This window comes from Lycorma delicatula, chromosome 2 (genome assembly GCF_047948215.1).
Source record: "Lycorma delicatula isolate Av1 chromosome 2, ASM4794821v1, whole genome shotgun sequence".
Lineage (NCBI taxonomy): Eukaryota > Metazoa > Arthropoda > Insecta > Hemiptera > Fulgoridae > Lycorma > Lycorma delicatula.
Window position 1 is genome coordinate 94,842,683 of NC_134456.1, and position 68,325 is coordinate 94,911,007.

The window sequence follows — 68,325 nt, forward strand, 5'->3', positions numbered from 1 at the left end:
ATAGGAGGAACTTTCTCTTGACTGTGGCCTGTGGGTGTGAGGGAGTCCCTTTACAAACCTTCATGATTGCAGATGCCGTCTCCGACCACCCAGTAGTGACTGGCGCCGCAGAAGTACCGAGTGCGGCCACCAACGCCTCCTTTCGTGCCCCTTCACCGTTATCCTCTTCTGCATCGGTAGATTCCGGCGATGGTGAACGGCGGACGGCATGTCACCATAAATTTATAAGACTAAGCTAATTTCTAAGAGTAAATCTCTTTTTTCCCAAATTCCCAATTTAAATTTATGCTTAAATTTAAGTGTGATTGTATATAATATGAATTCGAAACCTAAATGTATTAGGAATTAGTCCTACAATTAAGATTAGTTTAATAATACAAAATATTTTATGATAAATACTATAAACGAGATAGTCCTAATTTCTTAATTACTGACATAGTAATTCAAAATGCAAATGAATAATACTAATATTACTCTAGAGTGTTCTTAATATTTAAGCACTAAAATATCACTAACTATTTAATATTATTAAAATATTAATTTACTGTCTAAACAATATATAATTATAATTTAATATTAAGATAATATTTTTATTACCCTAGTGGTAATATTAATAATATATCCAATAAACTTTATATTAGTTTTAAGTAAAAATGACATATATTGAAAATTACTATAATAATAATAATAATAGTTACATTCAAAACTGAATGAATTACAGAAATTTTAAAATGTCAGGTATTAATATATTGTCATTATTATTATTAGTATTAATAATAAAACTTATACTAATGTTATCTATCTACACAATGTTTTAACAATAAGATTTACAAACCAAAGTAAAACGACAAGACTGTTCGTTATCCTTTAGAAATATTAGAATACATTAAAATTTAATAAAATACCTTACAAACATTGTAACTTAAATATATTCTTTTGACTATAATATGATTAACTACTACTTACCTGACTTATCTTATTTATTGACATTTAGAAAAAAGGGCAACAGGTATTAAGATCCAGGTTGGCGAGGTAGAGGTAAAGGTTGGCTTATCAATTGAGCTGTTCGTTAGTAACAGTTCAATAACATCTGTTCGTTGAAGAATTGCTATTGTTTGCTCTTTTAACAGCTCAGAGTAAACGCTGGCGTGTTTACATCGTTGAAGTGTTTCATTCAGTAGATTTTGTTGTAAGGGTTGCTGCATTGGTACTGTATGTCGAATATATTTTATAACTTAAAGTTACAACAAATTGTTACTTTGTTGGGTATGTGTGCACGGTTTTAAAAAATGTCTGATGATGGCGATTCAGATGTCTTGGATGTCGACGATCAGTGTGAAGATGGTGAAATTAAAAAGAGTTCACCTCTAAACAAAAAGGAGAGATCCGATTCATCAGCCAGGTACAAACAAACGCTTATATTTATTAATAATTAGGATATTCATTATATAACTTTATTGAACTGGTGGTAGTGATGAATGAAATTTTATGTTAAATTTTAAATGTGGGCGGTACTTGTGGATGTTTACAAATAAACTTGTTATTGATAAAAATTTATTTTTTGCTTCATTTAGTATAAATAGTCTTGTATAAGTAAATATTTGTTGAAGGCTAACATTTCCTTAGAATGGATCTAATGGTTTGTTCATTATAACTTGCTGTTAAACTGTTTTGATTGGTTGCTTAAGAATTAGTATTCGTATTTAGGTTAGGTATGACTTAAAGGCGTAATTTAAAAACTAATTAGTAGCCAAATATATGGGTCAAATTCTTTTTTCTTACCAAATGTTTTTTTAGTCTGAATAGCCCTTTGTATGTTAATTTAGTCCGTATGTCGTCTTATTTGATGAAGCTGTGATTTCGTTTTTTTGTTTATTTATAGGTTGTACCTGATACATAATTGGCTTCTCAAGCAGAATTTGTTATTAATTGTTGGCCTTCAGCAAACCAGATTTGTGTAAATCACTAGAATCATCCTATAATCAGTAGTCCTTGATATAATTGATTTACACAAATGCAGTTTATTGAAGGACTTTAATTAACAACAACAAACTGGGTAGCAAAGAAGAGTTAATTAAATGTTTTATAAACATTTTCTGAGGGTTTTTATATTTTTTAGTTTATGTCAATACCATTTATAGCTTATATATAATTTTATAGTGTGTAAAGTTGATATGCATTATGGTTAAAAAAACTTAAATATATATACTGCATTTACTCAGAGAAACCTCAAAACTAGCATGTTGCAATTTGTGAAAGCATTATAGATTATTTTTGAGTATGATGTTTAAATACTTATTCTTAGTTAATTTAAGCTAGTAATTATTTCTTTTGTTCTTAACCAGTACATTTAAAAAGTTGAAGTAAGAAAGCCATAACACTTGGAATTTCAGTTCACAACCAGTAGCTGCCTGATTTAAAAAAAAATATAATTGACGTTATTATATTGAGAATAATGGTTAAAAATTATGAATTAATATTGTAATTTCTTTGTGCAGTATGTCTGAGGAGGACACTGCTGATTCATTGGAAATTAAACCACCACAAGCACATGTACATAAATCAAGTTCTTCTCATGGTAGCCGTCGGGATAAACATTCTTCCTCGCGTCGTTCTCACGTAAGTATTTTATGGATGTAATTATTCCTTAAATTCTACAAAATTCACATTATTTATTTTATTTTACTTTATAAATATATACTTCCTTGTAAATTTGTTTTACATGGATGATCAAATGACATGTACACAAAGAATGTATGAAGATTCAGAAGACTACTGAATATAGCAAAGAAAATTAAAGAATGACTGAGTAGTGAACCTTTGAGTACTAACCTTTTTTAAGCTTCTAACATTCCACGCTCCGACTCATAGAATGTTATTTTTTAATTTTCTGGTGACCCCTTCCTTAGTAGTCCCCACCCGGAGATCCGAACGGGGGACTATTTTACCTCCGGAATATTTTACCAAGGAAGGCGCCTCCATTATTGCTATGTGAAAATGCAGAGAGCCACATTTTCTTGGAAAAAAAGCAGCTGTAGTTTTCCATTGCTTTCAGCTGCGCAGTACTCAGAGGACTGAGTGATGTTGATACGGCCGTTTAAGTCATTGTGACTCACGCCCCTAACAACTACTGAAAGAGCTGCTGCCCTCTTTCAGGAATCATTCCTTAGTCTGGCTCTCAACAGATACCTCTCCGATATGGTTGCACCTTCGGTCCAGCTACTCTGTATCCCTGAGCACTCAAGCCCCCTCACCAACGGCAAGGTCTCATGATTCATAGAGGAGGAAGCGTAATTTAAGCTATTTTATTTTCCAGTTTATTTTTCATATAATTTAACTTTGTAATGTTAGCAGTGAAACATGCTCTAAGCTGTTATAAAAGCCTGAAACATAGGTAATTAAAATACTTTCTTGTGGACTCTATTAATGTATTTGTCTTCATTTTTTTTAGGTTTCCTCAAGTCATCGGAAAGGTCACCATCATTCCCGATCACATAGAGATGAAAGAAGAAGACATCATAGGTATTTCATTGAATATGTTACCATGTATGTTCTTTTGGTCTATTAATTTTCTCTAGTAGAGTTTATAATTTATATTAGTAATATTGTATTGAAAGTAGCAGTAGAAAAGAAATTAGTTTGCTGCAGCTTTTTTTTAACTATCTAAAGAAATATTTGACATTAACAAGCTTTTGCTGATATTGTTTGCTATTTTTCCCACTGTTCATTTTTTCTTATTATTATTGCATATTTTTAGGTGTTTGAATGTTCTGGCATTTTATTTTTGCTTTTTCTGTATAATTGCTTATTTATTAAAACATTTTTTTTTGGGAAACTTTACTGTCAGTATTGTAACTTTCCAATGACTGGAAGGCTGGACATTGGTGATGTTATTATAACAATTGGTGAGTTACAAATACCCAGCACTTTATTTATGTTCATATTTAGGTTAACCAAGTTATAATTTTTTTTTGTTTACCTTTGTAAGTATTATGGATGTGATTTTAATATTAAACTACTTTTTCATTTTATTAATTACTGGAAAACTATCTCTGAATGACAAAATGACTGAATTTGCAAACTTAATGAGATTTTTACCTAATGCTTTTTACTTGGCTGAGGTCATTGATGGATAGCAATGTCAATTTCTTAATGAAGTTTTTACCTGATGCTTTTACTGAGTTAAGTTTACTGATGTAGAAATTTCTGTACCAGGGTTCTGAATTTTTATTTCTTTGGTAGAAGTGTATTAAAAATATGCACTGTACTTGCAGTATATGTGATAGTGTACATTGCTACTATGTTGAAGACTCCATGAGTATGAGATTCATATAGTAAGTAGGTGCCTCTTAGACATTAACTAAATATAAACATCAGACTAATAGTCATAAATCTGTAGGTGAGTTGGGTTAAAAACCTAGGAGTAAGAAATTCATATTCTTGGCTAGTAGTAATGTTTTGTTTATTTTTTTGTCTGCGGGTCATCACAAGATGTTTTATTTCTGTGAAGACAATCTGTCAGTTGTTTTGATTTTGATTTTCAGAATACCTGGAAGCTTTTGTCTGTTACTAAAAGGTCCTGGATTTATGTGATTTAATTACCATTTGTTTAATAATATGGTTTAATAATTTTTAAAAAATATATATGGATTTATGTACAGTTACATTATTCTTGAATTGTATTGTGTGTTTATTCTTAATGGATTTATTATGGTATCATATAATTAGGTTGCCAATTAATGTTGAGCACTTAACAGATTTCAGAATCTATTAAAGCTGATCTCTTTCCTCAGCTAGTGAGATGAACTTTCGTAAGTGCTTCAGGTTTTTCTTCAGAAAGCAGAAGCAGTTTTGATGATTTCTGTCATCTCAACTTCTTTGCAAAAATTGTACTCTTCTTTCAGATTTATTATTTTCTCTGATGTTAGCTGAAAAGGTAGTATCAGTATCACATCAGAAGATCTTTCAAACTTCCCCAGTAAGGAGATTTTTAGTGTAAATCAAAGATATATTTTTTAATATGTTAACGGGAAGATGATTGTCTTAGCTTGTGTTAGACCACTGCTTGCATTCTGATCAATGTTAGAATTGTGATTCTCCTAGCATATGCTGATTATCCTTCTCAATTGCTTTCTTCAGGATCAGGTCCTAGAAGAGGAGCAGCTAACAAATTTCAGCAGGTTTTCTTAGCATCAAATTGATTAGTGCTTTTAAAGTTAAATGAAAAGGAATATTAAATGTATAAGTTTTAAAAGTTAACACTTCAAACTAGACATAAAATTCCAGATTTTAGAATTATTAAAGCTGTTTGACTAAAATATTTTACCCTAAATACTTCTGAGTATATCTGTGATTTACAATTCTATAGCAGGTATTTCTAAGCCCTCTTTATGTGTGCCTTGATGCCTTGCTAAGAGAACTTTTAAACATTGACTTTTTTAGAGGTGGTCAAGAAGTCCCTTTATACTAATAAATTTAACTTAATCCGGTTTTACTGCTGCTGTTTCTCACCACTGATATTGCTCACTGCTGCTTGAAAAGGTGGGGAGGATAAACTGCGGTGGGGTCATTCAGTGTGTTCATTGAGTGTGGAACAGTGGTGGATACGAGTGCATTCACTGTCAAAGAGCATTTAACTTATGTGTGGATCTTCGAATGTCCACACTGTAAATCATTGGAGAACATCATTAATGACTTCTTTATAAGCATTTTGGAAAATTTTCACCATCATGGCAAATGTTACTGACATGAAAGAAGAAGGCTTTTGCAACAGGAATTGTTCTTGATGCGCCATGCAGTGGGAGGCCAAGCACTTGAGCTGAGGTATGTGCTGCTGTGTAGACATCAATTCAGCAATCACTGCGCAAACATTCTGCAGAGTAAGGTATTCCAAGATCGACAATGTGAGAGCTAAATGTTTTCATTCAGCCACAGTTAATGAGTTGACATTAACCTTGGATCAGCGTGTTTATGCATGTCAGTTATTTCTTGAATGCTTTTCGAGAGCAAATGATAAAAAGATGGTGTTCTTGGACAAGAGTCCAATTTATCAAAGCTCTCGTAACCTAAATGTTTTTTTCTAGGCGAAAAACAAGTACCACTTTTTTCAAGAAATCAAACATGCATCTGCCTCATGTTATGATTTGGTCTGGGATGACAGCTGAGCATCTTGGTCCTTATTTTTTTGATGGCACAGTTAATCAACATAGTTGAGAATGATCAATGGAACGTTTGCTGCTTCCAGAATTTATGGCAGAAGGGATCGCTGACTTCATTACATTTCAGCAAGATGTTGCGCTAGTGCATTTTACTTTGAATATCCATAGATGTCTCAATGAAATGAAATGTTTCCGAATCACTGGATTGGATGTCGCTCCATTGTCTTGGCCAGCAAGAAGTCCTGATCTCACCACACCTGGTAGTGCACTCTGGGTTTTTTAAAAGAAGAGATCTAAAAATGCGGATACATAATGAGCAGCTCCATGACACTGTTTGGTCAGCATTTGAAATGATCACTCCTGATATGCTGTTGAAGATGAACAGCTGGATGTTGAGGTGCATACAGCTGTGCTTTGAAGATGGTGGAACCCACATAGACGTTCTAGATTCGTTAAAGAGAAGCTGCACCTATCCTGATAATCTCATAAATAGCGTAAAGGGACTTCCCACACACCCGTACTGCTAGATGCAATTATTTGTGATATAATAAATCTATTGGAACACGTCCAAAATTGAATTTGATTATCTGACTTTCCTTTCTTTTTTTTTAATGAGAATTCTCATTTGTCTATTCCAGCAATGAACATTAATCTTTTGTGCCAATTAGAAATATCAACAGTGTTTTTTTTTAATCTAACAAATTCATATAAGTCACATCAAAAAGAAGATGTAAGGTGTACATTTACGACATATTAATTTCTTCTCACACTCTCAGACTTCCAATTTAACAGTTTAAATGGCCATAACTAACAAACATAAATTGGTATTCATTGCCTTTTCAGCAGTAAATTGAAAACAGCACTGAAATGTATGGCGTTAACATTGTTGGTTATTATACTGATTTACCATTTTTGATTTTGGTGTTTTTGTAAAGATGTTAATTATGTGAAAAATGTATATGAAAGGTTTATAAAAAATTTTGAGTGCGCCAATTGCAAACAAATCCTTCCATGCCCTCATAATCTTCAAATCGGTGTCCTCCTAGAGCTTCTTTAAGCAGCCCAAACAAATGAAAATCACAGGGCAATAGATCCAGGCTGTAGGGAAGATGATCAAGTTGAGCCCAATGCATTTCTTGTAGTTTTAAGACCATTAGAGCCGTAGTATGAGGCTGGTAATGGTCTCATACCATGCCTCATGGTATGAGTTGGTTTTCACTGGGGCTGCCTCCCCTTTCCTCCGCCACTCCATAGTGGCTTGTTTTGACTGGGAAGTGAAGTGACTTATGTTTCATCGCAGGTGAAGATTTGACTCAAAAATGCATCACCTTCTTTCACAAACCTTGCTGTAAGCTTCTTGACAACCTCCAAACATCTCAACTTCTGATTTGCGGTCAAAAGGCAAGGCACCCATCTGGCACACACTTTACAGAACTGTAAGTCATTTATGATGATCACTCGACAGCTCCCATAACATATTAGGACCTGTTCAGCAATTTCAGACACTCTCACCTGTCGGTCGTCTTCAAGAATGTCTCAAACTGCATGAATGTTTTTGTCTGTAATACTGGTCTGAGGACGGCAATTGTGTTCCTGATTTTCCACTTGTTCTCATCCTTCCTTGAACTCTTTATGCCAGGCAAACGCATGAGTCCTTGGCAATGTTTGGTCCCCAAACTGTGCAGTCAATCTCCGAAAAATTTTAGTCGGTTTAACTCCTTTACAAGCAAGAAATTTTATAATCATGTGTTGCGCAGTGGAGGTCTGCACCTGTTGCTCCGACATTGTGAGCGTTACTGATGAACTGGTTGGGAGTGTGGAATGGCCGGCTCTCCCCACCTAAGCATACTAGAAGTGCAGGTCCAGTCCTACCAACCGTAGATGCTCAGGAACAAAAATTCCATTTATATTTGATTTACCCTCATTTTTTTTATCAAAGTACCTGTCAAAATGGATTTGATATCATAATGATAAGTAAATGTGCAGATTGCTCTATGTTAATTATTTTAATGAGATTTAAACATTCTTTTTATGACTCTAGACATGAAAGTTTGAATTTCAAAGTCTTATCACTTCTGAAAAGAGTGTTTAAAATGATGCAGATGTTGCATCTTATATGAGAAGAATTTATATAGTTTTACAAATTTCAGATTGGCTTAAAACATTCAGTTATAAGTTTCACTTTTGTGCAAGCTGAACTAATAAAACAAATGATATTAAGATCAATTTGCTGTAATAAACATACTTTATGCAAACACTATGCAAAATTGTGGAGTAGTTGTGAGCAGTTATGATTTGAATCTTTGTCTAATCAAACAGTTGTTTGTTTCTATTCTATAGAATTGTTTTTAGTGTTTTTGAATACTGTGGTATGTTCATTCATTTTTGTACTGTTGGATCAAAAATTAATGTAATATGTGTGAAGAAAGTAATTATACATAACAGCCAGTTTTTCTTTGTTTCATACCTTAGATAAATTGTTTAACGAGTTATTGAAAGTTAGACGTGATGAACAAAAATTCAGTCTGTGAAAAAGAAATTTTTAATAAAATTCGGATTTTCTTTCTTTGATAGTATAGATTTTAATCTGTTTTTGTTTGTGATAGTGCAAATTTTTCATCAGTAATGTTTATTTATTCTTTTTAATTTTAGGGACAGAGTTGTTAAAGAGGAATTATCAAGACGATCAAAGGAAGAAAGAGGTCATCGTTCAAAAGATTTTCATGATGGCCGTGATTCACATAAAGATTCATATGAATCACGAAAAGAAGAAAAGGTTAGAGAGGAAAAATTTAAAGAAGAAAGATTTAGAGAAGAAAAGTTGCGTGAAGAGCGATTAAAAGAAGAACGATTAAAGGAAGAAAAAGCAAAACAGGAAGAGGAACAAAGAAGGCTAGAAGCTGAGCTTCGAGAAAAATTGGAAAAGAAAAGAAATGGGCAGCAGAGACAAGAAAAGGTTTGTTTAAATTTACTAGTTTTAGTAAATTTTATTTTTTTAACTCATCAGGTTGGTCTGGTGGTTAAACTTGTCATCGCAAATCAACGGATTTCAAAGTTGAGAGTTGTAAGGTTCAAATCCTAGTAAAGGCAGTTACTTTTACACAGATTTGAATACTAGATTATAGATACCAGTGTTGTTTTGTGGTTGGGTTTCAATTAACCACACCTCTCAGGAACAGTTGACCTGAGACTGTACATGACTACACTTCATTTACATTTATACATGTCCTCCTCACTCATCCTCTGAAGCAATACCTTACAGTGGTTCTGGAGGCTAAATAGAAAAAGAAATTTGTGTTTGATAATCTGTATTTAATATCATTTACAATATTTCTTTTATTTAAAAAAAAATTACAATTAAATTTATTGGGATTTTTAAGAAATCATAATTTTAGAAGTTCTCAAAAGTTTCTGCCCTTCAGAAATAGGGCAGAAAAACAGCAAAACAAAAAAAAAAATGGTAAAAAAAAGGAAAGTAACTTATTGCAATAACAGAACATTTTAAACAAACGGAGAATTTACAAAAAAATTTCTTTATTAAAGAACTATTTATTTTATATACATATATAAATTATAGTGAGCAATTTGATAACTTAATTCAATGAAGCTCTAATAATAAGACACAATATTATTAACTCTTATAGGAAAGAGAACGGCAGGAGAGGGAAATGCGGCGAGAACGGTTATTAGAGGCAGAACGAGTAAAGGAAGCTTACCGTCGTGATACAGAAGAAAGACGATTAAAAAGACAAGATAGGGAAAGAAGTCGAAGTAGAGAACGTAAGTTTAATTTTTTAATGTAATTGTCAGTTTTTATATTCTATAAATCTTTTTTTCAGTGGGTTTTTCTAATGTGGCTAATTAAGTCAGTAAGAAGGTATAATTTAAACAAAAGTTTGCTATTACCGGAATTCAGAGTTAAAATAGATATGGATGCAGTTTTGTACTAGAATGTACATGACCAAGGTTTTTATTGGAATCACAGTGAATTTTCACTAACATATTTGACAATTTTTAATACTAGAATCGTCTTAATAAGTCACATCATTCTTCTTAATTTATGTAATTTTTATTTATTTATTTTAAATGTGAAACATTCATTGCAGAATATTTAGTTGTTATTGTTTACAAAAAAAAGTAATTCTCATATAAAATTGAAAATGTGTAATTTCATGTTTACAAATACCCAATTATTAATAATTGTTTAACATTGAATATTAAAAGATATTTACATTAACATAAACACAATGTAATAATATATTTTATTATATGTAAAAAACATAACTTAATTACTAGTTTGAAGTACTTTGTTCAAAGTATGAACGCATGTATTATGTGTATTTGAGCACTATGACTTCAGAAAATCTTTTGTACATTGAAATTGCACTTGTGCCTTTAATTTGAATTCTAATATTCTTAATTCCATTCTTCAATTTATCAAGAAGACTTTGAATGTCTTCACCATCTGAAGGGTACATAAAACATGAAATGAACTTGATTTTTAAGAGATTGACAGTTTCACATGTTACAACAATTTCGTACTTTTGAACCATAAGGATTTTTATCTGTTGCTAAAAAACATTATTTCTGCTGTTAAAGGTTTTAGTCTAACCAAGGAAATGTCCTAGTACGTCTTTGTTATAATTATATACATCCATAATCTTCACTGATGACAAATATTTTCTTGGTTGAAAACTGTGTTGTCTAGATGTAGGTGTTTGGATAATTGATACTGTAAAAAAAGTCTTGTACAAAGCAATCTATCTGCAGGTTGTAGTCCACGATCTCTTTTCACTCCTTTCTTTATCTTTCACCCGTTAGATGACTTCCATGAGAATTAGGTTGGTCAGCACCCTGGATCCATTTGTAATGTCATGATAGTACACTTTGGCAACCAAGTAATTTTTTTAAACTTTCCCTCCAACCCAGATGGTTTTTTTTTATAAATGTGACGTTAAGAATCTTTAATGAATGGTTTAAGGGGTTTTGGCAACAATATAACAGAAAATTGATTGACTACCTATTGTGTCTAGTTTTTTACACATGAGATACTCAATTAGAAAATCACATTTTCATGTTTGAATGAATAGGGGCCACGTGTACAAAATGTGGACACATGATTTTAACCTATATGAAAGTTGAAAATAATGAAGCAGCGTTGAAAATCTGCAATTATTTAAAATAACCTAATGTGGCAACTTGAAAATTTAATGCAAATAATATTTAATTGAAGTTAGTAGAAATTATGATATAAAATACTTACTTGATTTTACAAATTAATTGTATTTTTTCATTATCACAAATCGTAAATAATTGCACTAAATACAGAGAGACAAATAAACTGTGAATAGGCTTACATTTTAAGTTTAAATTAACAGTAGTAGCTGAAGACAAATGTCAGTTTTTTACAACAAAAAGTGATAAAACAAAATGACAGTGAAAAAGAAATAGTTCATAAGAAGTTCATAAGTTAAAGAAATAAGAATTTGAGCACATGTGTCTTTTTTCACGGCAACCAGGACAAAGATGGTAACTCTTTTTGAATTTTTAACAGCGTAGTCACCATGTTTACTGGTAAATTTCTTGTAACATATTGAACATCAACCACATTACCTCCTACAAGCATATGTTTAGTTACAATTGTTTCTGGAATTTCTTTGTTAGGGCATAATGCAACAGCATGTTTCTCTCTACAACATGTAATATTAATTTTCTTTCCTGATTTTATTTTATATGAGATATGTGTATATATTACACACACATTTAACAATAATTCAAATACAGTTTTCCTGTACCATTTTACACTCCTTCAGTGTGGTGAAACTATAAGCAGCACATTGGTCACAAAAGTCTATAAATGTTTTGCTTGAATTATAATTGACAATTGTAGATGGCTTTTGTACTTGAAGACCATGTTTATTTGTTACTGTAACCATTTCTGGTACAGATTTGGTTGTGAGAAAAAGCACTTCATGTTTATCCCTCCATTTGCTAACGATGACTTTTTTATTGTTTTGTAATGAGATCATTTCTCCTTTTTTCAGTTTGTCCTGAAGGACAGATTATAGTACACCTTTCTTCTCTCTATTATTATTCTATAATAATATATTTTTCTTTTATTATTATTACAAGCTTACTCTGATGAACTGATATTTCGATTATCATATATTCTGCCAACATAACCCAAACCCTAGATGATATTTTTCATTCCCACATCCTGCTTGAATGAAACAGCCATTTGAATTACATATTAGTGTGGACAACATTGATCACAACTGCTACAAACATTGCTAGGTAACGTGTCCAGAAATTGAACACAAGGGTCTGTAGGAAAGTTCAATGTATCTATATTTGGTGCACATGATAGCCAAAGTGTTAATGTTAATTAGTCAGAGAAAGCTCTTCTTTATTGAGGCAATTGCAAGCAGATTTACGTCAGGAGTCTTTGTTTGCTATGATATATGCACAGATTGTCAGAATAATGGATGGTATACTTGTTCATAAATTCTTATGTAGGAAAGGGACAAACAACTAATGTGGAGTGGTAAGTGTGTGGTGTTTTAGTAGTAGTTTAGTGTTTTTTAGAAGATTATCTTTTTATGTTAAGAGGATTATGTTTGTCAGGTTGTACTGGCTGTTTATTATAAATTTTTCTTTGCCTTGTTATTGTTTTTTACTTCCTTGTACAAAGTAAAGGAAGTATTGTAATCGCGAAAAATTTTGGTTTTCAGATTTCAACAGAAATATCCATTTTGATCATCCCTGAATCCATTTTGACGTACATACGTATGTATGTATATATGTATATGTATGTATGTATATATGTATATGTATGTATGTGTCTGTATATGCATGTATGTATGTATATAACTCAAAAGCAATTAGCCATAGAATGTTGAAATTTTTGATTTAGGACTGTTTTAACATTTAGTTGTGCACTTCTCCTTTTGATTGGAATCAACTGGACCAAAAAAGCCCAAAATCCCAAAAAATTTGGATTTTAATTTAAAATTTATAATTTTAAAATTTTGGATTTTTCAGTTATAGCAAAATAAAATTTTAATTAATGATATATTTGGATCTTACAAGGGAAAGGAACATTGGTTCAAATCTGACTTCATTTCATTTTTTTTTTTTTTCATTAAATATACAAATTTATTAATAATTAACCTCCAATTGAAAATAAAAAATATGCTTATAAAAATAAGTTATTAATGAAATAAATTTTATGTACTTTTCATTTTAATAGAAGTATTTTTACAGAGATTAAGAGTTATTAATAAATCACTATATTTGAATTAAAAAAATGGGTTTAAAAAAAATATATGTATATGAAGTTGGATTCGAACCGATGTGTGTATGATTACGGATCTGACAGGTTCACCTACATCAGATACTTGAACAACGTGAAACAGAATTAATATATAAACTAATATAAAATGCTGATACAAACACCAGAAAAAATGTGATGCAATGTGGTGTCCACCATAATGTGATTGTGCAACTGTCCACTTTATTAAAGAATTTGAGGATTGTATCTCATTTTCAAATGAAATAAGTTTAAATGAAGTGCAGCAAAAAATGTGTATATGTAATTTAATAGGTGTACAAGGAAGTCATGTAGTGTCTACATCAGATTTTTTCTTTTATGTAAAAGTTAATGTATTATGATGTTTATAAACTCATTTTCTTATCAAGTAAATTTATAACAGACTTTTAGTTAGTAAATTTTTCTAAATGACCTGTTATATTAGACTCTACAACATAAACTGTTTTACTTACCTATATATCTATATATGTACTAACTTAGCTGCTCTTGTTCCACCATTGTGGGTCTAGGTGTTGATTAAGCCTCTTCACTTTCCTCTGTTCTTCCAAGTTTCTTTTTTACAAATTTCCTCCCATGAAAAACCTGAAAGTAGTCCAACCACCCTTTGCGTGGGCATCCTCCAAGCCTTTTTCCCCCTCTTCTTCCCACACTCTTGGGATTTTACCAGCATCCATTCTTTTCACATATCCTAGCCACTTCATTGTACTCTCCTCCATCTTCTTTCACAGATTTTTCATTTCATACTCCTCTCTGATGTCTTCATTCCTTGCTCTGTCCATCCTAGTCTTTCATTCTAAACATGTCTCCACCTTACTATTGGTATACATAATACAATTTGTGGATTATCTTCTTTGCCTTTCTTAATATTTTCTTTTCCCAGATCAAATGTCTCTCTCATTCTAGAAAAGCTTTTCCCACGTTCTTCAATCTCTGCAATTTCATATTTCACTCGTATCATCACTTGCTATTTTACCTCTCAAATAAGTAATTTTTTTTTTGTAATTTTTAGATTATTGTTATTTAGTCAAATGTCTCTTTTCAGCTTCTTATCTCATCCTATTACCATCACTTCACTCCTCTCTTCACTGATTTCAGGACCCATCAACTTAAGCTGGTGATTCCATTCATCCAGTTTCTCTTGTACCTCCTCAATCTCTTCTGCAGAGATCGTGTGTTTTGTTACTTTGTTCTGTTTCTTTAGATTTCCCTTTACTTTCCTTTCCATGAATTAGAATGAATAGAATAGACAACAATACAACACTTCCTTGCTTTACTCTTCTTAATTTCTAACCATCCTGTTGGTCCTGCTGTGGTCCCTGCTCTACACCAGTTTACTCTGTACAGTTTTTTATCCATCCTGTTATGTATTGGTCAACACCAAATTCTTGCAGACTTTGCCAGATATATTTCTTATTCACCATTCTAATGTCGATAAAGTGAGAATTTTCTTCCCAAATTCCCACTTCTTTTCAGTCATCTGCCTCACTGAAAAATTAGGTCTCTTGTGCTTGTTCCTGGTCAAAAATAATGTTCTTCACTCAATATTGCTTCAACTTTTGTTTTGATTCTGTTCAGGATTATTCTTTCAAACAATTTTACACACTGGCTCATTAGTGTAATTCTTCTGTAATTCTTACATAGTCACCTACTCCCTTTCTTGAATATTGGGACTACTACTACTTTTCCCCACTCCATAGGTACTGTATCCTCTGCCCATACCTTATCATTCTTTCCTGCCATTTTTTCCTGCTGGACTTGCAGCTTTCACCATATCTGTTGTGGGGGATCATATCTTTGGCTTTTTTTTAATATTTTAGTTTAACTTTTAATTTTGTTTTTAGTTTTCTACTTCACATTTTTATTTTGTTTTAATATTTGTTATTGTTTTATTAGATTTTGTATTTTATTTTTATATTTCATATTTTTGTTTTCCGGGCGATCATAACATGAAAATGTTTTTCACAAAAAAAAAAAATATATCTATTGTGACTTATCTGGCTTGCCTGCTTTGTTTCTTACTGATTTCATTACATTCTTTGTTTCCAGTCAAGATGGCAGTTCCCCTTTTGGTCCTTCATATCTTCTTTCATCCGCTTGGTCCTCTATTCATGGTTATTCAAAAGGTTGTTGATGTATTTTTCCCATACCTTTCACAAGAAAGGTGGTGACAACACCACTGCTCTTTCAACTGGGTTTCCTTCTTCTGTGTCCACTCTACTGGCCCCTTCAGCAGGTTTTCTCCCGTTTCTAATCATCTTCCATAAGTTTTCCCACTACATATATCTCAAAAAAATCTTTCTCACGTCTTGCATATTGTTCTTCTACACACTCCCTTGTATTCATTATGTGCGTTTCTTTTTTCTCGCCTCTCCTTCATCTTCTTCCTGCTTTTTCACCATTTTGTCCTGCTTTGTTCTTTCCCCTTGCAGTGATTTCACCAATCACTTCGTTTTATCTTCTGGTTAATATCCCACAATCTTTTTCTGCCGCATCCATAAAAACTGTCTTGAACCATACCCACTCTATTTCATCTTTTGCCCATATCCCTTGACAATCTAACCCCTATCAATCCTTCAATGCTTTTATTTTAACTGGTTTTATTGTGAAGTCATCCTTAATCTATGTTCGCCCTCAATTGCTACTCTTGGGATGATGCTCACATCCTTGAATTTAACTACCCACTCTTGATTTGTGATTATGTAGTCGATAACACTCTGTTTGGCCATTCCAACTATACCTGGTAATCACATGACTTTTTCTCTTTTTAAATTTGCTATTCCCCTGTCTGAGCCCATTTCATTATCACATATCCAATAGGTTCATTCCCTCTATATTTTTGTCTACCCATAAAAAAGCCTGCAGCACTTACTCATATCCTGTCTCTTCCCACCTCTGTGTTGATATTTCCAATCATGATATTGTACTTGTCAACATTTGATTCTAATAACTTCAAAATCATCTTTTTCTTCTTTAGAACATCCTAATTTTATGTATATATTTATTATATTTGCAACTTGTTGCTTCTTTTTTAATTTTAATACTGATCAGCCTTTCAGACCCATATGTTACCTCTTCTACTAGGTTCTTCGTCCTTTTATTTATTATGAGACCAATCACCATTTCTCACTACCCTGTCATTTGTCTTCAATATGTTTTATAGCCCAGTCTCAGTTCCCTTTCACCCTCTCCCTTCCATTTTGTCTTACCAAGTCCAAAAATATCTCCTCCATCACTCTTATCAGCTCATCCACTTTCCCATTTAAGGTAAATGTATTCTGTTTTCCAATTCTTAAATTTGTGACTCCGATTTCCAGCTCCTCCTTGCGGATCAATTTGATTTTTTAAAGCAATTTTCCCCAATATCGATTTGCTAGGCCTGACATAGCTGCCATTTGGAGTTTCTTAGTCTGGTTCCCACCCTTAGACCTGCCTTGCTTGGGAGGTCCCACCGGTAGCAAGTTATTCCCGGCATAGTTCTCAGGACATTGGGACTGCTAGCATCACCACCATGTGAAGCTCCTGAACTCCCTAGGTGATGATAACTATTTTAGTTATTTTAAAAAACCCACCGGGTTGGTCTTCCCAAATCAGCTGATTTGGAAGTCGAGAGTTCCAGCGTTCAAGTCCTAGTAAAGATAGTTATTTTATACGGATTTAAATACAAGATTGTGGATACTGGTGTTCTTTGGTGGTTAGGTTTCAATCAACCACACATCTCAGGAATGGTCGAACTGAGACTGTACAAGACTACATTTCATTTACAATCATACATATCATCCTCTGAAGTACTTGAACGGTAATTCCTGGAGGCTAAACAGGAAAAAGAAAGAGAGAGAGAGTAATTTTAAAAGTGAAATTGAACTAATGGATCCTATTTTGAATAATGACCCAAAATTAAAATCAAGCTTCTAATCAAAATTAAAATTTTGATAAGTTAATACACAATTATTACTCCAACCAAATTACACTTACAGAAAAAAAAATTGTTACCTGGAGTTTTATAAGTGGAAATGGTAAACGGACTTACAATAAATATAAAAAAAAGTAAATGTATGAGCAGAGGTCGAGGAGGGGGATTGGGGAGTTGGGGATTGAAAAAAAATTTTTCAATAGGAAAAGTTTAGATCATGCAAAAATCTACAATTTTTTAGAGGCCACTTTTTAACATAATCTCAAAATTTCTGAGAAAATGCAAAAAAATCTTTTTTTCATTTCTGCAAAAATTATTTAATTTTGACAAAACTTGGTGAAAGTATACCTTTCTGTGTCTTAAATAACCGCAAATTTTTTTGACATCAATTTTCACCTGAAATCACAATAATACTATTTTCACCCCTTTTCAACTCCCCAAATCAACCCTCCACCACCTTCGCTCACACATTTATCTTCTTTGTTTATTATAAGCCCCTTTACCATTTCCTCTTATAAAAGTCCTGGTAACAATTTTTTCCCCCCTCTAAATGGGTTTCTTCGATCGGTCTATATAGATAATATTTCAGTAAAAATGAAATTCCAGTATGTAAAAACAAATAAATGATAAGGGTATATGCGAATGTTAATATAAAAAAACACTTGGTTATTGACAGGATAGAAAGTCATAGTAATTTTAATAACACGCTTATTAATGTTTTATTATAAAGTTTAGTCATATTTATAAATTACTGTGTTATATTTTTTTTACATATGAGCAAATGTTTCTTGACAATTTAAATTATTACAAAAATGAAATAGTGTTATTTCAGTATTTTATTCAGTTATTAGTAGTAGATATTGAAATTGAAATAAGAGGTTTTTCTGCATTTAGTGAGTTATATTTTTGTGTGATAATTTTTTTCTGTGTTAAAAACTTTGTATCATAGGTCTAGTTTTCATTTAGTATGGTTAATTATACAGTGAACCTGCCATTTTTGTATCTTATTTCTTCTTGTTTTTGTTTTAAATTTTGAATAAAACAGATTTAAAATTCACTGTATAAAATGAGCTTTTTAGATGTGTGATGTACAGAAAAAAAAATAGATACCATCAGTTCAGCTTTGACAAAGTATAGACCAATTTTTTGTTATCATTGCAAATGTCAGTGGCCTCTTTTTTTCTTCATTCATTTATTTCTTTGTGCCAATTAAAATAACATTTATTTTAATTTTAGAAGTTACATTGTCTGTAACTATATATTTGCAAAAACATTTTGTGCAGAATTACTGCATATCTAAAAAAAAAGTTTTTATTTATTAGTTTAGGTAATATAAGAAATAAAACTAAATTAGATTTATCAATATTCTTTCCTTTTTTGGTTAAATAGTGTTTATTAATTTGACAAGAAATTATGTTACTTAAATAATAAATTTTTTTTTCAGGGAAAAAATTTTCAAAAAATTAGTAAATATATTTATCAACTACACTAATGACAATATGTAAGAGACAGAACTGTTTTTTTTTTTTTTTTTTTATTAACAATAACTCCATTTACAAAGTGTATAATAAAAAAATTAAGAGTTTTCTTTTCTTAGCAGCAATAAATTATATAATCAAATTTGAATGATTTTTAACATAATCTTCATTTGTAAACAGTATACCTACACAACTTCTAATAAATGTCTGGTATTTTGTTTATTTCACCCTAATGTTGTCATTTTATTTTCTCCAATATTATAATTGGTGCATAAATAAAAGAAAAAATACAATTTTGTAAATTTTGAATTTTACTGAAAACAATTTGTGTCCAAGAAAAATTAAAATACCTGTATAAATTTTGGAATTCTTCCATTAAATTTGCTTATAAATGTTTTTAAAAATTATACTGTATTTGTAAACATGTTAGAGCGCCATTGAAAATCAATTTTTCTTACATTACAATACAATGATCAATCACTTTCCAAATATTTAATGATATATAAACAAAAGATTTTTTTTTTTAAATACAGTAGGCAAAGTAGAATTCAAGTTTTCATTATAAAAATGTTATGCCATTAGAAATTGTTTGAATTTCATAATATTTACATTTGAATGGAATTTAGTACAATTATATGTAATGAAAAGAAATAAAGATTTATAATATTAGGACAAGTGTTTTTTGGGAAGTGTGTTTCATTTAGAACTGTTCTGTAGTTATAAAAATTGTGAATAGAAAAAGTTGCTTATTAATTATTACCAAATGATTTTTTTTATAAATAGGCAGAAATAAACAAGAAGAAACAATTACAATTTCTATTGTAACTTGATGATACATCATAACATATCTTAAATGAAAGCTTTATTTGATTGCCAGTTAGTGTTCATAGCTCTTTTGGGATTGCAAAATTTACAACAAATCTTTTTGAAATTTCAAAGATCTATAATATAAAAAAAAAGTCTATCTATGTATTTAAATGATACAATAGATACCAAAAAAAAAAATATTTTACACGAGTAAAAGTTAATATTTTGCAAAATTCAAACCATTGAAATTAAAATAGCAATAAGAGTGATAAGTTTTTGTTTAAAAATAAATATTAATAAAAAATTTAGTGATAAGAAGAGATTGTAAATGGATTGTGAGAACATGATTTCAAATTAACTGAATATTTCAGTTACAAACTGGCCTATGCTACTTGCCACAATTGCAGCCAAAAACAGATTAGTTCTCACAACTGAAGCAAACATTCAGTATTACTTGTTGAAGTGGTATTCAGAATCAATTGACTATTTAATAATAATACAATAAAAAGATCTCTCTGGTATACTAAATTACAGTATTAAAAAGAACAGATGAGTTTATTACAGTTTTATCTAATGTCACGTAGTATTCATAACCATTTTTAATGATATTGTTCTTTTATAAATTTATGATTAATTATTTTAGGAGCAGAAACTGAAGCAGCAGCTGCTGCTGCTTCTGCATCTGTGGGAACAGCAGTTAATACTGAATCAGAAAAAGAAAAACAGCTTGAAGAAGCTGGTCTTGTTGTTCTCTCAGATGAATCAATGTCTCCAGCTCTGAATTATAATCAAAAAGAAGAAACTTCACAGAAAGATGGTGATCAGTCTGATGGTAGCCATGATGATGATTCAAGCGATGATTCAGACTCTAGTACTGACTCTGATCAAGGTATGATTTTAAGTTTGAAACTTATTTACATTTTTTTTTTCAGAAAAATGATCATGAAGATAGGGCAGCAGATATGTTGTAAACAACATTATTATTGTTGTACATAATGTTCTATATTAACTTACATCATTATTCCCCCTTTATTACATTTCATTACTTTAATTATTATACTCTAATTTATTTTTTTAATAAATTTCTCTCCTAATGCTGAATTTATACCTTTCACAATTTTTCCTGACAAGTTTTGGGTAAAGTACAGATTCATCAATGAATCTTAATGTCATTTTTCTTCACTTGGTAGAGTTTTAAAACTTTTTCAAATCTTCTGCAAGAATTTCAAAAGCAAAATGGATAAAGTACAGAATCCTTGCCTTTGTATTTTCTATACTAGATCATGCATATTTTGGTGTTCTACTTTACACGCTTGTTTGTTTTGCCTTTTCAAGTTCTAAAAATCCCATGAATGTAGCTGCATGTTAAATCTACCTTTCCTGAGGGTTTTCTTTTCCAAATTTAACATCTCCTCTTGAAGCATTCTTCTTAAGTTACTTTACATTGCTGCTTTCATCTTCTGTACTTATGCATCTTCATTCTTCACTTGGTTAGAGTATATCTTTTGACATCCAGGGTTTCCTAATATCTGCCATCTTCCTCTTTACAGCTTTTTTTGTCTTAATCATTACCTTTTTTAATTCATTTATTTTCTATATTACGTGCTATTGGCAACTTCTAACAGAACTTTTCTGTTCTTATGATTTGTTCAAACTTTGCCGTAGTATCTTTTAATCTCAACCGTTTACAATATTTTTTCCAGTTTTAATCAAATTCTTAAACTTAACCAAAATCGTATTACAACTAGATTTTGATCTGTATTCATTCTTGTCTGTTTTGTGTCTTTTTTTACTATATATTAATTAATTATACTTTTGAATCTGATAAATCATTTTGTAATCTATCTGATATAGTTCAGAATGTGTGTAGTTCTTTTTTCTTAATTTCTAAAAGTAACATTCCAAGTCTTCATGTTATTATTATTGTCCTTACCTCATTACCTCATTTTACATTCCTGAAACGACATTTGTTTCTTCATGCGTGCTTTCTATTTTATCATCTCATGCTAAATAGACTCCAGATAATCATGTATTGCTGTGTTTTGACTGATTTTTGAATCTAAAGTAAAATTAATGTAATAAAATGTGAGAAAATGAGTAATAATGATGTAAATTAAGATAGAACATCATACTGTGTGTTTAAAAATGAATATTGGGGTTTTAAAATTATGTAATATTAAGTTTTACTTACATGGAAAAATTCTAATTGAAATAAAAGAGCAACTCAAACAGGAATTCCTATAAGTGTTCAAAGTGAGCACCATTCATCTCATGGCACACATCCAACCAGTAGGAGAGGTTCATCCTATACTTTAATCAGCAAGTCTGGAGTAATTAATGCAACAGCTCAATCCTTTGTCTAAAATCAAGTAGGTCAGCTGGTAATGGTGACATGCAATTGATCCTTTATAAACACGTAAAGAAAGAATCACATGGAGTTAACTCGGGCAAACATGGAAGACACAGTGGACAAGCCCTGTCACCTAGTCCCTGGTGACCAATCCAGTGGTTGGGGAGAATTTCATTCAACCGATCATGCACAGCTTTAGGCCAGAGAAGAGACAAACCATCTTATAGCCAAATTAACTTCTGTGACTTGTATTGCGGTTGAGGAAGAAGCCGTAGTTGTAGCATATCAAAATAGTTCATTCCAGATACATTTGCTTCCGTGAAAAAGAATGGCTCATAAACTTGCCGTCAAGATATGGCACAAAAAGCATTCAGTTGTGGGAAATCTTATTTGGAGTGCAATATTTTGTAAGGATTTTCTGATTCCCAAATATGCACATTATGAGTGTTTACTTTTCCATTAACATGAAATATTGATTCATCATTGAATACGACACAGCAAATAGTCTTCATTGTCACAATGTATCATTTCATTTGTGAAGCTACCATACACACCATAATCTGTAGGTTGTAGTGCACTAGTAGCAGCTGTAAACAATATGGATGCACTTATAGGAGTTTCCTTAAAATCCTCCACACAGATACACTGAAATTCGTAGCTAGCCTTACAGATTTCCTAGGACTATGCACAAAAGACTCTCTTACACATTTTAACATTGTCTTCAAACACACTCAGTTATCTTTTACTCTTCCCTTTACAAATACAGCCACTGGTTTCGAATTGTTTTATCATCTGTGAATGTTATTGTCACTCATGGACCACAACGGAACTTCAAATGGAACGCACGTTGAATGGTAATTACAGGTTCACACTTTGCAAACTGCAAAACATAGAACGCTTTCTGTTTGGGAAGGGTTGCGATCTTAGCTACTAGCGCTTTCAAGCTGAAGGTACAGGAAACACTTTATGAGCTTGTTCACAGCTAAAACAGTTTGAATTACTCTTTCATTTCATTATAATTAATCACTGTGCGTGAAACTTAAAATATTACATATCTTTAAAATCCTAATATTCATTTTGAAACACACAGTATGTTATAAAAATCAACAAATTTTGTTATTAGTAAAATTACAAAGAATGGTGTAGGTAAGGAAGATATTAAAAGCAGCCCATACAAGGAAGGACAGATTTTATGTAAATAATACTGAAATTGTCAATATCAGACAGATTTAAGATTTATAAAGAATCTTTTGGATGTATTATTTGAAGTTTTGTGTTGTGTGGCAGTAGTACATGAACAATACCTAAGCCAGATTGGTGGAATGAAGGCTTTTGAAATGAAAATGTTTGGTGAATTAGTGAAAAAGGAGCTTTTGGCAAATATTTACTATAATATTTAAATGTGTAACAAATAAATTAAGTTAACCAATGTTAATTAATTTAATAGTACAAAAAATGCAGTGAAAACTGTTGTAGGAAACAGAAGTTTGAATTCATAAAACAAATAATGTAATACGTAACTAACATGTTAAAATTAAAAGATAGCACTGAGCAGGAGGGAATGAAGAACCTCACCAAACCAATCATGTCCAAAACTGATAATTAATATTAAGAGAAAGCATTATGATCACAGGTAAATGTTATTTTTATTATCAACAGTTTCTATTAATTTTTTTTTATCTTATGAGACCAAAAAAGTGGGTTTTAAAAATTTAGTTTTCTTGTCTTTTTGTTGACTTTATTACTGAGCTGATTTCATTTAAATTTAGTAAATGAGACACAGGATAGCAGATTGATAAAATCCCCTCTCAGTTTTATGGTCTTAGGTAGAATTTCTAGTACTGATTATGAATCAAAATTTTCTTCAATTATGCTTGAAAAAGTTCCTACAGACTTGATTAAACAATTTTTTTTTATAACATTGTTATAGATGTGTAAAACACTTAGATTACATAAAAAAAATTCACTGGGCTCTGACTACGACTACCTCTCGTAAAAATATTTTCCAGTCAATTTTCAACAATAGTTACACAATTAGGTTATTATTAGGCAGTTTCTTGCAGTGAACAAATCATAATATTTACTAATCCATATTTAATGGACCTGATTCTCTCTTTCATCTGCCTGTTTCATAAGAAGAAATTATGGTGGATGATTTTTGACTCCACTGAAGAAAATGCAAAAATAGGGTAAAATCAAACATTTTTTTGATCATTGTATTGAAATCCACAGGTGATTTTTTTAAAATTAGTAATGTTAGCAAAACCAAATCTATTGGTTGAGGTATGTCAACTGGTATCTCAGTTTTATTTATGGTTAGAAGTTTGCTTTGTTACTGTGAATGATTTTTTTACTGTAAAAATAGATTTAATATTGTTTTGTTGTACCTATATATATGTAGATTACATATGTTAAATATTTTAACCATTTTTAGGTGATAGTGATGATGACAGTGACATAGAGCAAGAGGAATCACCTCCTATTCCACCACCTAATCATGATGTCGATGAAGAAATTGAACTTGAAAAAGATACTTTGCCTCCATATTTGCCAGCTATTCAAGGATGTCGCAGTGTTGAAGAATTCCAATGCCTTAATAGGTTTGTTACAGTTTTTTCTTATTTTAGGAAGTGATGATTTTTTTTTACCTTTTAGTTTTTTTTTTTTTTGTCTTCAGTCATTTGACTGGTTTGACGCAGCTCTCCAAGATTCCCTATCTAGTGCTAGTCGTTTCATTTCAGTATACCCTCTACATCCTACATCCCTAACAATTTGTTTTACATATTCCAAATGTGGCCTGCTTACACAATTTTTTCCTTCTACCTGTCCTTCCAATATTAAAGCGACTATCCCAGGATGCCGTAGTATGTGGCCTATAAGTCTGTCTCTTCTTTTAACTATATTTTTTCCAAATGCTTCTTTCTTCATCTATTTGCCGCAATACCTCTTCATTTGTCACTTTATCCACCCATCTGATTTTTAACATTCTCCTATAGCACCACATTTCAAAAGCTTCTAATCTTTTCTTCTCAGATACTCCGATTGTCCAAGTTTCACTTCCATATAAAGCGACACTCCAAACATACACTTTCAAAAATCTTTTCCTGAGATTTAAATTAATTTTTGATGTAAACAAATTATATTTCTTACTGAAGGCTCGTTTCGCTTGTGCTATTCTGCTTCGTCCATCTTTAGTAATTCTACTTCCCAAATAAAAAAATTCTTCTACCTCCATAATCTTTTCTCCTCCTATTTTCACATTCAGTGGTCCATCTTTGTTATTTCTACTACATTTCATTACCTTTGTTTTGTTCTTGTTTATTTTCATGCGATAGTTCTTGCGTAGGATTTCATCCATGCCGTTCATTGTTTCTTCTAAATCCTTTTTACTCTCGGCTAGAATTAATATATCATCAGCAAATCGTAGCATCTTTATCTTTTCACCTTGTACTGTTACTCCGAATCTAAATTGTTCTTTAACATCATTAACTGCTAGTTCCATGTAAAGATTAAAAAGTAACGGAGATAAGGAACATCCTTGTCGGACTCCCTTTCTTATTACAGCTTCTTTCTTATGTTCTTCAATTATTACTGTTGCTGTTTGGTTCCGGTACATGTTAGCAATTGTTCTTCTATCTCTGTATTTGAACCCTAATTTTTTTAAAATGCTGAACATTTTATTCCAGTCGACGTTATCGAATGCCTTTTCTAGGTCTATAAACGCCAAGTATGTCGGTTTGTTTTTCCTTAATCTTCCTTCTACTATTAATCTGAGGCCTAAAATTGCTTCCCTTGTCCCTATACTTTTCCTGAAACCAAATTGGTCTTCTCCTAACACTTCTTCCACTCTCCTCTCAATTCTTCTGTATAGAATTCTAGATAAGATTTTTGATGCATGACTAGTTAAACTAATTGTTCTGTATTCTTCACATTTATCTGCCCCTGCTTTCTTTGGTATCATCACTTTTTTTGAAGTCTGACAGAAATTCCCCTTTTTCATAAATATTACACACCAGTTTGTATAATATATCAATCGCTTTCTCACCTGCACTGCGCAGTAATTCTACAGGTATTCCGTCAATTCCAGGAGCCTTTCTGCTATTTAAATCTTTTAATGCTCTCTTAAATTCAGATCTCAGTATTGTTTCTCCCATTTCATCCTCCTCAAACTTCCTCTCGTTCTTCTATAACACCATTTTCTAATTCATTTCCTCCGTATAACTCTTAATATATTCCACCCATTTATCGACTTTACCTTTCGTATTATATATTTGTGTACCATCTAATTATTCAACACATTATTAGATTTTAATTTATGTACCCCAAAATTTTCCTTAACTTTCCTGTATGCTCCGTCTATTTTACCAATGTTCCTTTCTCTTTCCACTTCTGAACACTTTTCTTTAACCACTCTTCTTTCGCCAGTTTGTACTTCCTGTTTATAGCATTTCTTAATTGCCGATAGTTCCTTTTACTTTCTTCATCACTAGCATTCTTATATTTTCTACGTTCATCCATCAGCTGCAATATATCGTCTGAAACCCAAGGTTTTCTACCAGTTCTCTTTATTCCGCCTAAGTTTGCTTCTGCTGATTTAAGAATTTTCTTTTTAACATTATCCCATTCTTCTTCTACATTTTCTACCTTATCTTTTTTACTCAGACCTCTTGCGATGTCCTCCTCAAAAATATTCTTTACCTCCTCTTCCTCAAGCTTCTCTAAATTCCACCGATTCATCTAACACCTTTTCTTCAGGTTTTTAAACCCCAATCTACATTTCATTATCACCAAATTATGGTCGCTATCATTGTCTGCTCCAGGGTAAATTTTGCAGTAAACGAGTTGATTTCTAAATCTTTGCTTAACCATGATATAATCTATGTGATACCTTGTAGTATCGCCTGGCTTTTTCCAAGTGTATATTCTTCTATTATGATTTTTAAATTGGGTGTTGGCAATTGCTAAATTATACTTCGTGCAAAACTCTATATAAGTCGGTCCCCTCTTTCATTCCTTTTGCCCAGCCCGTATTCACCCACTATATTTCCTTCCTTGCCTTTTCCAATGCTTGCATTCCAATCTCCAACTATTATTAAATTTTCATCTCCTTTTACGTGTTTAATTGCTTCATCAATCTCTTCGTATACACACTCTACCTCATCATCATCATCATGGGCGCTTGTAGGCATATAGACGTTAACAATCGTTGTCGGTTTAGGTTTTGATTTTATCCTTATTACAATGATTCTATCGCTATGCGTTTTGAAATACTCTCCTCTCTTCCCTATCTTCTTGTTCATTATGAAACCTACTCCTGCCTGCCCATTATTTGAAGCTGAGTTAATTATTCTAAAATCACCTGACCAAAGATCGCCTTCCTCTTCCCACCGAACCTCACTAATTCCTACTACATCCACATTTATCCTATCCATTTCCCTTTTTAAATTTTCTAGCCTACCAATCTTTTTTAAACTTCTAACATTCCACGCTCTGACTCGTAGAATGTTATTTTTTAATTTTCTGGTGACCCCTTCCTTAGTAGTCCCCACCCGGAGATCCGAACGGGGGACTAGTTTACCTCCGGAATATTTTACCAAGGAAGGCGCCTCCATCATTGCTATATGAAAATGCAGAGCCACATTTTCTTGGAAAAAAAGCAGCTGTAGTTTTCCATTGCTTTCAGCTGCGCAGTACTCAGAGGACTGAGTGATATTGGTATGGCCGTTTAAGTCATTCTGACTCACGCCCCTAACAACTACTGAAAGAGCTGCTGCCCTCTTTCAGGAATCATTCCTTAGTCTGGCTCTCAACAGATACCTCTCCGATATGGTTGCACCTTCGGTCCAGCTACTCTGTATCCCTGAGCACTCAAGCCTGCTCACCAACGGCAAGGTCTCATGATTTATAGAGGAGGTACCTTTTAGTATATTGTAGAATTTTGATTTGACATTAGTTAACCATAATACCTTTAAAAAACTTGCCATGATAAATGCCTTTAAGTAATAGCTGTTATGATTTAAACGCGTTGTGCAGGTAATATGTCAACTACATCAGTTTGAAAAGTGATATGTATAACCTATTTCATTCCTTCAAGTCCTATTTAAGAGTATTATAGTTATGTATATGTTTCTGAACAGTCTATGTAATCTTCATGAACTGCCATCATCTAAATTATCTATAATCAAAGTTAATCCTACTCTGTAATAATTCAATCTGTAACTGACCTTGTTATTTTTGTCATTGGCACAATTAATCTCATGTTATTTTCTACTGGGTATTATATTTAAATATAAATAGCATCTATGCATTTATTTATTAATATTAACCCTTCGCGGGTGAAAACCCATATATGGGCTACCTGCACTTAGCTCGAGGACAGAAACTCATGTATGGGTCTCTAAATGTGATCGGCTATTTGTCTTCACATAGGTACACATAAATTCCAAGAGATGGCAGGAGATGTTCTTTCAGTGATTTTGAGACAGTAATGCTTGATACAACGTGATTGGGAACCATTTTACTTCAGTTATCAGATGAGTTCAACAACCATGTGTATGTAACAAGACACATGCATTATTTTTTTGTGTTTTTTGCTCATTTTTAAGTAATTTGTTTACAAACTGTTCCTTCCAAAACTTAATTCTCAGCTTTCTTCATTTAAATTTAAACAAACTTTTTGAGACAAAAATTCAGAAGGAAATGAATAAAAATAGTTATATGATTATTATAATAAAACCATATTATACTATTCCCTGCTTAGGTGCACTACTTCTTCATAATTGCTGTTTCTATATTGCCATCAACGCTACTACTATTACTATTATCATTCAGTGTCTTTTACATGAAAAGAACTCAATGTAAAACAACCAAAATCATCACATATAGTTTGCAAATTCTAGTGCATTCAGTGAGACTTGTTTCATCTTCGTGTAAGCTTTTTCTTGTTTAATAATTAAACTGTGTTCCATAACCAGATTGGTGACCGAATTCAGCAAAAACACAATATATATGTTGGTTTTATGCATGAATGCATGTTTTAAATTACTTTAAATAATTTTTGCATGAACTTTTTTTTTGAAAATGTCTTCCGCTTACAGCCATAAAACATTGCCGCCCGCGAAGGGTTAAATCTTGCATTGTTTCAATATTACGTATTACCTTTTATTTAGTTCATTAAAGCAAATATGTACAAATATTTTCTATTTCATATGTTCTGTTTTTGTGTGTATCTAAACTTTCTAAAAAAAATAAAATTTTAATATTATTAATGATGATAATTGTGAACATTCAAGAAGTCAGTTTAAAAAGATCACCGACATTATGACCTTGAACGTACAATTCAAGGTATACATCTAGAAAAAATACTTTAACTTATTTTCATATTCTGCATTTCCATATTAGATAGTTATAATGTGCAGGTATGCTGGAGAGCAACATTTGAATACGATTACATGAATGCTGAAATGTTAATAATTTTAGTACTTCAAAAATGAAATCATGTTGTGTAATTATTTTTTTAATTTTACATAAGTTTAAATTTGGTTTAATTTAAACTAATTTTTGTAGATTTATTTAAAGGCAGTAAATTAAATAGTATTAATTAATTTGTGTGTGCACATGTGTATGTGTGTGTGTGTGTGTGTGTGAGGGTTGTACGAAAACTTATATCCATATACATTTTTACTCAGTTGTGGCCAGGATATGTGTATTCTAGTCAGCTGGTCTCAGTCACATGTCTGCTTAATCTGTGCAAATTTTCATTGTAATCATTTGTTAATAAAAATTATTCTTTATCGATGAAATAGTTACTATCCATCTGAAGTACAGAAAAACTTGTGTGAGGTTGGTTCCTTGCTGACTTAGTAATAAACTTAAAAATATCATATGGATGCTGCATTATCATTTTTTGATCATTGTATGAAAATGGGATGAATTCCTTTGGATAATGAAAGTAGTTTCACGCACTATGATATCTTATGACAGTTAATAAAACTTGGTTTAATACACTAAGCCAGAAAATAAACATCAATCTATAGAATGAGATCTTGTTCATCAATAAAACCAAAAAAAAACATTAGCACGCCAGTCTCTATTCAAAAGATTATGGTACCTAAAAGATGGTACACTAAGGTATAAATTCCCGATCTTTAATAAATGGGAAAAAATTCTTATTATTTAGTTCATTACTCCTCTGATATTGTAGGATAATATTCATCCTAAGTCGGAGTTGATCATCTATTTGATTTTTATTGGCAATCATTTAATCATTCTTTGGTTTGATATAATTCTTCTGATCTTAATTTGTGTAAATCTTCTCTAGTTTTGAAATTTTCTCTCTCTATATTCATCATTCTCTCGTAATTTTTTTACTCTTTCCTTGGTCTTAACGTTTTCTTCCTCTATATATTTATCATCTTCTCTTAATTTTTATATTATTCCCTTGTTCTTAATATTTTCTTCCTTTTCATATTAATCTTGTTTTTTTTAAGATATATTTTTTCATGTTATCTTTCACACTAAGTTCTGTTGCTTTTTGTGTGAGTGGAACAGCAGGGATAGGAGGTACTGACAAAGAGAGAGGTACTGATTATAGGAGGGAAGAATGTTGTTAGTCAGGGATTAGTAAAACCAGAAAAAGTTTATCTTCCTCCACTACACATTAAGGTAGGTTTATTCAAAAATTTTGATAAACCAATGTATCGTAATGGTACAGGGTTTCAGTTTCTAAAAAACAAATTCCCTAATATAAGCAATGCTAAAATAAAGAAAGGTGTATATTTATTAGACCACAAATAAAAAAACTAAAGAGTGATCCAGCGTTTGAAGAATGTTTCAATGACTTGGAGGTTGCTGCATAGAAATCATTTCAAAGTGTGATAAACAACTATTTTGGAAACCATAGGGCCAGTAACTACATAGTACTTGTGAGTAAACTCCTTCAAAGCTACAAAGAACTTGGGTGTAACATGTCATTCAAAATCCATTTCTTTAATTCACGTTTTGATTTTTTCCCTAATAATTTTGGTGCTATCAGCGATGAACATAGAGAATGCTTTCACCAGGAGGTATCTACAATGGAAACAGAATAACAAGGAAATGGAACCCAAAAATGTTAGCTGATTACTGTTGGAATCTAAAGAGACATCTACCTACAGCAAATTACAGCAGAAAATCCTAAAGAAATAGATTTTAGGTGAGTACAAAACTCATGTAATGTATTGTCATATTACGTTCATCATACATTTCTTTGTTTCAAAAGAAATTTCAATTACAAAAAAACTGAGCACAATAGAAAAGATCTATTAACACATTTGAAAGGAGCATAAAACATACTACAAGAATCAGTCATTCGCTCTCATTTAACAAATAAAAAATAAAATATTGTTGACCGGTGTCATTAACTTTTATTTATGACTCATCGGAAATCTGAAACTCTTGTTAATCACAATTCACGAAGATACGAATAATGCTGTTCTAGTAATACGAGTAATAAAGGAACTTTTACTCTATCCTAATATTTCATGTAAGATTGTTGATTTAATAATTGTATAAATATTTGATGTTAATGAAAACTAATATTTCAGGAATTGTATAACTGTCCACTTTATTAAAGAATTGGAGGATTGTATCTCATTTACAAATGAAATAAGTTTAAATGAAGTGTAGCAAAAAATGTGTATATGTAATTAAATAGGCGTACTAGGAAATAAAATTTTTTTATTGAAAAAAAGATTTTTAAAGATTTTTTTATTGTATGTAAGATTGATTACTTTTGAGTCAGAAATATATGCATTAAAATTGCTGTTCCAGAATTGAAGAAGGAACGTACGGTGTTGTGTATCGTGCTCGTGATAAAAGAACAGATGAAATCGTTGCTCTCAAAAGACTAAAAATGGAAAAAGAGAAAGAGGGTTTCCCAATTACTTCATTAAGAGAGATTAATACATTATTAAAAGTAGGTGTTATTGCTTTTATTTTATTTATTTTATTGATTGTTGATAGGAATTTTATGAATATTTTCATTTACTTTAGTCATGATGAGTTTTTACAAACGCTAAATCAAATTCTAAACACAACAAACAATTTTTTTAAATACATATATATTTATATATATGTTGTTTTTTTTTAATTTTATTGTCAAATGAAAATCCCTAATAACAGTTTTGATGAAAATTTCTATATCTCTTCTATTAATGGATGAGATACAGTAGTTATAATAAAATAAAATTAATAAACTTTTCGGTCGATTATTTACTTTTAAAAAGTGTCAGGATACTATATGTATTTGAAGATGTATTAAGTAGTACATCATCATAATCACATAAAATAAATTATCCTCAAGACAGTTGTTGTTAGGTCTGACTGCAGATCATGCACATCCACTGTTTTAACTTAAAGCTTTTTCTAACCTTATTCTCTTTGTCTAATTTTTCTTTTACAATTTAATTAAAGATTTGTTTTGAACTTTTCCCCTTGGTATTTTCTGTCAATTTTTAAACCGTGCTCCTCTTGTAGTCTCTATCTTCAAGCGTCTTTTCTTATTGTAGCTTTTCTTATCCATTTCTTCAGATCTTTTATGTAATGTTCATTAAAGGCACTTATGCTTTATATTTGTCTTCTTCTATTATCACCTGTGACTAACTATATTTCATAAGAACATAATAATTTGTGAATATTATCTGTTGCATTTGATTGATTTCCTTATTCCATATTAAACTTTTCAACTTTTTGATAAATCCTCCTGCTATCTACTAATTTGTTTTGCATTCTTCCATCCTCAATTATTTTGCACTTTAAATACTCGTAACGTGCTATTATAAAAGTAGCATCATCCAAAGTGATCATCCTTATTATCACCATTTTGTTTTCCCTACGTTTACTTTTATCCCTGCTTGTTCCCGTCCAAGAAGATGATTTTGGGCTACATCCTTTTCTTCCAAAATGTTATCAGCTAATAAAAATCGAAGAAGCTACTTTAGGGTTTATGTTTGTCACTTCATTGTTTACCATCCACTGTATATTTCATACATGACATTGATAGCAAGATTCTTAACCATTACATTAGACCAGTTTACATCATAAAATGATCAGTCTCTCCTGCTCTGGTCTTAACTGTTGCTTTCACAATTGGTATACTTTCCTTTTATCATTTCTTTAATTTTTATTATCACTTCTCTCTTTCATTCTCAATGGTGTTCATACCTTCCTTTAGGGATAATTTTGTATGAATTTCCTTTATATCTGTAAAGGTTGTAATCAAGTGTTATCCATATTCCAAATTCTTATGTCATCTGGTGCATGGCAGAGGTAAAATAAATTACAGACTTTTCTCTCCACCATATTTTTCTGTTTGCAACTAGTAATCAACTTTTTTATTCTTTTTCTGTTTTCTGTTAACTATAAAGAGTGACTGTTTTATAGTTCTTACAGTTTTTCTTGTAATCTTAGTAAATGGGGATAATAAGTTTTAATCACCTGTTTGTTAATACTACTTAGTGAATACAATCAACCTGCCCAGTTTCCTTTATTGTTTCATCACTTAACTCAGTCTTTCATAATGCTTACAATTCTAGTTCTCTTTACCTGCTTCTACCATTTTTCCCATTGAGATATCTTTAACCCTTCCAATTTATACTCTACATGTTGATTTAACCCTCACCGTTGCTAATCTTATGCGCCACATTCCTTTCCAGTTGCTGCAAAATTTCTGAAAACAATGTATCCATCATTGTATCCTTTCTGACGGGTGATTTCTCTCGTTTTATCTTTTGTAGTTGTATGACTAGTGTTGGTTGGTTTTTTTTTAATCTCACTACTCTGTGTATTTCTTTTTTTTCTTCCGCTTTCGGTCATTCTCAAGATTTGTGTTTGGCTTCTTCAGACACTTGATAAATAACTTTTTATTGCTTACTCTTTCATAGTGATTCACTTGAGAGGTTATTAAATTTTTTTTACACATCCAGTTGCTTTTGCATATTGTCATCCCTCTCTTACTTTGCCTTTTGATATATGTTTTTTTAACTTGTTCCCGAATTTTCCTGTAGCTACATATCTTTTATTTAACACTTTTGATTTCTTTTCTCTTTCTTTCCTTGTTCTACTCACTCTTCCTCTCCTAAACTATGTAGTAATTCTATTGGCCTCATTAAAAACGTTTCAGGTACAGCTGTAACATCTACCGCCTCTAAATTTTTTTCAACAAGTTTCGTTATTCAGGGATCATTTCTGAATACTACCCTTTTTTCAGGAAGTGACTTAAATCTGCTGCTGATTTGGTTTCATTCCTTGTCATATTTTACTGATACTTCAATCCAGTCCAAAACCACCGATCTTGAGATGCTTATTATTATTATTGAGTGTTTTAGAAACGGCGAAGAAAAATATTTATATCAAAAGATATAAACTTTAACTGCTAAATACCACCCTGGTTTTAAGTAATTTTTTGCAATCTTCTCCTTTAGAAACCTTTTAAATCAATATCTTAACGTTTAAATCTTGCTCTTTTTATGACGATTGTCTGTAAACAAAACTTCCATATCACAGCCAAGTATTTGTATTATACTTATTTATATATACAAGTATTTGTACATATGTTTGTGTGTATTCATTAGATGTAAACAATCTTTTTATTTGATGTTTTTGTTTTGTTTGTTTTAGGCTCAGCATCCAAATATAGTAACGGTTAGAGAGATTGTTGTCGGTAGTAATATGGATAAAATTTTTATTGTTATGGATTATGTTGAACACGATTTAAAATCTTTAATGGAAACAATGAAACAGAAGAAACAAGTTTTCATTCCAGGTAAAACTTAAATACTTTTAATTTTTAAAACATTATTTACATTTAACACGTTTATGGACGGGACAGAGTACACAGTCCTGCTGTAACAGTTTTTTTTTTGTAGATATATTCTATTGCATAAACTTAAAAATTTTCTTATGGGAATACGATATTGAAATCCATTTGTGTAAAACCATGTAAAGATATTCTGTTTCAGTTAAGAAATAATGTTTAGTATAGAATAAAATTTGAATATAGTTTTATTTATTGACTATAGTGAATCAAAATCATTATCAGCTATATGGAAATAAAATAACTTTCTACAATTTGAATAATAGTTACACCATTCTTAGCTCTCTTTTTATAACTGTAAAGTATTATGAAGTTTGTTGGTAATAAAGGTAATAAAAATAATGGAAGTACATGCTTTAGTTTAAAACTGCTTCAAAAATTGACGGAAAGTTGTTTACTTTTTTGTTAAGTTGCCCTGCCAATTTCTTTTTGATCAGTTTAACAGTTTAATACAAATATTTAAACTTAATTAATTTAACAGGAATTTTTGAGTACTAAATTAAATTCAATAATGATTGAAGTTCTATAATAAAAGATTTTAAATGATTTTTCAGAAGTCATCAGATATTGAATATAATTTTTTTTTTTAATTCATGCCCCACAGGCAGCAATGTTACCTGTTTTTATAGTGAATTACTAGGTCAGTTTTTTAATTTTATTTTAATTAGCATCAGCTTCTAATAAATGCCAATATTAGGTATGTTTTGTTTGAATTAGCCAGCTAATTGTTTTTCCTGGTGCTGAATATTTGGAACATCTCAAGGACTGGGATCTAGGAAATAGAAGGTGTGAAATAAAGTTAACATGCCGACTGCTGAAGCCACTTTTAATGAACATGTTTTCATCAGTCGGCTAAATTAAATAATGTTGAATTTGTTTTTTAATTAGAAGCATAGAACAGAATGAACGGTAGCCTGATGGCATGCAATTTTTACTGATGAACTGAAATATAAATATTTAAATTATTGTGGTCAAAAGGACATAAAGGATCTTATTATTTAGGAAACAGCTGATTGTTTTTACAAGATGATGAAGCTCCTGTTACATGACCAGTAAAGAAGTTGATTAATTGATCAGATGATGTATCATAAGAAGAAAAGGAAGATTTTCATAACTTTATTGTAATTTTTAAAGAAATACCTCAACAAACTATACCTGTGATGTGATTAACATATTCATTTGAAAGGAATTTATTTTGATCTTTATGATGTCATCAGTCATGACAGGTCTTTGTTTTTGTATCATTTCAAATTTAATTTAATTATTAGAGTATTTTTACAAAAAGACATTTCAATATTTCATGTGCATTCTTTATGGTTTAGGTTTGATTTTTTTTTTTTTATCTGATAAATCGTATTAAATATGAAAGGGAGAAATATGAATTGGAGAATAAGATATTTTTAAGTTACAATTTTATGTTAAGTGTAATGGTTATTTAATGCATAATCTAGTTATTATTAAAAAGAAATATATATATACATACTTGTCTTATTTTAATACGTAGTTATTAATTGTCATTAACAACTACCAACAAAAAACTTGTTGCAGTTTCATTTAAAATTGTTATGGGTCTAAATATCTTTTCAACTTTGCTTCAGTTTTGCCCAGTTTGCTTTGAATACTTTGCAAAATTTTTGTTTAGTCTGCTAAAAGTCAAATATGGAATACAAGAATGAAAAGAACAGTTGTTTTAATCATTATAGTGACAAGTTAATTTAATCATATAAATGACTAGTTTAATCATATGATTAATTAATTAATCATATTAGTGTAGTGTTGTACAAAAATAACCACTGGCGGAAACTTGAATATTAATGAAAAAAGTAATTGAATGAAGCATTGTAATTAATGGTTTGACTGTGATGCATGCCACTGTTAAGGTTAATGAAATTGTATAATTAAACTTTTTTGAACACACACATGCATACACACACACACACACACACACACACACACACACACACACACACACACACATATATATATATTCAAAAAATATATATATTTATTTTTTGAAAATATTATTTAACATAAAAAGATATTTTGACAGATTTATATATAATTTAATTTATATTAAATTAAATATATAATATACAGTGGAAATTTTATGGCTTATTTGTTGACCAGTTAAAATTAAGTAAAACAAATTTGGAATGAGATATTGTCATTAGGATTTTTTGTCTCAATAAAAACTGGAAAATAATTATTAGATTGTAATTATAATTGCAAATGCATTCATTAATTCATAACTTAATTGAGTTGATAACTTGTTGCAAGAAGTAAAATATCAAAATAATGATGAAAGTAAAGTGTGCAGCCGAAGTGAGCTTCATGACTTTTATATATTCTTGAAATAACACATATTGTATATAATAAGGATGCGTGCAGCTTGTTTCCAGTTATCACATTGCAGCAAGGGTTTATTGTATTTAAATATCTGTATAATGATGATAAAGTCCGAGATTAATTTTTTTTTTCTTTTCAGTTGAAGTAAAATGCTTAATGCAGCAGCTACTTTGTGCTGTTGCTCATTTACATGATAACTGGATTTTACACAGAGATTTAAAAGCATCAAATTTGCTTCTTAGTCATAAAGGCATTTTAAAGGTTGGTGATTTTGGTCTTGCTAGAGAGTACGGTTCTCCACTAAAACCTTATACTCCTGTGGTAGTTACATTATGGTATCGGGCTCCTGAACTGCTGCTTTCAGCCAAGGTACAGATATATTAATATTAATATTTTATAAAAATTGTAGTCATTAAAGAAAATGTATATATAAAACATTATTTTGCAATAAATAAAAAACACAGATGGTACTTTTTCATCTACAGCTTAGTCTGCCTTTGGCTACGGTTGTTTGTAGTTTTATTTTTGAAGAAGTTTTTTGCTGAACTATTTAAAATATGTGTATGTATATTTTTTAAAAATGATGGTGCAAGTAATACTCCTGTTAAAGCCCATCAGGACAGGAGGGGGGGAGGTGTGATGACTGGAGTCGTCGTAAGGTGGGTGTCTTCCCCTATGGAAGTTGGGATGCAAGTAACAATGCCTACAGTGAAGGCAAACGCTGAGTTTATAAAACACTGATGTAAATGTCTACCGAGGCATTTACATCACTGGCATCCCAACAAGACCTGACTTATTACTATGAGATGTAAAAAGTTAGAGGGCGAAAGACGAGTCCCGTTAAAGCCCATCAGGGCTAGGAATGAGGGAGGGTGCAACCAGAAGCATCAAAAGGCTGTTGTCTTCCCCTACAGGGTTGGGATGCATGTAACACCAAAAGCACTATCTGACTGATTGTGATCGTTTATTGCGTTCTTGATCTATCTGACTAATATTTAGTGAATTGTACCAGCAGAAACAGTGAATTCAATGTGTGTATGCAATCAAAGTGCATATTTACAGCGAATTTATCAATTTTCTGTAAAAAACTGATTATTATTAAACTTATGTAAAAACTGATCATTATTAAACAGATATTCAAAATCATTAGATATGTACAAAATATATAAGTATATACATACATACATACATATAAGTACAAATGAAAAATTATTTTTATTATAAAAGAGTTGGTTAATCTTAGATACATTAAAAAAAGGATATGATGCTGATGATGATATTTTCTTGTAGTTATGAAAAAATATTACTAAGAAAATGTTGTAGATTGAGACGTAGACCTAAGTAAGTATTTCTTACAAAATCCGTAAACTTGTCTCTTTGAGCATGAACGTTATCACACTTGCAGAACTTTTTCAACTGAATTGTATTGGTATTTCAATTAGTAAAAATTAAATATTTAAAGGGTGTTGTCTGTAAAAGAACTAAAACATTTTATTACTTATTATGGATTTTAATTTGAAAAAAATTCAAATTTTTTTTTAAACCAAATGGTATATTTTAAAATTAATTATAGATAATAATAATAAATTATTACTAAAATTTAAAATAAGTTAGAACAATACTAAAACTGGCTTAGAAACCAACACACATGCCATAACAAGTTTGTAATTAGTAGCTATAATAAACTTATTGAGCAATATATAAACTAAGTTGTATGACAGACAATCAATCAAACATTTTTTTTTGTTCTTTGTGAGGCTTTGAAGGAAGAATGATTTTAATAACTATTTATTAAATTAATAGAATTTTTATTCTTTTGATTTCAGTTATCGTTTAATGTAAGTAGCCTATAAACATTCTTTTTTAATTGTGTGATTATATGATTTAAAGTTGTAATAAAATGAAAATAATGTAGCATTGTTGTATGGTAGTATAATTAAAAAGAGTTAAAAAGAAAAAAAACAGTAACTATTTTCCAAATTAATTTTGAATGTATCATTCCACATGATTGATATCCAGTTACACTGGGCTACATAAAATTTGGAAGTGAAAAGTGAGTAGGTGTTCTATATAGTATTTTATATGCTGAATCTGAATATGTATTCCAAAACAATGCATAACATAATGTTCTGAAGTTACAACTCCCTAAATTTATTTGTTTCATCATTCGTGGAATGAACAATACACATAAGTTATTTTGTCTGTATGTTTGCTTATTCACATCTGATTTATATTGTGATGCATGTTGTAGATCTGTATTTGATACATAACATAACAGTCAAATGATGTCATTTCATGTCAGCCAGACATGTTCAGATATGTCCGTGAGTCAAGTAATGAGTAATTCAATGTGATGAAATTTTTTTCAATACGAGTTCAGCTCTTGATATGACTTTGTGTGTTCTTTATTGTGGTAGTGGTTTTATAAAACATATTATAAAGATTGTTTTATTAGTGATGACGTAAATTAAGTGAAAGATTTTTATGACAGAACAACTTTTGGTACTAGTTTATTGAACATCAAGATTTGTTAAATTGTGTGTGTTTCATTCTGTGTTTTATTGCACTCCAGTGAAACAGTTTTATGAAGTATTTTACGTAATTAAATACTTATAAATTAAAAATTCATAATTAAATAAATATTTCTGTAATGTTTCAGTTTACTTTCTGTCATTAAAACATTCTACAATGTTTTTTGTCATTAAAAAATTCTACAAATATTTTTTGTTACTTTTGCAGAGAATTCACCACAAAAAGTCAACGAAAACCAGTATCGAATCTGCTGAAAACTGCTTACAAATATTATTTTGACTGTCCCTTGGGAGATCAAGATAAATCCTGTGTTCCACTTGTAACACACATCAAGTGCTGTGTTAAACTAACCCAGTGGTTAAAAGGAAAAAAGAGCATTTGCCTTTGGGCATACCTATGATTTGGCGAGAGCCTGCTAACCACTATGATGACTGCTATTTTTGCTTAACAAATGTTACTGGTTTCAATTCAAACAATAAAAACAATATTGTATACCCAAATGTTTGTTCAGCTATTAGACCAGACCAGTACTTCGTGGTATTGATTTACTGATTCCAATCACTTCAACTTCTTGCAAAGAAATCTCTGATTCTCCAGAAGGCTCAACCAATGAATCCTCAATTTCAACAGATATTTGGAAACATTCCAGAAGAATTAAATACTGAACCTCACCTCATCACACATACAGAATTGAGCAACGTAATTCGTGACTTGTCCAGTATGAAAATTAATTTGTGAAATATATTTGACAGCAAAGTGAATCCTAAAGAACTAGCAGCAGGAAGTCATTCAAAGATGTCATTACAGGTTTTTTTGGAAGTAAAAAAGTTGAAAACCACAATCATTCTTTTCACTTATAACTCTTATCACTTATAAGAGTTATAAGTGAACTCTTAATGAACTACAAAAATTTAGGCCGCAGAATGTCATTGAAAATTCATTTTTTATATTCTCATTTGGACTTTTTCCCTTTAACTTTGGGTTCCCTTTAAACTGCTGGATCCCTAGCCACGTGGAGATTCTGAGTATTGAACGTGCAGATTCCACTATTAAAGACACATGTAGTTAACCATCCTTCACTACCCATGTTACTACATCTGACTTTATTAACTGTGTAAAACTCACTCTTCGCACAAAGTGGCAAGATGACTGGACGTCTTCAGTAGATAACAAACTCCAGCGCATTAAAGGTACTGTGTTTGCCATGGGACTCCTCATACAGGAAAATTTATTGTGAGGAAGTGGTTCTCTGTCAATTGCGGATAGGACATACAAGAGCAACTCACGAGTATCTGATGTCAGCAGTAAACGTACCAGTATACATGCAATGCAACTGCTGCTTGACTGTGCAGCACATTCTTGTGGAATGCATATGTTTTGTAGCCTTTTGTCATAAATTTAAATTGCTCAAGAATTTTTGTCAAATCAGAGGCAATAATACAGAAGTTTTGGACCGGGTGTTTTTGTTATTCCGAAGTGCCAATGTTCTACATACTTTTTAATAGTGTTTTTGGATTTTTTTACAGTAGCTTTATGTCTCGTCTTAATATTTTCATTTAAGTTTTTTGTTTTATCTTTGTTTATAATATTTTAGTTTGTTTTTAAATTTCTACTTTGTTTTTATTTTAATTTTTGTTATTCTATTAGGTTTTGTATTTATATTTCATGTTTTGTTGCCCAGGCATTTTTATTTAATTTTTAATTGTGAATTTTTTTAAATTTAGGTTATTAAAACACACATGTCGTGTTCAGGCAATTATATCGCTGAAGCGTTTTCACCTACTTTTATCTCAGTTTCAAATAATTTTTTTTTTATTGTGTTGACCATTGAAAAACAATGTGTTGGTTTTATGAAAATAGCTGTTTTTGGGGATGAGGTGTGTCAAATGATTCCCTTTGCAGGTCACCCAGTATAGAGGCTCCCAGGCCTGGTTTGTTATCTGCAACCAACTGTGAGGGCAGATATAACCCTTACCAATAAGTTGTTTTGTGAGCCTTGTTCAAGAAAATTGTACACAAGAATACTTAACTTAATAAAAATAAAATGAAGCGTTAGCATTTGTTAGTTAATTATTCACTTTCTTTTACAGGAATATTCAACACCAGTCGATATGTGGTCTGTTGGTTGTATATTTGCGGAACTCTTATCAATGGAACCACTATTTCCAGGAAAGTCTGAAATTGATCAACTAAATCGTATTTTTAAAACACTTGGAACACCAAATGAACGAATATGGCCAGGATATTCAAAACTTCCAAACGTACAAAAAATGACATTTGCTGAATTTCCTGTGTCTCAGTTACGTAGTAGATTTGGTGGTATGCTCACAGACACAGGACTCAATCTTTTAAACAGGTATTTAATGTTTTTTCTTACTTTATTTTTTTTATGATAGTCTTGTAAGTATAGATTAATTTTCATAATTAGCATAATGGTTTATATAATTCTTAATCCTTGTCCACAGGTATATCATTAAAAAGGAAAGTGCCATGTGAATACAGCAGTTATTTTCAGATTTTATGACCCTTTATATGTATTAACTGAAGCACTTGTTCTTTGAACAAGAAATGTTCTTATAAACAATAGGCAATTTGTTTAGAGGTCATTGTCAAATTTGATTTGTAAACAGAACATATGAGTAGCAGTCTAATGTTACAACTGTTTCTTCACACAGTGCTTTTGTTAAATAGTTCCAGCTCTTTTGAAATATTAACTAGAATTACATTACTACCTTTCTAGCGTAGTACTTGTAAAGATATTTTAAGGAATCCTGTACAGAACAGAACTGAACGCAAGGCTAGCAGGAGTTTATTATTTTCTCCCTACTAATCACAGAACCTGGGCTGCTGTGTCTTCCTTTTATCAGCCGGGTCAGTATTTATTTAATGGCGTTTATGGACATATTTGGTTTTTGCGTTCTGGTCCTTTAGACCAATTTGAATAATTAACGGGGCTGATCATGGGAGACTAAGCGCTTACGTGCCTGGTACTATCGGCATAATTCTCCTTTAGTCCTTCAGTGCTAGCGCCTTTTGGTTTAGCAGGAATACACCTTCTGGGGCCCTAGTTTTTGGAGGAAGCAATGCGTTTCCTTCTTCGGAGGAAGTCGTATGTGCTGACTGAAGTAAAATTGTAAGTTTGGAAAGGAAGGTGGGTAAATGGTAAGGAGAAGTTGGGGAACTTCTTCATTCTGGCTGCCCTTCGTGCTGCTTCTGTTCTGGGCTCGGTCGGCCGGACTTCAGTCCAAGGCGGTGGGTCACATTATGGTCTTCATTCTTCTTTCTTCTTTGGTCTGCCTTTCCATGAACTAGCTGTAATTGAATTACAAACCGCTAACCTCATAATGTCCCATGGCCCTGAGAAGGGCAGGCAGCATGGGGGAAAATGCAGGCCTTTTTATTGTTCATTATTTTGGCTGATGGCTGCTGGGCGTCTCCTCTTCTCAGTCATAATCTTGATGAAGTGAAAGGGAACTGTGGAATTTACAATATGATATAATTGTGCATTCATGGGTTGGGAACGGCGATAGCCTTTTAATTATTTGAAGGCCATTGATTCAGCAAAAATTATTTTTCTTTTTAAAAAGATCTTCAATTTTAAATCATCCAGACCCGTGTGTGTCCGAGAAGGGGTTGGGGGAACCGTGCCACTGTCAACTGCCTGCACTAACTGTGAAACCTGAAACAAACAGAAACAAAGACAAAGAAACGTTTCCCTAAGTTAGGAGGGGGCACCTCATACGTATAGTAATTTGTGGTGTACAAGATGCAATTGATGACAGATGGAAGATATATTTATAATTGTGCATAGTCCAATATGGCGATGGGGATACTTACTTATAACCTTTTTCAGGGCCAAGGTTTGGTCAGGGTTACTTTGTTAACCCTGACCAAAAAAAAAAAATTTTTTCTTTCTTCCTTTTCCCATTTTTCCTTTTTTTGCAAATTTTTGTATCCTCACATGTGGCTTTGAAAAAAAACAGCAAAATCAATAATTTTTTGAGTATTGTAGTCCTTTTCAGGGCCAGGATGTGATCATGGATCAATATTTACTAATTATGGCCCTTTTCAGTCCAAACTTGAGTCGAGGTTCTTCTTTTATTTTACAAGGCGGTTTAACTTCCGAAGCCCTGACTGTAATTCTTCACCGCAGCTTATCTGAAAAGAAAAAAAAACTTTTTGTACTTACTTTTAAATAAATGTCCTTTATGGGCAATTTTGAATGCAGATTGATTTTGCCCTTCACAAATACAGTCAAGTAACGGGAGGGGGGGTGTTTAACAAAAAACAATGTGTTGGTTTTATGAAAACGGTCCTTTTAGGGGACAATGTGTGTCGTATGGTTCCTTTTGCAGATCACCCAATATAGAGGCTCCTAAGTCTGGTTTGTCATTACACGATCACTTGTCCTGCCTTTTCACGGTGGTTCGTCCAACACTGCGTGAGGCCTTTTCCATACACCCTGTGGTGTAGGATCCTTGCGGTAGATGTCCCTGAGATGGCGATGTTCAGACACGACCCCTCTCTCAAACATTCTGTGTGCCTGCACCACACCCACCTCTGATACGGTCTTTAGTCTTGCATCGCAATGAAGTATGGTGTTTCTAACAAACCACCGTGTTCCAAACATGGTCTGCAACATCACGTTTTAGACAGCCTCCAGCTTTTTCTGGTGTGTGGAGCACAACAAAGTTCCTTATGCCGGGTAAGTGTATGTCAGTATTGGCAGGACATACAGCCGATATATGAGTAATTTAGTCGTCAGCAGATAGGGGCTGGTGCAGTTAAGTACTGGGTATAAAAAGGTCCTGGCAGCCTTTTTCCTCTGAGTCACATATTTCACATGTTCCCCTAAGGTTGCCATTTATCCAGGACCAAACCCAGATATTTAACTTTCTTCCCACTGGGATTTTTTCCCCTGGGATTTCCAGTTGTCTTGCTGGAGTGTGTGTTTTATATGTGAATAACATGGCCACTGATTTGTCACAGTTTACTCATCCTCCACATATCAAGCCACGGTTCCATTAATTAAAGTTGCTGTTGGAGCTTCTTGATCGCGTAATCTATATTTCTGGATTCATAGTAATATGCTGTGTCATGAGTGTACAGAGCTGTATTAACTCCTGACAGTGGCATATCATTTGTGTAGGCCGTGTATAGAAACAGCAAAAGTACTGCTCCTTTGGAACTCCAGCGGCTATTTCTTTGGTGGAGGACACTGATCCCCCTACCCATACAACAAATTCGTCGTTCCAGTAAATAAGACCTGCAGCAACTTGACATAGCGACCGGGGATTGTCAGGTGGGCAAGTTTATACAGCAGGCCACTATGCCAAACTTTATTGAAGGCTTTAGCCACATCGAGAAAAATGGCTGTGGTAACCGCTTTCCTGTTCGGGTCTCCAACCAGGCTGTCGGTCAGTCGGAAAGAATCATGTAAAGGGTTTACATATATATTTTGTTGTTAACATCTATGCCAAATTTTTATTAGCTGTACAACATCTCAAAAATAATCCGGTCACACTTGTTTTGTACTGAAAGCTGGATAGTCTCACCTAGGCACCTTTTTTTTGTTTTATTTGCCCATTCATTATTCCTTTCCACTATTTTCTATCAGCCTTCCTTTTATCACATTTGTTCTTTATAGTTTTTCAAAATAATGTTTGTATGTATTTTATATAAAATTGAAAATCTACCTTCAGAAATATCGTGATTCCACAACAGCTCTAATGTTGCTTTGATGTATGTCATCTGTGTTATGGATGAAATTTCTTTCTTTCAGTTGACAGTATTATTGGCATTTTGGGAAAGTGGAATTATAATTTCTTACGGAGCAGTGTTCCTGAAGTTCCAGCAAAATGTTTTTTTTTTTAATTTTCTGTCTGTGTTGTTAACATGGTAGGGCTTTAAACTTATCTGACCACCCTCAACAATTTAATGCATTTAACTTGTAATTACTTTTGTATAATTTCATATATGATGCATATTCAAGCATCTTTTCTATAGACAAAGGTTTTAAACAATGTGTGTATGTATATGTATATAAAATTGAAAGTCTACCTTCAGAAATCATTCTTGAAAATCTTTTCTGTTTTTAATAAAACTTGTGATTTCTTGGATTTGGTGCAAATCCAAGCTTATAATATGTAACATGCAGAAATATTCTGGGGAACACAGCTTCCCTTTAGATCAAAAACAGTTTTTTGCCTTCATCTTATTTGAATTTATTTTATTAAGTACATTAACAAAATGTTCCAAGTTTTAAAAAAAGATACATGGTTTTGATTTTAATTTCAGATTCAAATTAAGCATCGTTAGAGGATACAAAAATACACGAATGCCTGCAATTAGCTGTCAGGTTCACTGTAAAATGGCCGTCAAAATTAAAATTTTTAAATAAAATCATTATTTAATAATGGTGAAAGCTTTCAAGTTTGTTCAAATGCACTAATGTAAAGTTTGCTAAAATACATAAAATATATAAATATCAGCTTTTTGAAAATCAAGTGTAAGACTAAAATGATAGAAAAATTCCATTTTTAATAATTGAAAAAAAAATGCCATAAAACTGCTAAAATATGAAATAAATAAATTATGTTAACTTAGCATATGTAGTGAAAAATGCTAAGCATTATTGATAATTTGTTAGAAATTAATTAATAATTAAGAAGTAATAATAATAATAATAATAAGGTATTTTTTTAAAGTGTTCTAGATTTTTCTTTTAAAACTCTTTGTTATGAATTCACAATAATGATTGTTAATGTAATAATATTAGGTCAAGTCAAAAAGTAAAGTGAAACTCAAAAAATCATACTTTTATTTGTACTTGCATAAATAATACATGCATTATTTTTCAACATAATTCCCTCCTACTTCTATGCACTTAGTCCATCTTTTAACGAGCTTTTGAATTCCTTCCTAAAAGAAAGTTTACGGTCTAGTATGCAGAAAATTTTTCACCATTTCTATGGCCTCTTTGTCAGATCAATAATGATGTCCTTGCAACTCTTATCTTAATGGACCAAAAAGATGAAAATCACTTGGAGCCAGGTCCAGACTGTATGGAGGGTAGTCCAGCAGCTTAAAACCAAGATCTTGAAGGCAAAGGATGTTTTTGACCATAGGAGGCTGAGCATTATCCTGAAGCAAAATCACGCCTTTAGAAAGTTTACCACATCTTTTGGATTTCGTTTTTTGCTTCAGTAAATGTAGTAGCTCACAGTAGTTGTCACTGTTTACTGATTGACCTTAGGTGTGAAGTATACCAAAAGTGAATTTTCCATATCCCAGAATATCGTCTCATCGCCTTTCCTGCAGACATCTGAGTTTTGAACTTTTTTGCTGCGGGAGATGAAAGATGTTTCCAGACTAAACTTTGTCGCTTACTCTTGGGTTCAAAGTGATGGACCGACGTCTCATCAACAGTTATTATTCGCCAAAGGAATGAGTCATCTTCATAACGTTTCAAAAGCTTCTGGGAGATTTTCAAATGATTCTTTTTATGGATGCTGGTCAATTGACATGGAACCACCCAGCAAGCACAAACTTTTCAAAAGTTTAAAGAATCATGGACAAATGAAAATCCTGACACATGGCTTATATTCAGCTCACTTGCAATCTCATCAACTGTATTCGTCGATTACCGAGAAGCATTTGCTTAATCGCATCAATATTGTCGTTAGTCTCTTTGAAGTGGAAGGCCTACCTTGCTGCTTTCTTCACAGAGAAAACACCTACCATTTTTAAAGTGATGTTGCTTCCAGTCAAATAATTCTCTCCATATTACTGCTACATTTGACAAATAAGCTCTGCTGATTTCACCCCTTCTGAACTGAGGAAACTTATCACTGCTCACATTTCTTCCATAGTGCAATCATACAAAGGAGCACTCATTTTAAACAGACTTTTGAACATGATCGCAAGTAGTTATCAATGAAACAATACTTTCAATGAACAGCTGATAGAGGTTATGAACTATAGCAGAACAATCATTGTTGCCATACTTGTGATTGGGAGGAAAATCAAAATTACCCTTTACCTTTTGACTTACCCTTGTACAAAACAGGATTAAGCCCAAAGAAATGATTTACAGTGTTGTGTATGTTGAAATGTACAGACCTATAAAAAATTAATAAACATGTTAAAATAAATACTTGTATTAAAAAAGTTATAAAGAAATAGCCATTGCTAGTAACTAGCAGATTAGTTAACAGATCTTTTAACAAGTCTTATAAGAGGAGATCAGGGTATTCTAAAAGTTCATTAACTGAATTACTTCTGCTAATTAACATGAATATTGAATAGCCTTGACTTTTACTCTTACATGAAATAACATGTGCTGCAATAAAAACTCACCCAAGTTCAGAGGTATATGACTCTCTCATATAAAGAAGCTAGTATACCCATTGTTATTTGCGCTTCCCATCACCATCAGTTTTTTTTTTTTTTTTTAATTTTATGTCAAGTAACTAGAGGCCAGTGGCAGCCAGTTGAGCTGCACAGACAGTAACCATGGCAGTGGCTGTGTTGGTAAGCCACCACACTGTACACTATCATATCCTTTAAAGAATTAAAATTCAAAAAACCTTAAAATGGTTTTTGATATTTATCTGAAGTATATTTCCAAGCTCCAATCCAGTGAATATCTCATTTTGTATGATCAAAATTGAGATAAATTTGCTATCATTGTTCAAATTTTTTTTACCTTCTTCACCCCCTTTCAAGGTCAAATTTTGAAAATTCTAGAAATTTGTTTTTAAATGTTTACATGAAAATTACACACACACTAAAAATCAAGTTGTTAACTTCATTTGTTACTGAGAAATTAAAAAATATATATATAGTAAATTTCATTGTTGCTCAATTTTAACCTTTAAACTCGGAATTTCAAAATATCCTTTCTTAGTGTGCACTTACACTGGAAGAAGAACATGTATACAAATTTCCATTAATTTATCTTCAATAGTTTTTGCTGGATACTGATGAATCAGTTAGTCAGTACTTACTGAAGTACTATGACTTTCCTTTATTACCTGATGGTCAAGTTTATCCTTTTTATTAATTGTTATAATTATTTTTGACTAAATGATTATTATTAAAAATCATTTTGTAATTATTTTTCACACAAAATATTATGGAACCTTTTTAGCATTATATATATATAAGTTTTTTTTATAGTCCATAATTGCTCTGTTTATTAATTTTACGTTTGTCTATTGAATTTCAGCCAATCCACCAAGTATAGAATTAAAGAAACATTCTTGCCTTTATTTCCTTTAGATTATAGAGCTTTCAGGCATAAGCTGATCTCCAGTAATGTTTTATGATTTAGTTTTATTTTCATTTACACATATAACTACCATGCAACACTACACTTTAGTACTTTTTATAATTTTGGTTATTTAGCAAAATATAAAAAGCTTTAAACATTTACTTAACATATGTTTGTTCAGTCAAAAAAAAAATTAATTTAAAAACATTAAAATAAATCATATTTGTAATCAATATTTTTAAATGATTTTAATTTATAAATATTTTTAAAAATATGATAAATAGAGCAGTAAAATACACAAATGATAAAATAGAACTGCATAATGAAATAAATAGTATAAATAATATTGCTATACAAAAAATGGATATGGTAATACCTCATTGATAGATAATATATATAAAAAGTATAATTAAAAATACTTAAATAATACAAACATCACTACATTAAAACCCATAAATGAAAACAAATGCAAAGAAAATATTTATATTAGTGACTCCAACACTAATGAAGTTATAGAAAAATTTATTAATGCATATAATGATAAAAAATTTAAACCTACTTAGAAACCAAATAACTATGGAATAAAATATTAAAAATATTATAATAATAAAACAAAAATTAAATATGATTTTTCTGGTATTTATAAAATTAAATGCAATAGTTGTGAAAAAAATATATATTGGAAAAACAAACAGGTCTTTTAAGGATACTTTTAAATTGATTAAAAATAAAAAATAACTTTTTCAAATGTAGCTGACCATTTAACAACCAATAAGCATAATATAACTTGTTTGGAAAATAATTTAGAAGTAATTGAAAAAGTAAATATTGAACACGAAAATAATAATAAAAAATTAGAAATTTTAGAAAAATCTTATATACAATATAAACATGAATTTAGCATCATGAATCTGCAGACAGAATTTGTTGGGGACATTCTTATAAAAATGATTTAAGCCGGTAATACATTTGATAAGATTTTAATAAAATTAAATAAATGATTCCAGTACTGTATTAACATTATATAAAACAACATCAAAACAAAAATTAAAAAAAAAATGTTTTTTTTTACTGAACAAACGTATATTATGTAAATGATTAAAGTTTTTTATATATTGTAAGTATAGTTTTTTATAAAGTAAATCAGAAAACATTACTGAGGATGGGTTTATGCCTGAAAGTGCTATATTGTTAAGGAAATAAAGGTAAGAATGTTTCTTTAGTTCTGTTCTTGGCAGAATGGCTGAAATTAAACATGTATAGGGAATATGTGTGTTTATTTATATATATATATTTATATATATATTATACTTATCTATTTTATTAGATCAACCAAAGTAATGTAGGATGACTTACCTTATTCCACTAAATGTGCAGGAGCGCTTTTGTGATTTACTTGCATCATCAGCTTCGTTACATATTCATCTCAAATTACATTACAAACTTCATAAGATAAAATAACTTATCATGCATTTATTCATTTTATTTAAAATCTAAATCTTGATTTCAAGGGAAAAAAGGACCCTAATAAAAAATTTCTAAGAATTACTAAAAGTTTTATAATAAATACCACAACATTTTCAATTATAAAAATAACTTAACATATCACACTAGGTGATGAACCTTATGAACCAAGTTCACCTATATTAACTGGACTACCAAAAATACACAAACTGGGTATGCCTATGCGACCTTTAATTAACTTCAAAACTGCTCCTTCTTCCATTGTCTCTAAAATAATTGATAAAATACTGAGACCATGGGTGATTTGAAGATTTATGTATACTGGTTTTGTTAGATGTGGGTTTCCTATACAATGAACTTATACATTGATTATTTTTATTATTAATTTCAATATTAACATCTAAATAATATATTTTTTATTATAAATTTCAAAGGTAAACTTCAATCTACTATAGTAAAAATTTAATTTTTTCAAAATGATTAAATGCTTGTTACATATAACTGGATTATGGACTATAAAAATATTGTCAACATATCTTCTAGTTCAGAATAAAATATTGTGCGTATGAGTTATCCCATAAACAACTTTACTTTTAAACTCTTGTAAATAAGCCTCAGATACAATGGATGACAAAGGAATTGAAAATATTATTGTTATTATAAGAATATATGCAAACATAATTATTTTAAATTTGATGACAAATATTACACCCAGGAAAAACTCTACCAATGAGTTTTCCTTTACATAGATCTTCAAATCACCTGTGGTCATATAAAATTAGTACTTGCACAAACATGAAAAATAGAGTACTTAATTATACATAGCATTATGAAAGTAAAGGTAAATTAAACAAAGAATAGGTATTATTAAACTACACACTGGGTTGGTCTAGTGGTTAACGCGTCTTCCCAAATCAGCTGATTTGGAAGTCGAGAGTTACAGCGTTCAAGTCCTAGTAAAGCCAGATATTTTTACATGGATTTGAATACTAGATCGTGCATAACGGTGTTCTTTGGTGGTTGGGTTTCAATTAACCACACATCTCAGGAATGGTCGAACTGAGAATGTACAAGACTACACTTCATTTACACTCATACATATCATCCTCATTAATCCTCTGAAGAATTATCTAAACGGTAGTTACCGGAGGCTAAACAAGAAAAAAAAAAAGGTATTATTAAACAAATTGCCTTATATAATGGTTATAATTCTTTAGTAGATAATATATATAATAAACAAATTAGAAATTGATACACATTTAATAACATTAAACAACACACAAAAAGTTGACAATGTATATTTAAAATATGTATATACTGATGAAATAATTGAACATATTACAAAGGTTTATGATAATAATAATAATTATTTTAAACCCATGTACCAGACAAATAACCACATAATAAAACACCTAATATGTAATAAACATAATGATTCATCTGATTTATATAATTTGAGTGGTATTTATAAAATTGAATGTAATGATTGTGATCATATTTATATAGGAAAGACCACTAGATCCTTTAAGGCTAGATTCTTGGAACATTTTAGAAGTTATAAAAAAGGTAAGCTGGGTTTCTCTAATGTATCTGATCATCTGATTATGAATAAACATACGATATCTGATGTTAGGACAAATTAAAAAAAATACTGGAAATTAAAAAATATAATACGAATGCAAATAGTAAGGGATTAAACATTTTAGAAAGATAACTATATATATATATATAAACATAAAAATAAATTTAATATAATCAACCTTCAGACAAATATGAGGATGACAATATTTTTAAAATTGCAACAGATGGCACCACTATCTATTTTGATAATGATGTCTGATTTAATATATTTCAATCATTATAGTAAAGTAAATTCAGTTAAATGGACAACATGCATATTTTCTTTGCTTAAAACTATATTTTTTTTTTAATTTTTATTTTTTTTTTATTTTTAATTTTAATTTGATTTTATGCCTTGACGTCACATTTTTACAGATGTAAAAATTTCCACAATTTAACTGAATAAAAGTTTAAATTCTTAAAATAAAGAAATTAAAGGTTTACATTTTAAATCAAATGAATAATTGCATGATAAGTTATTATATTTTATGAAATTTGTAGTGTAATTTGAGATGAATATGTAATGAATGCACTGATGATGCGAGTAATTCACAAAAGCATTCCTGCATAATCCATACTTTGGTTGATCTAATAAAATAAATATATTGTATACAGTACAGAGAAGTATGATTCTTAAAAGAATTGGTTTTAATAAAAATTATATGTATACACACACACACATACACGCACGCATATTTTAAACCTGTTTCAACCACTTATATGTTCAACTCCGGTCCATCAGTGTAATATTGGTTTTCAAGTTGCCTTGGTCTAGACTTTAACTAAGTTTGATGAATTGCAACTCCTCATTTAGGGGACCCAGATGAAGCTAAGAGGTACAACATTAGTTAAGACAAACTGAAGAAATTGAAAATTCTGTGTCTTACTTGCACATGTGCACAGAATACTGAATTAAAAGTTTTTATAATATTATTTATTGCAGTGCTCAAAAATTAATAAAAATGTTAAAATAAATATTAAATATAGATATAAAGGTTTAAATATATAGTAGTTATAATAACTAGCAGTACTTAAAAACGATCAGTGTATTCTAAAAGTTTGAATTACCTTCAAGTTCATTTACTGAATTACTTGCTCCAATTGCCATGAACTCTGATTAGGTTTGATTATACTTCTTGCATAAAATAATATATACCCTAATCCAAAAATATAAGGCTAGTGCAGGAGCATCCCCCCCCCCCCCAATATCAGCAATATAACCTTTTTACGTCTTTTTATGCAAATAGGCCAACTTAGGACCACACAAGTACCACTTCTTTCTATCCTCTTTTACTTTTTTCCATGTGTTTCTCATTTTGTCGCCATGGCTTCACTTTTCCTCTCTGTCCACTCCACTTCCTTCCTGTTTACTTTTTTCCTGTCGCAAGAATCTTTGCATTGTAAATTATTCTTTGGAAGTTATTTCTAATGTAACAGTCCTCTTCCATCTGTTTAAGGTAGTTCGACTTACTTTTGATGTTCCACAGCTTGTCAAAGGTTTGTTTAGTCTATCTGGATTCATTCTGTCTGTCTGGAATCATATGTCCCAATTAATTTAACCCTCTTTTCCTTATCGCTGTTTCTAGGTCTTCTTTATTTTGGTAGATCTTCTTGTTAGATTTCAGTCCATATCCTTCCACTGTAACTCTCGATCCATAGATGCGCCTTAATATGTTTCTTGCGATCTTGAGCAGTTTTTAGAGATCAGCTAGGTGTTATGTTTCAGTCCCACACAGGATTACTGGTCTTACTGCAGTTGTATAATCTCTCAGTTTCATGGCCTTGGAGAGATCTAAGGTTCTCCAGTTTTGATCTTCTATCTTCAGTTGATTTTTTTATTTATTTCTGTCCTGCTTATAATCTCTCCTAAGTATTTAAAGTGGTTGGTGACTTTTATTTTAACATGCTTAGTCTCTATTGTCTTTTGTATGATAATTTTTTCATTTGTCATGATTTCCATTTTGATAAAGGATACCTATAAGCCTGCTTTCTGGGCTATTTCTGTTAAATGTTCTATTTGTGCTACTGTGTCTTCTTTCAATTCAGCCAAAAATGCCAGGTCATCGGCAAAGCTAGGCATCTTATTTTGATGTTTCAATTTTTAGATCCAATCTTCGCACCCTTATCATTCATCTGCCAAAAGGTTTTCATTATTTTATCCAAAACCAAATTAAACAAGATTGGTGATAGTTCATCACCCTATCTTAACTCCGTTTTGACTAGAAAATGTTCGCTTATTTCTCCTTAAACTTAACTTTTGTTTGTGACTGTGTTGAACTTGAGGCTGTGTTTGTGAAAGTAAGTGTAATGAGGTTCAAAGTTTTCTGGTAAGCCCTTTATTCTCTCAAAGTTTGGAAAAACATCTCTGTCTATAGAATCATAAGCTTTCCGGAAGTCTATAAAAGATACAAAGATTGGTTTGCTCCTGGTCACATTACATTTTTAATTAATTTCAGACTTTGTATTTGTTCAGGACATGATTGTCCTTTTCGAAATTCTCTTTGGCATTCCCCCAATTTTGTGATCTATTTGGGGTTATAATCTATTAAATAGTATTTTCAACAATATTTTATAAGTTACCAGTAACAATAAAATATCTCTATTGTTGCTGGCATCCATCTTAGAGATTTCTTTTGCAGTGGATATATTTGGGCTAGTGGGTAGCTTCTATACCTTCATTAATTGATCTCTAATTGTTTTCCTTTTTTATTAATTAACCTTGAATCAGTTAAACTTAATTTTATTATTTTATAATTATTTTGCTAGCAAAATATTATGGAACAAAATAATATAGCTTGTATGTCTTCTAAATCGATTTACCAGCTTCTTATATTTTGAATCCTACTTCAGCAGTTTGTTTTGGTTTTTCATTTATTGCCTTTGCATTTTCTCCTGAAGGAGATGAAAACACTTAAGATTCTGCATCTTACACGAATGTACACCAATTTAAATGTTTTATTTTAGCTATTACTTATTATTGATAATGCTGTTAATAAAATTTTATTCAATTTTCATTTTACAGGTTTCTTACATATAATCCTACAGAACGTATTACTGCTGAAAAGGCTGGGAAACATGAATATTTCAGTGAACTTCCCTTGGCAATCGATCCAGCTATGTTCCCTACTTGGCCAGCTAAATCAGAATTGGGTCACCGTAAGGCTAATACAAGTCCTAAACCTCCATCTGGTGGTCGTGATTATAAGAAGCTGGTAAGTATATATGATACAAAACCAAAAATCTCTTATGAGAACTTCTCAAGTATAGTTAGAGGCTGAAGAAATTTTTTTTTATATCAATAATCATTTTTGAATTGATATTTTATATAAAATATTATTTCTGTGAAATTAATTGTTATTGTTATATATTTATTTTATTTCGTTATTGTTATTATTATACTAACAGATTTCTTTTAATTTATTGTAAAATTAATTACATTCATAATTTTTTTTTTTTATTAATTCTTGATCAACCAGAATTTTATCTTATTTAACTTAACAAAATTGGTGAAGTGCTTTTCAGCAACAGCTGCTAATACTTAGCATTGCACTGCTAATAAACATTAAATTGTAGGTGTTGTAAATATAGTTATCTAGCCAGAGCTTAAAAGAACTGTTTTAGATTAAAAATTTGGCTGTTATAAAATACCATTGGCCAATAATTGGTTATTGAATATAAACAAGTTATCACAGCAGCAGGATTCATGTTAAGTCATTCTACACTGATTTGCCTTCCACTCGGTACAGTCCTTGCAAAGCAACTGTTGAGAATTGGACTGTCTTGTTTCTCCTAGCAATGTTTATTTGATAGCGGTGTGAATCTTTATAAATAATGTTCTGTTGTCATGTTACTGTATATAGTAGTTTCATTTCCAACCTGCAAACATAAAAGTGAGGTTATGTTTTTATGCTTGCAGAGATTTTCTGATATAAAGAAAATTATAATATTTGAAGAGCAATTTGTTTGTATTTAATATTATTTCAAATTTGTCTAGACATTTTCCAAAACTATGAGAATGTTACAAGAAGTTTATGAGTAGAATGTATGAACCATGCGAAACATAATCGGTATGAGCTTTTCATTTCAAAGACTTAGTCATTCATATGAAAGTGTTCATGATTTTTAATTCTAATTGCGTCTCCTTTAATCTCTTCTATCAACTTTAAAAAGTCATCCTTTCAGGGTCACTTTCATTTTTGGAAACTGAAAAATCCGTAGGTTTATGATGGACAAATAGAGGGTCTGGGGTTAAGCCTAACTAATTCATTTAGGCTATGTCAAAACTCTTGAATAAGGAGGACTGTCATCATTGTGCAGGATCCATGTTTTGTTGCTCGTGTTTCAGGCCTCTTTTTCTCACTGCCTCGCTCAAATACTTGCCTATTTCTAAATAAAACTTGTCCACATGGGATATAATCTTAATGGTGCTTTTTTTAAGATGATCAAAGAGATGAAAGCAAGCTGGATAGGAGATTCTACAGGCTATTCCATAAAATGCATTTCAACAGGGAAAAAAATTTTTGGATTGGTGTGTTAATAGTGGAAGGCACTGTTACACATCTCATCTAAACGAAAATTATTTTACATTTAATATTTGTTATAATAAATGACAACAATGAATTAGTTCATTATCATTAATTAATGTAATATCAAAGATATTTTTACAACATTAAGAAAGAAATAATAGTTGTTATACACATGTAAAAGGATAATACTGTGAATTAGATATGTAGACAGTATTAATTCAAAACATGAAATAATAAAACACTATAAATTTCACAAAAATATAATACAAAAAAAAATTGCCTTTTTTTTTTTTTTTTTTTTTTTTGTTAACATTGCATAGAGAAAATAATGAAAACAAAATACCAACATTTAGTTGATTTAAATTAATGATATTAATGATTTGTTTTTTCTAGTGAGGCGGAAAGTAACAGTTTTGTTGGTTTTCTTTCTTTTTTTTTAGGGAGATGACACTGATGAAGGATTTCATATGGGAACTGCACCTGAGAGAAATAGAGCTCCTGTGGGTCCTGGTTTTAGCTTAAAGTTTTAAATTTAATAATTGTTCTTATTCAGAAACTTGAATGTATATTTATATAAGATCTATCTTCAGTATCATGAAATAATATAATTTATTGTAAATTAGTATGATTTTACCTTCCAAAAATATATATTTGTTTTTTTTTTTAATACAGTAATATTTTATAGTTATACTTTTTTTTTTGCCTTCAGTGTTTTCATCTGATTACTATCTGTATGACCAAAGAAAACCCTATGTACATCGGCTGTGCATGTAAAGGTTTTTCCGAGGGAGGGTTTTCAAAAGAGAAGTAATTTAATACATGTGTGTGTGCGCGTATATATATACATATATAATTACAAAATATAAACTTATTCAGCCACTCCACAAGTACAGAAATAAAGAATACTTGCCTTAACTTTTCTTTTTCCATCATAGCGCTTTCAAGCCTAAGCCCATCTTCAGTAATGTTTTTAAAAAATTTTGTTTTCTTTTCACATTTACATTTTTTGATAAGTTAAAATTCTTAGAACAAATATTTTTTCAGTCAATAAAACGTTTTTATAAATTTTAAAAAATTAATATTTAAAATTTCCATAACATTTTGTGTAATGTTAATACAGTGATGTACTGATTATCTGATTTATTTATTTAAAATTTCTTGTCAGTATATTACCAACTTAAATAATGTTTATAAGGATATTCCTATCAAATTCTGTCTCCATTCATTAGGCTTAATTTAAATTCTCAATTAAGAAGGTATCCTCTACAAGATCATTAACAAATTTTAAAATTGCTCCTAGTTGCATAATTACTAAAATTATAGATAAAATGATTAGATAAAAAATTAAATTAGAATATAAATATAATATAAAAAACGGTTATGAGTTGTTTTTTAAATTAAATATAAATTATTAAACAAAAGTGACAAGCTTTGATATAACTAATATGTACTCCATCCAGTATTCCCATTGATTATACAATTTCATTAATAAAAAAACAAATTAATAAATACAAGTAAAGACCAAAAATTTATAAATAATATAATGATAATTTGAAAAATTTACAAACAAAATTATCTTGAATTTAATGGTACATGTTATATACTAAAAAACACCTTACCTATGGGTTTCCCCTTATCTACGGTAATGTCAGAATTTATCTACAAGAGTTTGAAAGTAAAATTGTCTATGGTAAAAATCGTGTACATTAAATTTTATTATGGGTCAGATACATAGATGATCGTTTAGTTATATGTATGAACCAAGTATAAATAATGAATACAAAATAATTTTAAATAAATTAAATTCTTTTCATGAACATTGAAATTTATGTATGAAATAGAACATGATAGAAAAATAAAATATTTAGATGTAAATATTAAAATAAGTGAAGATAATCAAATAATAACTAGAGTATGTAAAAAACCTATCTCAAACAAAATTAATATAAATAAAATTCCAACCATCCTTGGTCTCAAAAAATTAATATTTTTAAAAACATGATAAATAGAACAATAAAATACACAAACGATTAACAAGAATTGTATAATGAAAGAAATAATATAAAGGATGTAGTAGCTGTAAAAAATGGATATGATAATACCTCATGGATTTACAATATATATAAAAAATATAATTCCAAATACTTCAATAAAATAAACATCACTACAATAAAAACCCATAAATGAAAATATAAAAAACAAAAATATTTATATGAACTAATCCTACACAATTAAAATTATAGAAAACTTAATTAATTCTTGTATAAACCTGATAATCATATAATAAAAGATTAAAAATATTATAAGATACGATTCTTCTGATATTTATGAAATAAAGTGCAATAATTGTGAAAAAATATATATTAGAAAAATAATAAATAGATCATTTAAAGATAGATTTAATGAACATTTCAGGTCATTTAAAAATAAAAAAGAGGTTTCTCAAATGTTGCAGACCATTTAATAAATAACCAACATAATATAACTATTTGGAAAATAACTTAGAAATAATTGAAAAAGTAAACATTGAACATAAAAGTAATAATAAAAAATGGGAAATTTTAGAAAGATTTTACATATATAAATATAAACGTAAATTTAGCCTAATGAATCTGCAGACAGAATTTAATGGGGACATTCTTATGAATCTTATTTAAGTTGGTAATACATTGACATGAAATTTTAAATAAATAAATCAGATAATCAGTAAGTACTGTATTAACCTTTTAAAATTTAAAAAAGTTTTTTATTGACTGAACAAATATTTATTTTAAAAATTTTAATGTATCAAAAGTGTAAATGTGAAAAGAGGAAAAAAAATTTAAAAAAAACAATACTGAAGATGGGCTTAGGCCTGAAACTGCTTACATTGAAAAAGAAAAGTAAGATAAGAGTGTTTTTATTTCTATATTTGTGGAGTGGCTGAATAAGTTTATATTTTGCAATTAGCTAGAATTTACATTCACAGGAAATATAATTACAAAAAATTTAATATGAGGTCTGTAAATCAACTAAGAGACTGGTTCAGAAAGACATTTTATTTACAATCCAATTTTATTTACATGGTGTCTACACCTTCAAAATAGTTCCCTTGGGAAGCCATGCAATGCTTCAGAGTTTTCCCACTTTTCATAATTGTTTTAACTCAGAAACCAGAATATCCTTCAAATGGTCAGTTACATTTTTTAAAATGTTTTCTACTGTTCCAAAATGGTATCCTTAGAGGTATCTTTTTAAATTTGGGAACAGGAAAAAGTTACAGGGTCTCAAGTCAAGGTGGTTGAGGAACTACAGGAATATTTTTCTTTGCCAAAGATTAATTAAGAGTGCAGTGTGACAAGATACATTGTCATGATGCAGCACCCAGTTGTCTTTGATGACTGTCACATGGGCAACTCTTTTACGCAGTCTTTCAAGAATTTCTCTGTAAACATATTGATTTACAGTCTGTCCTGTAGGTAAAAACTCCTTATGGACAATGCCATTACTATTGAAGAAACAAATTAGCTTGGTTTTGATTTGCTCATTATTTTTTTTATTTTTATTTTTTTTGGGACGTGGTGAGTTTGAAGTGTGCCACTCCTTGCTCCGCGGATTTATTTCTGGGTCGTACTCAAATATCCAAGATTCATCACCAGTAATAACATTTTTTTAGAAAATGAGTTTCAGTTTATCCTAGAATATCACAGCACATTTCCACTCTGTTATTTTCTGTTCAATATTACGTTTTTTGGGACCAATTTTGTACAAAATTTTTTCATGTCCAATTCATTTGTCAAAATTTTATAGACTGTGTTACGGTTCAAATTGAATTGTTCTGCAATCATTCTGACAGTTAATCGCCGGTCATATCGTATCAAGTCTGATTCACTCAACATTGTCATCACTTTTTAATGTTAGTGGTCTTCCAGACCACTAACATTGGAATTGGATGAGTGTTGATCATCCAATTCCCAGCCATCTGAAAATGCTTTAAACCACCTAAAAACTTGGGCTCATGACAGAGCGTCATTTCCATATACCTTAGTCAATTTTGAAAAGTTTCAGTAGCATTCTCACCGAGCTTAATAGAAAACTTGATTATGACAACATTGCCCATAATTAGCATCACTCATTTTTGTAACATACAACAAAAACTCATTTACGTCTCACATGGCAACAATAGCCTAAAAATATTAATACCTAATATAAATCAGTTGTTCGTATAACCATATGTTATGTATACTAGTAACCTTACACTTTGGCTCCCAAAAAATACTAGTCTCATTACTTTATTTACAGACCTTGTGTTTATATATATATATATATATATATATATATATATATATATATAATCAAAAACAAAAACATTTGCTTCACACGCACAAAAAAACTCACACCATAACCATTTTCAACACTAGAAAGGGCACAATGATCGGAACATATGAAAAAGTACTGGAAGGGCCACAAGGCCCAAACAGTCCCATTGAAGAGACTTGGATAATGGACTGACTAAAGTGATCCTGTGCAATCATAAAAGATAATAAATATATATATATATACACAAAGTTGTTTAAAACTTTTGTTTCAGAAGAGAAAATAGTTGCACACCATATCTAAAATTATTCTGCAATAATATTTTATCACTCTTTAATTAGTTTGAAACTTTATCTGGATTTATAAGTATTCAAAAGAAACACTTTTTCTTATATAATTTAACATTTAATTTCTCATTAGATTGTAATCATTGATCCTTGTTTCATTCAGTACTGGAAAAGGTACAGGAAAAATTAAATATTAGATTTACTAGAAAAATAAGCATACTTCATGAAAGAAATACTATAAAGAGCCGGTTTACAGTTAATAAAAAACCCAGTTTTACACTTAATTTTCTTCCAAATAAAGAAAATTATTATGGTTGTTTTGTTTTTTATTTTCTTTGTTGTTTTGCTCTTATCTTTTAATTAAGAACTACTTAAAAACAGAATGAAATTTGTAAGGTCATTATGAGAATAGTATAAAAAAGTGCTATTTTAGAATGTTATGTTAGTGTTAGAGTGCTATGTTAGAATTAGTGTGCTATGTTATTCAACACTTGATGTGCATAGACTGATGTGTTAGATTAATCATCAAAACCAAGCAATTTACTTTATGTTAGATAAGAGTTTTGTAAATTCTCTTCTAATGAATATTTACATGAAATTCTTTCTCTTTATAGGAACTTTACATGGTTCTCTTTATGGTTACATTTATAGAAAGAAATAAACATCTTGATATTACAAAGAGGAAATGAAGTCAGGAATATACTACCTGCCAAAAAATCGTACAAGATTTTTTCCTCATTTAAATTATAATCAAATTTAAAGTAATAACAATGATAAAAATAACAATTTTTGAATTGCAGGTTCAATATAGTTGTTTAGTTCATATCAAATTGTTTAGACAATGAAACAAATAAATATACACAGTAACTTATGTTAACAACAAACAAGGTACAATTAATACGTTAAATGTAATGTAACAATATCATGCAATTGTACATAACTTATAAAATCATAGTGTTGTATTTTTCGAGATAACAAAGTTACAAGGCGCATATTGCCAAGTCATAATAGAAATGTCTAAATTCATGTTTAGAACAAACTGTGATCATTTATGAATCACAAATAGTTTGTAATAGTTATTTCAAAGCATAAATTGTAATTACATTCACTTATTTAAATGTACAATGAATCAAAGTTATAATCAGTTATACAATAAATAGAATAAATCATAATGCTTGTAAGTAGATTAGTTTATGTAATAATCATAAGTAATTACATAACTAAAAATAATTTGATTATCTTAATCAGTGTATACCTAGCATTGCCCCAATCTAGGATCTCTTATTATATTGTTTATGATGCGAAGTATTCATTGGCCAAGACAATCACATGCCAATGGAAATTATGTGTAAATTATCTAGGTTAGGCTAAACCTTTACCCACCGGGTTGGTCTAGTGGTGAACGCGTCTTCCCAAATCAGCTGATTTGGAAGTCGAGAGTTACAGCGTTCAAGTCCTAGTAAAGCCAGCTATTTTTACACGGACTTGAATACTAGATCGTGGATACCGGTGTTCTTTGGTGGTTGGGTTTCAATTAACCACACATCTCAGGTATGGTCGAACTGAGAATGTACAAGACTACACTTCATTCACACTCATACATATCATCCTCATTCATCCTCTGAAGTATTATCTAAACGGTAGTTACCGGAGGCTAAACAGGAAAAAGAAAGGCTAAATCTTTAGATTGATTGTACCTAGCATCGCAAAGATCTAGGATTTCTTTGGTAATGTTGTTCGTGAAGCCTCATGTGTCAAGATGTATCCATTGACCATAGAAATCACATGCCAATGATAGATTATGTGTAAGTTATCTAAGGTAGGTGAAATCTCTAGATTGATTGTACCTAGCATCGCATAGATCTAGGATTTCTTCAGTAATGTTATTCATGAAGCCTCATGTGTCAAGATGTATCCATTGGTTAGAGCAATCATATGCCAGTGGCAGATTAAGTGTACATGATCTAGAGTGGACTAAACCTCTAGAATAGTAGTACTTAGCATCACAAAGATCTAGGATTTCTTTGGTAAAGTTGTTCGTGAAGCCTCATGTGTCAAGATGTACCGAGCTTGGGTGTCCAACTCCAGGCAAGTGATGGATATACCATCTTGGTGCCTCAATGCATCTGAAGTAGTTTGGGACTCTAACCACAAGCAAATGATGAGTATACTATCTTGTTGCCTTAATGCAACCAAATTAGCCTTTATCCTGGTAGTCTAAGTAGCCAATAGTGTATATGTTTACATTATACATTATACATTGTATGTATGTTAGTGTTGTACATATTTGTAACTGTATGTTGTAAGCAGTCTGTATATTGTATAGATGTATGGGAGCAGTATGAAAATGAGAATTACAATTACATCAACATAAGTATGCATCTTAGAATATGCAGTAATAGAATATTTAAATAAAATAAAACAAATGAAATTGCATGATAATATTGAACGATAAATAACAAATCTTATAAATTATTGTTACAAATGTCATTATTACCTCTAAGAAATATGTTCTTACTCATTATAATATATCAATTAATTCAGTAACCTATAATTGGTAACAGTCATAGTTTATGTATAGGTCTTTTTAATAGACTTTTAGCAATATTTACATCAGCCACTCTCACAAGATAATCAGAACCAGGATAAACTTGAGTAACAACGTCGTGCTTCCATTACAATGGAGTGGAATGTTTGTTAATGATCAAAACCAAATCACCAACAGCAAGATTTCATTTGGGAAACTGTCATTTATTTCGTTGCTGCAAGTAATGCAGATGATCTTTAGACCAACACTTCCAAATAGACTGAATAGAATTTTGCAATAGTACTAAACGATTGACTTGAATTTTCTGATAACTAGGCTCAGACAAGGATGTAAGTGGAAACCCAATGAGAAAATGTTGTGGAGTTAAAGGCTCAGGATCTCTATGGTCTGTATAAACAGAGAATAAGGGACAGGAGTTAAGGCAAGCTTCAATCTGCATTAAAATTGTATATAATTCCTCAAAGTTAAGAATTGTTTGACAGATAACATGACATATCTCTACGAGATATGAATCTTTTTAAGGCTGCAATGAATGACTATAGATAAGTCAGAAACTAGTTCTAAATATACTGCCTTAGTCACAAGACATATAAACAGTGCAATATAAACTTAGTGAAAGATTTAGATTGCTGCCCACCATGGCGTATCATAATTGGACTGCTGCAGTCCACCGCACAAGTAGAGAATGGTCAAGAAGGAACTACTCTAAAACATTGTAGTTGACCAAGTTGTTAAGTTGAAATTTTTGCATTAAACTTGAAGCAAGTCAAACATTTATTAACGATTGATGAAATAGTTCTTTTGGCGTTTAGTATCCAATATTTCTGACGCAGTGAATGATGTGTTAACTGAGTACCAGTATGTAGAAGCTGTAAATGTTCAGCCTTGTGATGTTAGCATCAGGATATAATATGATAGGATGTTTTACATGGTAGTATAATAAAGTGTTCAGTCTGCCTCCTACGCATAGTAAACCCGAGTTATCCAAGAATGTATCCAAAGAGATAAGTTTACTATGTTTAGCAATAATTTGATTGTTTTTTATATTCAGTATCTCATGACCAAAATGAGTGAACTCTGATTGTTGCAAGAAGGTAAGCGTGTGGTTTAATTCCTGTGTAGTCAAAGGGCCTGAATTTCGTTCTAACTGATTAGACTTAGCATTGTAAATGAATTTAAAGCAGAAGCTAAATATGCCGAGTAATTTGTGTAAAGATGAATATTTCTGTGTTTAATGACACTAGATACACATGACAATAACAGATTTGCGTTTTACAAGATATAATCGAAATGTACTTCATTATGGGCCGACATAAATTATTTTTATATGACGCAATCTTATTTTGAAACGCGGAAGCAGATTGGTCAGAAACAACTGTAACTTTCTGATATCGTTTGAACAGTCGAGTAAAGATGTTCGTCATATTTGCGACGATCACGTCAGAAAGGATATGTCTTTTGACGATTTCAACAACATGTGATCGAAGGCTTTGGATTAACCATTCGACTTTTTAGTGATCGATAAAGGCCGTTATCGCATCGGTTTTGACACGTTTGTATCAAATATCGGTGACCGTTAACGCAATATAAATATATATCGTCAAAAAATTTTGACGATATCGGTTGACCCTTATGCGAATATATCACTCTTTGAACGAAACATTTTAAGCGAAAGTTTCACCGTCCTTCGAGTGTAGATCGCGTTATCAGGAATACTGAAAAAGGGAACCAAGTGTTTGATGTTAACGTTAGCCGACGTGGAGTATGAGTACGACGCAACTGCGCTACGCGTGTGTCAACAACTTAGCCGAAGAGGATTTGAAAAATGAAAAACTATTCAAACACCGTAACCAAATCGCTCGAGGGCATTAAAGATGTGTTGAAAATGAAAACAACTTCAGCTATCTTCACCTGTAGATGTATTGGAAGTAACAATAAACGATGATTACAGTGACAATAGTAATGAAAAAATGGATTACGAACATGATATTTATACCGAGGACGAGGAAGACGCTGACAATACTGTGAAAGGTGAAAAAACTGTTCGAGAGGAGGCCGAAGAGGTCCGAGACAAATAGACTACACTTAAAGTGTAGTGTAAACAATTTGCATATTCGCTTGTTCATTATTTAGAACAAGTAATGAACCAGCGAATATGCAAATTGATCGAGTGTGAGATATGAGGGTGGTCAATGAATGGATGATGGGCGATAAAGAAGTAAAATTCGATCATCAGCTATTGCATATCGATGATAAGACTTTTCGGCTAACCCGGGACTTGGTTCATTTGTTTGTTTACAGACACGTGAAATTGGATCCGATAGGTTCCTCCAACAAACCTATTCTGAAAATATAAGAAGATACTGATGACTACTGGTTCCTATCTGCAACCGAACGGGCGATAAATAGTAGCAAGTCTTGAAAATTAAAATGATCCGCAAGTCTTGAAATTGAAAATAATCAAGGAACTGTTTAAACCGAAACGGGTTGAAAAACCATTAAATATACCTTATTCGTTAACGACCACTCTGCATACAGTGCAATATCCTAACATAAGCACACTTAGAGATGAGCGTTTAGATCTACCGTCTTCATTGGAGTATAATCCTCGTTCACCGGACTATGCCGAAATGTTATCGAAATCATATATGCCATTTTCGCCGAGCGAAATACATTATACACCCTTTTCGCAAGCAGAAACGATACAGCCCGAGTCTTTTACCGTCTCAAGACGCGAGAAATCCCGCAGTGCAAATCGTGAACCTAAACGTCGGAATCCCAGCCCTTCTGATCCCGAATATTGTTAAAACCCTCCCGTAAGAAAGAGATTAAGGAGCGAACGAGATACCCGACACCAACGCCTGTGTTACGGGAATCTGACAGACATCACTAGACCTGTACCTACACTTCCAGAGCGTTGGGATTCTGTATAGTTACCGCGAGCGCGCAGCCTATCGTTGGATAGCGAAGCTTCAGTTTTAATAAACGTTCGCGTAGTCCTTATTTAGATAGCGATAATAGCGAATCGTCGCTACTCGTAGCCCCAAAAAAGGGAAAGAGATAGACGTTATATGGATAAATTATACGACGAATCAAAAGTTCCGGAAACAATGAGAGAGGGACAAACCTTCCACATTTCCAGATAAGTCGACAAAAAGAAGGTTTTATGACGTCGATGGAAGATGCAGCTCCCAGCGGTTCAGGATTGATAAGTTATGATAAATCTAAACCGAATTACAAATACTGGAACGATCTCAACGAACTGGTTGATCATTGTGGTGTGCAGTCACTTGTGTTTGCGGTTTTTGTGCGGAATGATAAAGGATATGATTTGAAAAGCTTACTGGACTTGTGATTATTTTTTTTCTAATAGTAGGAAGCCATGTCGATCTCTTTATCTTTCAGCGACGTCGGTTTGAAAATCACCTATACATTATTTCCGGAATCACAACTATCAACCGACCAATGAGAATTGGGATTGCACTACATAATGACGGGCAACAGCATACCGAACGTTGAAGAGGGGGTAAATAACAAATTTACATTTGCGTTTCCCGCAGACATGAATAAAAACGTAATAATAAATAAGCATACCATAGCATACTTACCGGCTGTTACAAACTGGAAGATATAGCCGAATATATTCAAATGAATCTGAAAGAAGTAGACGGATTCGTGTCGCTAAAAGCCAACAAGAACACCTTACAGTCCAAACTGAAATCTACCGTTTGGGTGGACACAACCGATGAACACTGCTCGGCTTACCGAAACTGATGGTGCTGGATATAATGCTTCTGAAAACCCAGTGAATATAGCGCCTGTGAACGTCAAGTACAACATCATACTCGGCAGTTACGCCAGTTTCAAACAGGATCGTATACTGCACGAATTTTCCCTGTCAGCGGATCCTGGCAAGATGATCGAAGAAATGCCGTGGAACCCGATATATTTACCAGTCAACGAGCATTCTGTTGGCGAGATAGAAATACAATGACCGACGAGAACGATCCCCCGTGGAACCTATGCGACGAACCCGTAAGCTGCGACTGGAATTCAGGAGAATGCGATCGTGAATAAGGTTTTGTAGGTGTTTTATTTTTCAAACTTACAAAGTGTACAAAATGCTGATATTCGATGACTGCAAGCTCGCTCGGAAACCGGAATCAAAAAGAAGACGTTGGCTTCTAACAGAGTATAAAATAGCCGCGTTACAGGGCGGGGGGTTTTAAAATCAAATTTGTAGATGTTATAAATAGTTTAGACGAATAATATATGTGACAACCATCCGCCGGTAAACTTAGATAGATAACAAAATGAACCTGCTTTCGATTGTAAAAACATACCCTCGTGACGAGTCGTTGGAATACAAATAGTACCACATCAATCCGCCCCACGGAATTACTACCTATAGGAACGGTGAAGAGATCCGCATACCGGTCAATCAAACGGACATGTACAACTTTCCGTGCGAGAGTTTTTTCAGTGGAAGGCTCGCTAGTGGATACGGCAGGCGTCACGAAAGATAAAAAAGATAGAAAGCGGGTTT

The 68,325-nt window shown here is 31.2% G+C and overlaps 1 protein-coding gene across 2 annotated transcripts; it reads left to right on the plus strand.

Moving 5' to 3' along the window:
• The first annotated feature begins 1,103 nt into the window (after positions 1-1,103).
• On the plus strand, positions 1,104-57,319 carry LOC142319017 (cyclin-dependent kinase 11B-like). 2 transcript variants are annotated; one of them, XM_075355821.1, is made up of 13 exons: positions 1,104-1,402; positions 2,499-2,619; positions 3,452-3,546; positions 8,811-9,114; positions 9,803-9,938; positions 20,327-20,572; positions 24,468-24,633; positions 31,844-31,988; positions 34,691-34,835; positions 37,372-37,601; positions 41,855-42,120; positions 55,145-55,334; positions 57,089-57,319. In XM_075355821.1, exons 1-13 carry the CDS (start codon positions 1,290-1,292, stop codon positions 57,176-57,178), a joined length of 2,247 nt encoding a protein of 748 aa, XP_075211936.1. In that variant the 5' UTR covers positions 1,104-1,289; the 3' UTR covers positions 57,179-57,319. The 2 variants fall into 2 exon arrangements, with proteins under 2 accessions (XP_075211936.1, XP_075211937.1); XM_075355822.1 differs by having other exon boundaries at positions 3,452-3,522.
• The last annotated feature ends 11,006 nt before the right edge of the window (positions 57,320-68,325 follow it).

Coding starts and splice junctions, on each gene's coding strand:
- LOC142319017 (XM_075355821.1), top strand. CDS start 1,290: ATGTCTGATGATGGCGATTCAGATGTCTTGGATGTCGACGATCAGTGT. Junction 9,939..20,326: donor AAGAAGTCGAAGTAGAGAAC/GTAAGTTTAATT, acceptor TAATTATTTTAG/GAGCAGAAACTGAAGCAGCA. Junction 37,602..41,854: donor AACTGCTGCTTTCAGCCAAG/GTACAGATATAT, acceptor TTTCTTTTACAG/GAATATTCAACACCAGTCGA.